This window comes from Leuciscus leuciscus, assembly GCF_965113295.1.
Source record: "Leuciscus leuciscus genome assembly, chromosome: 13".
In the NCBI taxonomy this organism is placed as follows: domain Eukaryota; kingdom Metazoa; phylum Chordata; class Actinopteri; order Cypriniformes; family Leuciscidae; genus Leuciscus; species Leuciscus leuciscus.
The window spans coordinates 17781326-17853414 of record NC_138737.1 but is presented as its reverse complement, the minus strand read 5'-3'; the positions used below and the strand labels follow the sequence as shown (position 1 = coordinate 17853414).

General features: G+C 37.1%; 2 protein-coding genes across 4 annotated transcripts in view; both read right to left on the bottom strand.

Annotated features, from left to right (window-relative positions):
* The window catches only part of specc1la (sperm antigen with calponin homology and coiled-coil domains 1-like a), a 36046-nt gene extending 16377 nt beyond the window's left edge, over positions 1-19669 (bottom strand). Inside the window, exons 1-5 of one of the 2 annotated variants that reach the window (XM_082187696.1) lie at positions 19423-19669; positions 3176-3341; positions 2913-3066; positions 1273-1604; positions 1-268 (exon numbers count right to left, since the gene is read on the bottom strand). The exon at positions 1-268 is cut by the window's left edge and continues 1031 nt beyond it. In XM_082187696.1, coding sequence (XP_082043822.1) covers positions 1-268; positions 1273-1604; positions 2913-3066; positions 3176-3304 — 883 coding nt within the window. In that variant the 5' untranslated portion in view covers positions 3305-3341; positions 19423-19669. The remainder of the gene's footprint in view (positions 269-1272; positions 1605-2912; positions 3067-3175; positions 3342-19422) is intronic. The other variant, XM_082187697.1, reaches the window with a different exon arrangement.
* Positions 19670-22524: 2855 nt separating this feature from the next.
* Positions 22525-69864, bottom strand: LOC309512081 (breakpoint cluster region protein). 2 transcript variants are annotated; one of them, XM_082187487.1, is made up of 24 exons: positions 69508-69864; positions 67964-69352; positions 48752-48930; positions 47650-47754; positions 47305-47490; positions 41857-41964; positions 41698-41758; positions 41548-41600; positions 40196-40336; positions 37509-37634; positions 37256-37417; positions 37055-37174; positions 36687-36762; positions 36419-36523; positions 36243-36317; positions 34895-34992; positions 34597-34716; positions 29553-29612; positions 27744-27853; positions 26347-26486; positions 26100-26234; positions 25898-26003; positions 24717-24879; positions 22525-24580 (listed from the first exon to the last, which is right to left on the bottom strand). In XM_082187487.1, exons 2-24 carry the CDS (start codon positions 69330-69332, stop codon positions 24491-24493), a joined length of 3888 nt encoding a protein of 1295 aa, XP_082043613.1. In that variant the 5' UTR covers positions 69333-69352; positions 69508-69864; the 3' UTR covers positions 22525-24490. The 2 variants fall into 2 exon arrangements, with proteins under 2 accessions (XP_082043613.1, XP_082043612.1); XM_082187486.1 differs by having other exon boundaries at positions 67964-69864.
* Positions 69865-72089: the final 2225 nt, after the last annotated feature.

Genomic DNA, 72089 nt, shown 5'->3' with positions numbered 1-72089 from the left:
GACCTCCACCACCTCCAGAAGTGGAAAGTTCAGGACTGGTAGAGGGTAAGGCAAAAGTCTTCTCAGCCCCATCCAGTCTCTGCTCCAGGGAAAAGCCCAGAGCATTGAGGCGGTCCTTCAGCATACGATTTTCATTCTTGAGCAGGTTGAGCTCTCCACGAATGGCCTGGTTCTGTTCCTGCAGGAGCAGCAACGTTGATTCCACATCTGCAGCTGTGATCACGGAGGCTGCCTCCCTCTCGGGTGGCCTCTCATCATCCTCCTCTTCCTAGGAATACAATAACAACACAGTGAGTGCATATTTTTGTCTATACTAAAGTCTTAACAATCAGTTCTGTCACATTACAGATGCACCAACACTACTCACTGGTACTTGCATCACCACATAAATACTTAAACTCACTATCTACATCCTAATACAATTATACAGCTGACCAATTATTTGCCATATCTGTTAAAATAATACAGATATCTTTTAATCGAGTCAATATAAAAGCCTTTTTCCACCTCTGAGTAACACATTTCTTTTAATAAAAAGGTAATTCAAAATGTCTCAAAATGTGAATATATCACATAATTGCAACTTAATGTCTAAAATGTGACTTAATACTCAATACTGTATTCTTACTGTGATCTTGTAATTGCAACAGTATATCTCATGGAATGCTTTATATCTCATAATTGCATCTTATTTTAAACTTTAGCTCACAATTACATTTTTAAGGCAGTAACAGGTGGAAATTGGAATGCAACATGCTTTGGCTTGCCTAAAACTACATTTTTTCTCTGATTGTGCAATTTTGTTTTGGTAGAATTAAAAAAAAAATTACACAATTACAGTAGTACTGCATTTAGGTTGGAGCAGTTTTTTTATTGCTATGCCGCTGCTGGATCTACAGTGCCACAGAACATTATAAAAATAAATTATATTTTACCTGGGTTGTGAGACTGCAGTCTGAATTTAATGTGATAAAATAAAAAAAATTGGGTACCACAAAATAATTCATAGACAATACATAAACTAGTTAACTATGTTATCTTTGCTGGCTACATGCATCTGACTCTCTGGATCTTTAAATGGTAGTTAAACATTATTCCATTATGGACACATTCACAAAAGAGTTTTGTTGCATTAAAATTGTATTTCAATTAAAATGGAACATTAAACTATGTTATAAACAGTCTTGTTTTGTTTAGTATGATATGCATGTAGTTTGGACCAAAAATCTAAATGATCATAAAGCAAACTTAATAATAAGAAGTTAATCTAACCTCAGGCAGTCCCAGCTGAACCCTCATGTCCCTCAGCTCACCCCGTAGCTGTAAGATTTCCACGTCTTTGCTCTTGGCCAGACCTAACAGATTTTTCACTTTGGCCTCCAGGGCCACTTTATCGCTTAGCTGACCGTCAGACTTTGATTTGCTCATGCGGCACTCTGAGTCTGAGGTTTGGGCCAGTCCACGGGAATGTCTAGGCTGGGCTCGATCAGAGGCACCAGGGAATGACTGCTTCTTACTGCTGGAGTTTCTGGAGTTTCGTAAACGGTCTCGGGAGGAGTTTGACTCCTTGGAAGCCGTGGATGATGTCCGTTTACCAGATGGGCCTTGTGAAGACAATGAAAAATTTGTTAAAAAAGTAATAATGAACAAAACACTACACCTCACAATGCTGAAACTTCAACCGTTCAAAATGTAGAACCATATTAACATACAGGGATCAAATGTTAATTTACCTATAAATTACATGTCTTTACCAAGATTTTACAGTTTATATAGTCACCAATATATATGCTGTATGCAAAGGCTTAATTCAAAATGCGAAATTGGGTAAATTGTGATGAGGCTAAAAAGAGACATTTCATTGCTTGTATTGAAAAATTATAGCAAGTGATCAAATTGATAATGTATTTTTAATAATTGTTTATCTTTCCGATTAAGTTGTTTAATTGCAATATGCATGGCTGCTTATTATTAAAAATGGGAATATTGTGAAATAAATCAAACTAAATGTTTAATAATATTGTATATTATATAGTGTATATATGATTATGATATCATATCATATTGTATATTAAACTGCTTTAAATATAACCAAGATGAACAAAATATTTGTAATAATATTGTGTATATTATATGATTATTATACCATATAATATTATATTATACTGCTTTAAATATAACCAAAAAAAGGAAGAAGAAAAAAGGCTGGAACACAAAAATTACCACATTATTTTTTATTTCAATGAAATTAATGTACTATATTTTAGCTCGATGATGGTTTTTATTTAATATATAGGCTAGTATGGGATTTTATGGTACTAAATCATATTTATGCAGATTTTATGGTACTAAAGTATATTTATGCAGTAGTTATACATTTATTCACTCTTTGAACATAAACCTGAAGATAAAATTTATATTGTCATAAATCTTGAATGTTTTGGAGCACATACTTAAGTTTGCTTTTTTTCTTTTTAAAGAAGACACATGGCAGATTATTGCTAAAAAAAGAATAAATAAAAAAACAGTAAAAAAGTTATAGAATTTTAAGTTTATTGTTATGAAAAAGTGCACAAAAATACTATTTTGAATTTTATATGAAATATACCTGTATATTTTTATATACTGTGAGTTGATATCTCCGAAAAGCAGCTTTCAACAAGATTTTGTTTGGGCGCAGTACAAAATGTTTCCACTAGATACAATTAGTTTCCCATTCATTTTCAATGAGGTCATTTTTAACCTCGAGAAGAACAAGTGTGACTATTTTTTTTTCAGGACAATTTAACCTTTTCAAATCATGTCCATTTTTGTGTGTGTGTGTGTGTGTTTGTGTTCACATAGTAAGTGCCAAAACCTTTACCAAGTTTCGTACCAATCCGATGAAGTGCAAATATTTGCAGGTTAAATACCTGAGTTGGTCTTGGTCTTGGTGTCAGGATTATTAGTGTTTGTTCCACAGGATGTTGTGTGTGTAGAGTTTGATTTCTTGCCCTTGGCAACACTGCTGTTTGTCCCTGCACTGCTCCCAGCCATAGCAGCTAGAAGATCATCATCGCTTTTGACCTGTTGATCAAAGATTCATGAATCACCAAAAAAAGTAACAATAACCAACAAATACTAGTTTGCATATCTCAAATAGAAGTTGCTGATTTGAGCAAGAGAGTGGTGTTACCTTGGAGAGCGGAGCTGTGGTAGGGCTCTTAACAGCACTTTTGCCAGCAGAGGTCCCGGCCGCCACTGCGTCACCTTTACCTCCTCCGCTTGCTGCCTTATTCCCCACTGGCCTGCCTGCTTTCTTCATACTGTGCTCGCTCCCGGTGATACATCTACCCCTCAGTCTATGCAGCGGGAGAGAGGATATAGGTTACAATTTATAGATTTACTGTGACCAAGTTTACTTAATGGCTATACTCATCCTCAGGCCTGGTAAAAGAGTAACGACAAGCAAAATGTGGTTGGGTCACCATCCTGAAATCATAACAAAAAACAAAAAAAGGACTAGAAATACAATTCTTAAAAGTAGTTTGGAATATTAGTAAAAAAAAAAAAAAATTATTTGCCAAATTTGTGTTCACATGTGAAACCATATTACTCCAGGGAAAATGTATGAACTTATGCTATTTGTAAAAATATTTTTTTATATTGGATAATGTTTAAAATAAAGAATGAAGATAGCCCATTACAATTAAAAAATAAAATGTATATCAAATTAAAAACTTTTGTTAAAAATTGTATACATGTTTTTCAATTTTAAAGAAGGATTAGGCTACTTTTTTTTTTATATGGTTAAGAATGCATGTTTGAAATTGTATAATCAAAACTTTTGCTAAAAATTGCATAAAAACTTTTCAATTCATATGATACACATTGATAACCACATGATATAAATCAAAATAATAACCAAAAAAAAAAAAAAAAAAGAAATAGACATTTCACCTATTAAATGTTTTTCTTTATTATTTTTCTCGCATAGACTCAGAGGTTCGGAAGGAAACTGAGTCAACAGCCTACCCGTTTAATTCCACCAGGGGGCAGAAGAGACTAAAATAGCAGCTGAAGAGCACTTGCCCCGCTGGGTTAAAGGCTGAAAGCATAGATCACATCTTTCCCAAAGCTAGTTTATCAGAAACAGCCTTTTGGCAAATTTAGCATGATGCGGACTGCTGCTGGAGTTCTGATTGGTTCTAATGACATGGTCGGGCTCACATGTGTACCTTGTGTGGTAAAGCAGCAAGGCAAACTAGGCGTATAAGCACAGCTTGTCATCAGCTGTGCTTGAGGCTTCAGCATGAGTTCATAGAAGAGCCTGCTGTCTGTCTGCTGGGGTGTTGCTCTCTACTGTATATGCTGCTGAAAAACAGTGCCTTAAAAGGCAGCAAAATCCTGGAAGTGCTCAGAACAAGATCAACATAACAATACCAGAGCTGCCCATCTGCACAACGGGAAAACCTTCAACTTAAACACTTTATTTTATAGACAAATTCCAACTAAAGAGTGAAAGCATGATCTCAGACCAATTCGGTTCAGAGAAACAGATTTCAAGTAATGAGAGGGCAACAAGCTACAGGGTAATTATTCTGGGCATCACACACTAATAGTGCCTGGAGATCAGAGCTATTCGATTCTATCGCGGAAAGAACATCTGAAGAGCATTAATGGAGCCTCATTATTTCACTATTCAGCTTCAAAGCTAACCACACAACAAACAACTCGCTCATATAGGTCACAGCACAAAGGACACAACATTAATGAAATTTAAATAAAATAAAATTTCAATCATGAATTCTGTTATTTACTAACCCCTCAGATTCAAACCTATGACTTCATTATGTGGAGGACAAAATAGAGAAACTCTTAACTCTGTACTAACTACTCTTTTCCAAGCAATTATAATTGAGCTTTAAAACAAACACAGTACCTTAAAAGTACCATAAAAGTGGTCCATATACCTTGTGTGCTATATTCTTCTAAAGCCATAAGATAACGTTATGAATGAATCATTCGTTTGAGTCAGATATTTTCAATGAACCAGTTGATTTGATTCTTGAGTTCAACTCACTGATTATCAACGGTTCAATCGAAGCATTTAAAAGCTCACTCAGGTGGAAATTAGAGATGCACCAACTGCAATTTTCTTGGCCGAAGTGTGACCTGCCAATACCGATTTTTAACGATTCAGGTTTTCTTTCAAATAACTATAATTGATAGCGTATACAAACAAAACTCAACTTTTCTTCAATGCAAAATTTTCTTTTCATTAAAAAAAACTAAAAAGACAGTAATAAAATAAGAACAAATAAACAAATTTCAAACAATAGAACAAATAAATGCAATAGAATAAAGAGAGATATGAATAAAACACGGCTTTAAGTTGTGCAGGTGGGTCTAACGGTATATTCAGGTAAGAAATACTACAGAAATTCAAGTAATCAAATGTAAAATAACACTGGATAGTCTTCATTGTAAAAGATAAATACAGATTAATGCTTACAATTAGTTACAAAAGTTATTCAGTCAAGAGCAGCGAGTGATTTTCTGTCTTTTGTTCTTTGAATAAAATACAGAAAGCAGCGTTTATTATGCTGCTGTCACTTTAGCAGTTCATGCACGGATCCAATATACTGTCACATAACATGCCCTATAAACTATTTACATAGACTGTTTAACTGAATACTCACCAAGACGGGCATTTTGACTTAATTTGGTGTGTCTTTGACCGTTTAAGCGCAGTTAGCCAATAATTTTGGCATTTTGGCCGGGCCGATCAGCAGAAAATAGGCTGATTCCGGTCCCTGGCCGGTCAATTTGTGCATCTCTAGTGGAAATTCAATTAATCCATTGAGTGCGAAGGCTACATTCAAAATTGGGCAAGTTGTGTGCTTGCTTCAGAACAAAGCAGATGGCTGCTTTCCATTAAAAAGTTGCTGTGATATCAATCAAAATATTTAATAATATTATGATGAATAACATGAAAAAGAAATTCAGTGAATCAGTGAATAACAACTTCAATTTCAGTCTGTTTGTCACACGTAGCCTTCATAGCTTCAAAGGATTTGGAATATAACAGTGCACTTTTATGATGCTTTTTCATCCTTTGAGGCTTGAAAGCTATAGTCCTCATTTACTGTAATTGCATGAAAAAGTGCAGCCAGTCTTCAGAATATAATCTTTTGTGTTCTACAAGGTTAGAACAACAGGTGAGTGCGAGTAAATGATGACAGAACTTTTATTTTTAGGTGAACAAATACAATCATGTGCAAATTACCCAACATTTCTGTCTTTATGGGAGACCACTTAAAAAGTGAAAAATTGGTTTTGATCTGCAACTTAGCCAGTAGTTTCCAAGATGTTTTGGAAAGATAGCATGAATCACAACTTCGATTTTCCAACCCAGTCCTCTGCACTTGTTTTTGGACGGTGCAGATCTTTCCAGATCGTTCATTTAATGGATCCCCATTGTCCTCTCGAGCCTGATCATAGCAAGGCACAGAGCCCGTTCCTCCTGTCTCTCAATGGAAGAGAAAATAAGGCCTAATATCTTACAGCTGTTGCGAGGCAGGGGGTGGGGAGATGTGGGAGAACGTTTGCTCATTTCCAATTTACAGACCCCCCAATGGAAAAAAGCTTCAGCACACATTCCCTTAAAGGGAGAGGTTTGGAGCACAACTTCTGGCTAGATGTTTTCAGAACTACCCTGAGAGAAATGCTGCGTCAGTCTTCCAGAAATGAAAACCGAACTCTCCAATATTTATTTATCAATTTAAAAACTCTACAAGGCTATACAATGTTAAAACTAAGTGTGAATGGTTACATTTATTGGTAAATAAATACAAAAAAGATGCAATTAATCCCTCCCAAATATGGCCAAAAGTATATTTTGACACTTATGCCTGAGGTGGTCCAATTGAACATCATATTAAAGGAACACTCCGCCGTTTTTTGAAATAGGGCTTATTCACATTCTTTCATACATTTAGATAGGTGGGTAAATGCATTTTTGTCTCAGTGCATGCATTGTTTTAGTTTGACAGGGTCGGCGCTAGCTTAGCTTAGCACAATGAATGGAATCCTTTGTTGCCAGCTAGCATGGCCCGAGTAAAAGTGGAAAAAAAAAAAAAAAAAAAAAAAAACCCTTCTTGTGGCCTGCGTATTCACAACGAGTACAAATAGAGATGCAGATTAACACTAGGCGATTTCCTAGGCAGATATTGACTTAGGACTATATTAGGGGGAAGCACAGGCGAAGCACAGCTACTTAGACGAAGCACTGCTACTTGGGCGCAGAGATCACGCAACACATGAAATCCCACGACTTCCGTCAACATACCGGTGTGCATTGCAACGAGTCAAAACACAGAAGAAGAACAACACGCGTGACCTGCACCGAGTGTCTTCGCTTTTGGATTGTTTTTTTTGAGAAGTTCCAGCAAACATGTATATTACCTGCGTAGCAAAAGGTTGTGAGAACAAGCAAAGGACATACACGAATGTAATGTTTCACAGAATTCCATCGAATGTGGAACTGAAAAATAAATGGCTAGCAGCTCTGGATATCTGTACGTCAACGCCTCTCTACAAAATTAAACAGTATCGTGTTTGCGAAGAGCATTTTGCACCGGAGGACTAAGTTACTTTTAAAAAATGGAATATGGGCCCAGAAAGATGGTACTACGTCTGAAACATACGGCCGTCCCATCCCATCTATTTTCAAAGCACAGGCAGAACAAAGTGCACATGTAAGTTGTCTTTTATTACTCTTCCTTATGTTAATCTGTGTCTTTATTCGGTTGTAAAATAGATGCTGAGAAGCTGCAGCACTATATAGACTACGGTTCAAATAACGTTAGCCTCCTCTAGTATAACCTCATGATGAATTCAACCTGTTTAGCATGAACAACCAAAAAAAAAAAAAAAGAGTACTGCCGGATGGATCAGCGCCGTGAAATCCTCGGTAGCTGTGACACAACTGCGGGCACGCTCATCTTGATCTGACGCGTTGAGCCTGGTTATCGATGGCCGTAAACTGTCCCACTCGCCACAGCACAGACACTCTATTTCAGTCGGGATAGATTGGCATATTCCCCCACATTCACACCATCAGTTCGTGTTGGCTCTCATCCTCACGTCCTCAGGCTGTTGAGCGATCGCAACCTCCTCCTGTCGTTCTATTTCCACTCATTTTCTGTAAACTCTTGTATATAGGTATGGTTCTGGCTCACACAAAATCTGCCATGTTCATCGCCATTCATGTACTGTTGGGAAAATAGCCAGGCAGCTACTATTCACACCGGTATGTTGACGGAAGTCGTGGGATTTCATGTGTTGCGTGATCTCTGCGCCCAAGCAGCAGTGCTTCGCCTAAGTAGCTGTGCTTCGCCTGTGCTTCCCCCTAATATAGTCCCAAGTCAATATCTGCCTAGGAAATCGCCTAGTGTTAATCTGCATCGCTATTTGTGCTCGTTGTGAATACGCAGGCCACAAGAAGTAATGTTATGTGTTTTTTTGTTGGTTTTTTTATCACTTTACTCGGGCCATGCTAGCTGGCAACAAAGGATTCCATTCATTGTGCTAAGCTAAGCTAGCGCCGACCCTGTCAAACTAAAACAATGCATGCACTGAGACAAAAATGCATTTACCCACCTATCTAAATGTATGAAAGAATGTGAATAAGCCCTATTTCAAAAAACGGTGGAATGTTCCTTTAACAGTAGTGTTAATTAACGAAACGCATGGCAAAAAAATGTCGTCAACATCCTTTTTTTCCATGACTAAGACGAAACGATGACGAGACGACACCAACGTCATAAAAAAGAAATCGTTGTCAATAAAAATGACCAAATTCTCTCTTTTATTGATATAAAAAAAAAAAAAGAACCTCTATGAGCTTTCACGTTTGTGGTTGATAGATATCAAGAGTTTAAATCCCCCAATCAGAGCTTTTCTCTTAAAAGGATACATTTTCTGCCCGGTAATATTTTACTTAACATTTGCAATCTGGCTACATTGCGCACACACTCTCTCTACACTGCAGAAGAAGCGCGGATGATCTGAAAACACAGTTAAACATCTAACCTGGAGTTTAGCGAAGTCCATTGAAATATTCTGCTCAAATGAAAGTGTCATACAGCCAGTCTGAGTTGAGTTCCTTCATGAGCAGCTTGTGCTATGTCCAAATATGTGATCAAACCTTCTCAGTGAAGAACTGTAATAAATCCAAACATGAATCTCAATTATACTGTTTGCGATTGTGGTTACTGAATAGGCCTAAATGCACTTACGCAACATCTGTGTTAGAATACAATATTTTTTTGCTATTGTTTTAATAGAAAAAACATTAATGTCATTTGGAATTACTATTTTGAATTTCATAATGTAGACAGAGAGTGTTAATTTATATGATAAATAGCCTATAATAAATCAGCAAACTAGATTAGGTTAAATAAACCATGTGTATGGGTTGAAATTCTCTTGATTTGTGCCTAGGCGAAAGTGCAATAATTATGATGAAATGTAAAAATTAATTTCTCAAATGACAACAGTCGTTGTGATTATAATTTTGAGCACAATATTTGTGATGTGATGAAGATTTAGTTGACTAAAACTTGACTAATCAAAAACAGGACAAGGTTGACTAAATATGATAAAAACTAAAAAGTACATTTGACGCAGGACTAAGACTAATTAAAAAAATAGCTGACAAAATGAACACTAATTGACAGTATAATATTATATTATATATGTTACTTTATACAGAAATACATTACAGTACATTCCATTAAAAAATAATTATCCAAAATGTATTTTATTCATGCCATGTACATGCCTGCAGGGATCAAGTCAAATAAAACACTTGTCCTGGCATACGAACCAATTGGTGACCTACATCTGGTGACCTCAAGAATAATGACCCCTTAGACCATCCATAACACACCCTTAACATGACAAGACGACTAAGCGCTTAACAGTTCTCACCTTTCACACCCCACTTCCACAACAGAACAGCAGAATCCCACCCAATCTTCAGGCACTGACTCAAGACTCACTTCTTTTAACAATACCTGGATTAATCGTGACTAAGGAAAATGTTGTGTTGACTTGTTTAGTTGTATTTTGCTCGTCCTTCTTTTCCCAGCAGAAAACTTCCTGGATTTCATGCTTGCCATCTGTCGACCATGATGGCTGTCTCACATGTGAAACTAATGCAAACTAAACATCTACCACCAGCCAGCTGTGTACTTTTTTATATATAAATAACTTAGGGGAGAAAAAAATAAATGATACATGCATGAGAGGGTGATGAAGAATACTTAAAATACTTGCCTAAAATACTTACAATTAGGGATGGGCATTTTTCAAAAATATTGCATTCGAATATTCGGGCTCATAAAATTCGAATATTCGAATATTCGTTTATTTAAATGACGTTTAACGAAAAATACGTAATTTTTTAAGGTAATTTTTTTTTAACGTTTTGGCACCATTTCTGAAGAAGCTTACGATTAGGCAATATACACAACAAGCTTACAACATGTGTTAAAGTTTTCTTTTAATTGAAAACATTAAACAGTAGGCCTATCGCTATGTGTAAACAAAAAAAATATAAGAACAAAAGGATATAAGCTCAAGCAGCGCGAACGGAAAAAAACGCCTAATAAAGCAGAGTAGCAGATTGCGCCAGTTATCGTACAGAACGTACTCACACACTCGAGTCAGCATATGATTATCGTGTTTATATTGTTTCACGTTTATGTTGAGAAAAACAATAATATCCACATGGAGGGACGCCGCGAGCAATTTATGCTCGAGTGAGAAAACGCGCTGCGCTGACAGACGTTTCAGAGAAACAAAGATAACGGTGTTCTAGTTCTAAGTTTCTAACAGCACCTTGCGTTTTCTGTTCTTAAACCTCTCTCTCAAAGAAAACTTAAAGGAAGAATATACCTCAAAATCATTTTACTATTAGATAAGTTATCATCTCGGATCACTCGCACTACAGCTGCGCTTACCTGCAGTCGTGATGCAGTGATAGACAGCTGTCTTTCCTCAGTCGACTGCTGTTTGGATTTCATGTGATTTCTCATTGTGGTGATGATATTATAATTCCAGATTAATTAATTAATTTGATCAAAAGTAATTCCATTTAGTAACCTCATTTTCGACTAGTAATTCCAAACTTCGCGAGGCAGACGACGACATTATGATAAAATACAAACAACTTGTTAAACATGTGCCACAGTGCCACCCAGTGCATTTAATTATAACTGCGAGTTAGTGCTTGGGATTTATCAGGGATTCACTGCATTTACGACCCGCAAAGTATTTACGGCTTCATAAATTCGATAAAATTCGAATAGTATTTTATTTTTCGAATAATAAATACAGATCGAATATTCGAAAATTCGAATATTCGTGCACATCCCTACTTACAATAGTTTACTTAGGCTATTTGATCATTATTTAAATTATTTATTTATTTAATTATTTACTTAGTTTTTTAATCGTGGAGAATGATAATCTTTTTCTGTCATTTTGCGAGCAAAGATTGAGTTGGCGATAAAGATAAATGTCACGTCGCATAGAAATATTTCACCTAAAAGGTTTGCATGAGAGTTACTTGTGAAGGAGTCTCAAACCACAGTCAATTATTCCCTGAAAGTGAAAACCAAAACTGGCCGAGTTTTGGCTTTATCGACGAGATGAATCTATAAGCTGACAACGGTCTCAAATCTTAATTTACTGCCTTCATATTTCTCTTGTGGACCATAAATAAAAAAAATTAAAAGAGAGTGAAGAATCAATATTTCTTGTTAAAGTTACACTGTGTAATTTTTTAAGTTGATTCTTAGCTAAAAACACTTTGTTCTTTCAAAATTATATGTGCTCATTAATGTGTAATTACTTCTACAAACTAATCAAGTATTATCGTAAGCGTAGAATCTGCCATTTAGAATACATACGAGCGAGTTGCTCGAATGGCGGCAGCCATGTTGCGCCTCCATCTTGAAAATACATTAGCCAAAGAGGGACATACCTGGAAATTCAAGCTTCGCCTTTCGCGTTTTGACACTCAGTGGTACCGTGACGAATGCGAGGGGGAGATTACACGTGACTGCCGGCAGATTTGAAATAATACGGCCACCGTAAGAGTTAAAAAGCCCTCGGAATGGGAGGGGCTAGAAAGTAATATTCAGTTGGTAGTCATAAACAATTTCACCGCTAGATGGGAGAAAATCCTACACAGTGTAGCTTTAAACAAGTTGTTTTTTAAGTCTGTGTTTGAAGCTGCTTTTGATTTTCATGGCTGATTTGTGCGGTGTTCGGACCTAAAGACTGTTAAGGCGAAACAAAAATGTGACGAACAAAGATGCCATTTTCGCCTTGGCTTAAACAACAACTGTACCAGAATGATGCAATCTTTTATAATAAGCATTCTTGCCAATTTGTGAATAGATCACAATGCAAATTTGTAGTCCGTTTTAAAAACATTTTCATTGAGTCCTCAATCCTCATACACGCGTGTCGGTGTCGCAAGTGCAGTTATGTGGTGATGTCATTATGAAATAAGGGAAGGAATTAATTGAATTTTAACATTAATATAATAATAATACAAGCCTGATAATAACAATAATAATATTAATTTAAAACAATGATAAAAAAAAGAGCAAATTATCGTCTTGATATCGTCAAAGGCAGCAGCTATCGGCAATATCTCTGACTATCATTGATACAATACTATTATGGTGTTAAAAATTGCAATAATATCGTGTTGGAGTCTGGTGATATCTATATAAATAAATATTTTATGTACACAGTACTGCTTAAAAGTTTTGTGTTTGGTACGATTTTGTAATGATTTTGAAAGAAGTCTCTTATGCTCACCAAGGCTGCATTTATTTGATCAAAAATACAGTAAAAACAGTAATATTGTGAAATATTATTACAATTTAAAATCACTGTTTTCTACTTTATTTAATTCTTTTTTTTTTAAGAAAAAATAAAAACCTTTTTTTTAGAAAAATAAATCTATTGTAACATTATAAACATCTTTCCTTTCTTTTTTGATAAATTTAAAGTGTCCTTGCCAAATAAAAGTATTAATTTCTGGTAAAAAATCTTAGTGACTAGTACAATTGGTCATTCGCCAGCCACCGTGACTAGGCAAAAATGTTACATTTCATGCTTGAGCACCATCCCATTCCCAAAATAATCCATTCAGCTAAATGATTTACTGTAAACATAAATGTTAAGCAAAAAACTATGGCAGAAATCAGTTTTATGAGTAAGTACAGTGCGGCTCCCAGATTTGACTTCAAGCTGACCCCTGCTATAGAGTGAGCATTAAAAGGTGCTGACAGAGACTCAACACTAACACAACCCACCAATCCCTCGAATATGAGTCATGGCAGAGACCTTTGCACACATACAAAGAAACAGATGAATGGTTTAACACTCCTCTGCAGAGTGTATCACATACTGATAGCTAAATACATCCATTATAGTAGGCCAAGGTTTCAAGGCCTGAACGAAATAACAGGAAGCATATGTGGGGCTAGAGGTTTTTTTTTATATGCTCTCTTTACCTCTTGACCGTGACATCATTCGCTGTCAGGACTGTGCAGGATGAGGTCACATTATTAGGTGTGCGCTGCATGTGTAATGCTCACATATGATTTATTACTACGATGAGGTCATCATAACACTGTGGACCCGGCCTATTAAAAAGACACACGTGGCATGAACTGAGGCTCCTCGCTCTTCTGAATAATAACTGGTTCTTGATTCCAAACTTGGATAAAAGAATTTGCTCCGATTCACAATAATAATTGTTTCGGCCTTTCAGTGACCAGGCAATCACAGCCAAAATGGCCAAAAAATGGTGTCAATGTGCCGAAAATTGACTCCTGTGTCTATCTTTGTTTGGACTCTTTGTTCTTTCTCTTTGGAAATGTGCGTCTCAGTGGAGTTAGTTACAGGAGCACTGGGATGGCACTATTTGTTTAGTCCTCTTCATCAGAGCGTGATGAGGGTTTTGGAGTGCTGCCCGGTGCAGTCAGGCCGTTTGTGTTTGGGTAGCCTTGTGGAAACAGAGAGTGGGAATACGCTGAGGTGTTTACTGTGATAAAAATGTAAAATAATATACAATAGTTTTATTCTGCGATGCTATGATGCTAGTATTTCAAACCAGAACACAGTCACTTTCGGTACGTGAAAAAAGCCCCGCCCACCCCAAAAACGTATTGGATCAAAATCCTGCTCCTCATGAATTAAACATCACACACAGATGAGGAGAGGTTCATTGGACGTTATATGAAAAATCCCTTAAGTTCCACAACTGTCTGGAAAATACAACAGAAATGACCAACTATTGATTCTTAGTTTTAGTTTTCAGGGAGAACTTGTCTTTATTGTTCTGATTGACTGATTTTGCAGCAGTTTCACTTTTATCATGGACAGAAAAATAGTTTGTCGCTGGAATCTTTTGCATAAAGGGTCTTAACCAGGTGTGAGGTGATAAAGCTGTGAATGATAATAGTTTTCTCATCCATCTACATTTTGCAAATCACTTGGTTTCTCTTCAGCCTATGCCGCACTGTGCTGAGTAACTCCGCCTACTGTGAAAATGGATTGGTCCAAAACCCTGCTACACATGACATCACAGTACAACAACAAGTATCACCTTCACTGTTCTGACTGGCTGCGGTTTTGTTATGTTTTGTAGTAGGGTTGTGCACGAGTCCTTGAGTACCCGGATGTGACATTGACGACTGATCATGAAAACAATGATCACGATAGTCGTGACTTTAAAAAATATATATTAAAAAAATGTCTGATTGGTTATTGCGGCATTTTGGGTGGTACCTGAGGTCTGATTGGTTAGCATTAGGACAGCATGCCATCCAGAGCGGCGAAATGAAGTGAAACTATGGATGTGTGTTGGGATCATTATCAATGATAATGAAAATACAGGAGAAAGATGTGCAGCACCAATCTGCCATATATACACATAACATTATAATGTTATGAATAATTATTTATGCTTAGTTGCCTGTGCTTCAGCATTGTTGTTACGGGAAGAGTGCATCCACGACGGGAGTTACACATTTAGACAAGCACGCAAGTTCATGTGCGCATTCACATCCTTTTGTGCAGATGTAAGTTGTAATACTTCTATGTTGTAGGCTATATATCCAATTAATCTCATATAGGATGTGTTTGGTTGACTTAATTAACCAACACTAACAAAGTGTTTCAATTTACCGGTGTTCATTCACTCTTCAGCGTCAGCTCAAATGGCAATGCCCGACATTATTGACTATGATTGGGGTTTTTGAGACAGTTAAATTCCTTTTAGATGTCCTTCTCAAAAACATTGATGATACTATTAATAATCCAAGCTTGTTATTTTTTCTCATCAGTTGGTCTGTGTTTAAATTAAAATCATTTCTCATCATGTCTTGGAAAATATGCGGATGTCTGAAATCGTTTGATAAATTTGATGAAAATACATTTTAATGCAAGATATGCAGCGCCAATCTGCCATTTATATTATAATGAAAACACTATAGAATGTTGTGAATTCTTTGTGCTTTAGTTGCCCGTGTTTCAAAGCATGGTTAAGAGCACATCCACAGCGTGAGTAACACTTTCTGGCTAGCAGTTCAAATTCACTTGCATTTACGTCCTTTTTAGCATCATTACTCGGGTCTTCAGTGTCACATGATCCTTCAGAAATCATTATAATATGCTGATCTGGTGCTTAAAAAACATTTCTTATTATAAATGTTGAAAACAGTTGTGCTGGTTAATATTTCAGTGAAAACTAAGATACATTTTTTTTAAGAATAGAAAGTTCAAAAGAAAAGCTTTTATTTGAAATAGCCTAGTTCCTTTAGTAACATTATACATGTTTTTACAGTAACTTTAGATCAATTTAATAAGTCCTTGCTAAATAAAAGTATGAAATAAATATTAACTTCCTTCCAGAAAAATTTAAGTTACTGCCCAAAATCCTTTGGAGAAGGTTAAAAAAAAAGGCACAATTCAATCACAGTTCAGCTACTGAAATCCCTATACTCCACTTCGTCTTTTATCTGAAACGCTACCAATTGCACAAGAACTTCAAACGCTGTGAAATGTCTGAACAACATCTTGGTCCATCAAAACAACACATTTGTTGCGCCAACAACACATCTGTTGGTAATCTTCAAACGCAATAAAATTAGTGAGCCCTTCCTTTAGTTGTGGAAGCATCCCAACACACATCTTCCCAAAACACCAATCATTTTGAAATCACATTCACAGATAGGCTATTTGAAAGAAATATTTAATACTCAAACATAAACCACCACTGAACTTGACAAATACAGAAAGGGTTATTATGATACTCAGAAAGAACATACTGATAGAGGAAACATGAGGGACATCTTTTTCCCCACACACACTTTGAAACATCTCAGCAGGCCTTCAGTTTTCCTATATGTGAACATACACACATTGCAACAGAAACCCTCCCACTGCTTCAGCTCCAGGAATGTGTTTTGTTTGGAGGCCTTTTTGGTGGTTTATTAGATCTTAAGAGGATGGCCTCCAAGAACTCCAACTTTTTCACTTGGGATGACTGCCCTGCTGAAGCCAAGGATCGAGAGCGGCCCAAACAGGCTGTAATTCTTATTGCATAAGTCTCTTTCCCTGGACACAATTGCAGTTGTGATAAATAGTTTGAGAAGACGACATTTTTCCACAAACGGAAAGGAAGGAAAGTGAATGAAAATGTCTTGCTCTGCATCAAAATCCCTGTGAGGCAGTGCTAATTTTCATTTATGATGAAAATGTTTTATTGACAACCTTTTTTTTTCATGACCAAGACGAGATGACACCGACGTCATTAAACAATAACTGTGACTATATCAACATGCAATATCGTAGACAAAAAAGACTAGATTAAAACGTAGTTTTATAAAAAATAACAACTTTACCAAAATCTCTCTTTGTTTTCGTTGAAAAAGAGACTAAATATTACACTGTTCTTAACAAGCCTCTACAAGCTTTCATTCTTTCTGTTGTTAGATGTGAAAATTTATTTAAATTAAATCCCCCAATCAGAGCTTATCTGTTAAAATTATGAATTATAAATGCACAGCCCAGTGTCTACTTAATATTTGCAATCTGGCAACCATGCACATGCTCTCTCTACACTGCAGAAGAAGCGCAAATGATCTGAAAAGACAGATTTTAGAAGCACAATAAATGCACTTAATACACAATAAAGCTGCTTCTGTGTGACAATACAGTCTTTTTATTATAAACAGTGCAGCGCTTCCTGGTTCTACGTCAGAACGCCGCCTCACTATTGGCTAGCTAATCTTAAACACTACATCAACAGCATAGGAGAATGACGTGGAGGAGAAAAGCTGTTGAATAAAGTTGTTATTTTGGGGGTTTTTTGCACACAAAAAGTATTCTCGACGCTTCATAACATTAAGGTTGAACCACTGTGGTCACATGGACTATTTTAACGATGTCTTTACTACCTTTCTGGGCCTTGAAAGTTGGAATGATGTTGCTGCCTATGGCTGGTTTAGAAACCTCTCGGATTTCATTAAAAATATCTTAATTTGTGTTACGAAGATGAACGAAGGTCTTACAGGTTTGGAACGAAATTTCATTTTTGGGTGAACTAACCCTTTAAGATGTGTTTTGGTCGATCGGATCACAAGTGGACGACGCTAAATACAGTTGTAAATGGGGTCTAAAACGTTTTAAGCTTGTCCAATTTTGACCACTTCTAGAGGTCGTAGAAAACGCATTGGACCGGATTGCTTTTGTAGTGTAAATGCTCATGTAGTCGAATGCATTCCAACAGCCACAAAAGACCACCTGCTCTCCGCCTACTGACCTAATGCGTAAACATTATGGGAAGCACGCTAGCCAGGCGGGATTTAAACTTTGTCGGCAGGAGACCCAAGACGAAAAACGTACCAAGCACAATGTTCTCTCACTATTCCTGATTTCTAACACGCACTCATCACGTTCGGCATGGTCTTCTGGTTATCAGAGCACAAACAAAAGCTGCTGCTCTCCGTAGTTTTTCCATCATCTCTGGTCGTGTTCATATGTAAATTGCACGACTACGAGCTTATTTTGTCAATTAGATCAAAAGATCTGAAAAAACACATAGATTTACCCAACCATAGAACCTCCTCTCAAAGAAATCAGGATATCAGTGGTTAAAAGGTTGAATAAATGTGATGAAAACTATTAAGTACATTAGACAAAGGACTAAAACTAAGACTAAATATAAAAATAGCTGACAAAATTAATTCACTCTGCATCAATTATCCCGGCATAAATGGACATAGACAGTCTTTATACCAACTGTCAATTAAACCTCTGGTGGTCTTTACAATGCCACGCACTGTATTAAAGGTCCTAGATCACGCAAGTTTCACAACTAACAACTTTCAAAACTGTTTTATGGAGTTTTTGAATACTGAAATTTTTTTGCGGAAAGACATTTCGTCAGCTGAACACTCAGTATGTTGTTAAACAACAGTAGGCTAGCGTCCATTGAATACTGTATTCTATTCCTCACAGCCTCGTTTTCATTCCTGTCAAAAAATTAAATATGGCGCTACCCTGACTAAGGTCTTTTGGAAGTTAAAATGAAATACAAAATAAGCATTTAGGGAATAGTCAGCCATATAAATAAATATATACATATATTTTACATACATACATTGTATTGTTGTATATATATTGTATATTTACACATATATTTTTTTATTAATATAAATATTATTACGAATATTGATAGAAGTAGTGCTAGTACATTCATTTCATTAATACAATAATAAGGTTATTGTCTTCGGTGTTTTGACCCATCAAAGATCAAATATAGGATACCGAATATAATCTGAACATTTGAAGGAATCTGCCATTCATAATAATGTATTGTTTCAATAGTTGTTCCTCAGTAGACAGCTTACTAGGTTTTGAAACACTAACGTTACCTGTATGTTTACTCATTACATTGAATGACTGTTTTAAATTAGATTAAATTAAGAAGGAATCTACTAATAGTACAAAAATGTCAGTGAGCCGTTAGCTAGAAACACCGTTAGCTTTTTTCTCAGATAAATCTGACAAAAACCAGATATTGATTGCCATGACCCGACAGGGTTTGACTGTACAGTTCGAGAACTAACAACCATCCCTACAAACGAAACGTGACATGTTTCACAACAGCCTGAACAACACAACATCTGGCTAAACACAAAAATATGACCAATCTGAAATCCACTTTCATCACTGCAGTCCAGTGTTTACGGCATGGTTGTGAGTTTACAGGCTAACCGCTAATGCTAACAGGATGTGCTACTTGAACAGGATGCGAGGTGAAATAAATGTTTCATTTATTACCTTGGTTCCCTCCTTTTGGTCTGTACAAGCGCCCGTCAGGGCAGATGATCTTCTTGGTAGTGTTCGAGGGTAGATAACAAAGGGTATTCCGGAGTTTTAGTTGTGGCATCGTTTCTGAGAGGCAGATAGCCGTTTCATGCTTCACTGACGGCTGGCTGCCCACTGCAAACACAGCGCGACTGACAGACAGTAGACAAACACACAGTAGATCAGATCACCAGTCTCTCTCACACACACACACGCTCACTCTGCGCCCGCCTACCACATGTGTTTCAATATTACAGCTGTGAAGCATGAAATATTCATTGCGTTAGCTGAAAACAACCGGCTTTTGTTTTACAAATTGTAACGTTACTGAGTTATATCTATCTGTATTAACGTGTCATACTAATTCATATAGGCCTATCTATAAATCCACAGCAGTAGTAGCCTAAAATATGAGTTATGCACAAAGATGTGTACGTTGTGCTTTTCCAATCCCCTTCTATCTTGAATCTATCATCTTTACTAATCTGACTTATTTCTTCATAATTTTGGCAATCATTCACTTGATTCTTTGTATTTTATGAGTCTTTGCAGATAAGCATGAATCACAAGTGCAGCTGAAGATACGGCAGCATCATAATACACTTTGACATCATTGAAACAAAGCATACACTACCCTTAAGTTTATGGATATGGATGTTTTATTCTTGTTATGCTGTCCAAAGCACACAAAACGATGTTTAATTCAGACAAGTCAGACAAAGTCTTTCTGGGTTACTACAAGTCTGATTGATACGATAGGCCTAATTTAATCTTTCAATTAATAACAAATAAGGTAGAAAATAAAGTAGAAAACCTAAAACTCTTTAAAACATTACATTTAATTTTTTTATTTTACCCATATCTCGGGAGGAAAGCCAAGTTAGGGCTCAATACTCCCGACATAGGGAGCCCACTGGGTGACCCCTCCATGTCCGGAGTCCAGAGCCCCAAATCGGCTTGGGTCCCGACTCCCGAGTTTTGCACGGTCAAAGCTGGACAGGAAGGGGCGGTATCTCGAAGCCGGACGGTCCCTCTGGGTCCTCTCCATGCCCAGAATCTCAAGCCTTAACTCAGCTTGGCTCCCAAATTATGCCCTGTTATACACACAGGACTTTAGGACAAACCGGGTCTATCTCATTTGAATGAATGTGTGTAATTTGTGTGTAAGTAAGGTAAGGTTAAAAGATTAGTAAGGTAAAAGCACACAAAGACATATTATCATTAAACACTTTCAAAAAATGTATCAAAGTTTGCAATTCCTCATTAAAACACACAGTGGGCTTAAATGGTTCCACAGTGAGTAATGGTGAAAAAAGACAATGTTTTCCTTTAAAAATGTAAGATATGTTTACAAATACATGCATGGAGCTTAAATATACTGTGGACTAGTATCATAGTAATTTTCATTGTGCCCAGATTTAGAAATGTTAAGTTTTTTTCATTCAAGGTTAGCTTGTGTTGGCTATAGTTTGCATGCGTTTTGTGGCACTGTACCATTTAAGCCCATCTTAAAAAAAAGTTAATTTATAAAAATAATCTTCTCTACAAAACAATTTATGATGTATTTATTTGTAAATGAATGTAAAATGAATCACTAAACATTAATTGTTTGCAGTTCACATGCTTAATTCTTTGGCAGTCTATCTTTCTGTAAGGCTAATGGTTTGACCTAGAGATTAGCTTTGAACACAAGCTAATAAAACTCATCTTTCCATTTTAAGGAAAATGATATAAAATTATAAAGTACTATTTGTTCATACACAAAAAACAATACATTTATTTCTTATTTGACATAATATCAATGTAGTTACCAAAGAAATGTCTGAAAATTGCTGAAATGTGTTGATTTCTGAAGGGTCCCGAAACGCCCAAGTTTTGGGGAGACTTTGTGTGAGGTCCCCTGAGACAGCATGCATGGGTGGGGTTAACTCAACATTGCCAAATGTAATTGGTATGCAATTAAAAATGCCAGGGAAGTAACAAATCACTGGATTGGTTAAAATAATAAGCAGCATAAAATATTATTTTATCTTTTTTAAATTTGATTTCAGAGTTGAAAGTGGGCTTAAAGGGTACATGGGCTTAATGGGTACACTTACCCTATATGGCAGGACTGACCTCTGGACTTTACACCTCAGGTGAAAGCATTCGTGAGCGTGCCGAAATTGCATTGCAATGACAAGATCTTTTCATACGCGATCAACAGACTGTCCGTCATCTGCTCAATGCTCATCACTGCAACCTTTCATGTGATGGGAATAGATCATTATGATCAATACTTTTCACGATTCCTTAATCTCGATAGCTGTAATAGTAAAAACGTAGTAAACGTTTTAGAGAGAGATCCACATGTAATACTAGCTATTTCATATGCAAACATGTCAGCCAATCACAGCAGATTGTCTCACAGCAGACACGCCCCTTAAAACAGAGCGTTCAAATCAGAGGCTAAAATCAGGCTTGGAAAAATGCCTTTTAATAAAAAATTATGACAATTTGTAATGTTAAAATCATACTAACATTATAAGGGCACCCCAGGAAACATTATAAAATAATAAAATAATCCAGTCTATGACCCCTTTAACATGAACTAAGAATGAACAATACTTCTTTAGCATTTATTAATCTTAGTTAATATTAATTAAAAAAATGTCTAATACGTTATTAAAATCAAAAGTTGTATTTGTTAACATTAGTTAATGCAGTGTGAACTAACATGAACAAAAAATTAACAGTTGTATTTGTATTAACTAACATTAACAAAGATTAATAAATACTGTAACAAATGTATTGTTCATGGTTAGTTAATACATTAATGAACCTTATTGTGAAGTGTTACCCAATAAATGAATTATTAAAATAAACTTATTAAAATAAAAGTATGATGTTTTTTTTAAACAAAATTAAGCAGCACAACTGTTTTCAATATTTACAATAATAATTAATGTTTTATGAGCCCCAAATCAGCATATCAGAATCATTTCTGTGTTTAAAACTGTGTTCATCTATTATTCTAGGTACATTTTATGTCAGTTCATTGTTTATAAAACATCAACAAAAACATGGGAATTGCAATTATCTTTTCAACCAACATCATGTTTATTATTCATCTACTTTGTACAGAATCACATTATGACCACACTTAAACAGATCTGCCGTACAAGTGTAGCATTGTGCAGTTTGAGTATTGTCCAGTATAAACAATAAACGAAGACTATCGTTTCACAATAGAGCTTCAGAAGAGGAAGGAATGCTGAACGCAAACCGCTGTGTCCTAACGTCTTCTGGGGAGTAATGCTATCTCTTTTTGAGGAACGTTTAATGTACTTGGCCATCGGTCAGATAAACACACAGAACAGTCAACGGCTCCGAGGAAACAAGAGGATGAAGGAGTTTATTGTGATTCATCTCCTTAATCCATACTGTGCAATACTTATCCATATACAGAACATTTCCTCATCATGGAGGCTGGGTTGTAAAATGGCAGCCAGGAATATCTTCATCAGTACAGTGTGTAATGGACCAAATAAAAGAGAGAAAAGCGAGGAATGGCTATAGTTGTAATTCCAGTAGGACTTTGATAAAGGAAGTGCAGATTCTGGAACATACAATGGAATAAGAACAGAGAAAGGCAATGATCTTCAACACAATTACAGGAATGTCTCGGTTTTCCTTACTCTAAAGGAAAACACGCAAGCGTAAAGACTCTTTGTCGTACAATAACTAAAGGTAATCTCTAAAGGAACAGAAGTCATAAACAAATCAACATGCCTGCATGTTACATGACATCCTAACAATACACAACCTCTCCTTTGTACTGAACAACATATTACAGATATATGCACATTAGCCATTAAAAACTAAACAATTTACATACACACTTAACAGGGCAAGGTATTGGCACTGTTCAGGATCGCAAAGTGCTTGCAAGTTTTGTGAACAGCAAAAAAAAAGAGAAAAAAAAAAAGATCCCAAACCATTAAACAAGAAAGATTTACAGTGTTTGAATTAAGTTAATTTTTGCTCAATAATAGGAGTGTAGTAGCAGTGATATTATTGTGATGGAGAACTCCTATATTCATTTTAATATACAGTATTAAGTCCATCAGTTACGGTTAAGCATGTATGCATAACATGCAATGCCTTATATGATATAAAGATTTAAAACTAGTTTTACTGTTTGTATTCTAAGTTATGTGAGGTTTCCATTTAGAAAAGCACTGAAAGATTCAGTGTTCTAGTCCTATAATGTCATGTGATATTACCCATGTGTACTGTATTTTTTAATATAGGCTCAGTAATTCAATATTAAGTGGATTTATGTGACATAAAATAGGGAAATGTTTTCATAAATCGAACAATGTATTTTCTTGGGAATCTTGGGAGTGGTAGAAACTATAATTGTGCCACTGTATAGTTTCTTTTTGGTCATGAACCATTAAGACTGCTACTATGTTGACCATAGTAACACATTGGTTAAAGAATTTCACATCTGAATTCTCTGCGCTGTGTTTTATCCATCAGAAAAGGGCCATATAAATGTGTTCCTCGTGATTTGAGTGTTCAGATGTTCCGTAGCCCTCGCCACGGGAAGACATAAATCATAGGTGAGCAAAATGTCAGATCAAATAAAACGGTCATGGAAAACTGGAATTTGTAATTCTTTATAAACCCACAGTGCTGAAAGGAACAAGACAAAACGCAAGAATAACATTCACCACCCAATGACCTACGAGAAAGCTTGGCACTCACCATTCAGTCAGAAAAGTTACAATGGATGACAGTGAAAATAAACAACATCACCTGAATGTTGAATGTAACTTTAAGTGCTTGTAACAGTGAGTCCGTGAGAAGATATCAGACTGGTTTGTCATTCTTCACTGTGAATTTCTCCAGAAATATCAACAGAATGCTACTGATGCAGTTGGGAATTCACTCCGCTTGGAAAATTTCAGTAGGTTTTTGATGCCCTCTATTGGTCACATGCTGAATCACTTCATTCCCAGGGCATTTCACACGATAATGCACCTGGAGCTTCTCTTCAAACCTCTGTGGAGAAGAGCATACTCTGACGTTTACTATCTGGAGTAGGGATCGTCTCCAGCTGCAGGAAGTATAGTAATACCTGGACCTATAGAGATGAAGAGGAACAATCTGACCAACAGATCCAACCAATACATCAACAGAACCATTATTTTGTTCATGACTCATTTCGGACAGTTAAAACCAGAACTCTAGTATTCTAGAACTTAGTGTACATGTGTTACCTGAGACATGACCTCAAAAGACCAGCTGTCACTCATAGAGATGGGCTGTGTGGGATTGGCTGGAATTTTACTGTCCTTCTCAGAAGGGCGAAGGAGGGTTGGGCCGAACACTGTGGCGAGATTGTGGAAGGACATCTTGTTGAAGCTCTCATTCTCAGCCACCCTGAGGGAAACAACGAAGAGCGTTTCAGTCGTAGTGTAGGTCGAAAACAAATCTGACTCTTGGAAATGATTCAAAGAACACAAGTAATACTAGATCTGAAGAAAATGTGAATGGTGCTTGCTTGCACAAAAAAAAAAAAAAAAAAAATGTGTGGATCCTAAAAGATTCCTATGATCCTAGGCCAAAACCTAAAGTCCTTGACCGCTAGTTTGACATGTTCACCGACAGCTTATTAATGACCATTGCGTTAAATTTTTCTTCAAATTCTGGCATTGTCAGAAGTTTTTAGGCGCAATTCTGCAGTGTGGCTTTTCCTACGTCAACCGTCAAATCAAAAACCAATAGGAGCGCAGAAAACGATGACGCAATTAGTGAGACAACAACAAAAAAATGACCACTTCCTTCACACACAAATCTTCGTTTTTAAGTAAAGTCATGATAAAATTAACGTTAAAGATTGTTTTTGTTTGCTAGCCACCATTTCTACCCCACATGTAATTGCAGCTCACAGTCACCGAATGCGATTGATGATGTAAAACCTCGGACGAGTCTTCTTGTGTGCGTCCGTTTTTATCACCCTTTACTTGACTGACATTAATGACAACTGAGATCCTACAGTGTGACTTGGCTTACAGCAGTGATCATGTTCATACAGTCCGACAAGCAAGAGTCATAAAGGACTATTAGAAATCGTATAGTTTGCACCCGGCATGAAGACAAAAATAAACGCATTTAATTTATTCACTCAGTTTAATATGTCTTTCTGCTTATTTTTTATGAGATCAATTGTGATTATTCTATTCTGTTGACAGCCCTAATTTACATATACTTTTGTAAAAAAATATATAAAAAAAGTGCAGTGCAGTGCGCTGCTATGCAGTAGATAGTGTTTAAAAAAAAAAAAAGGATAGGGTGTTTAAGGTGGTTTCTATAATATTATGGTTCCTAGATTGGGATCGGGTTTTTACAAGCATTCACTTAGGAATCATATTATTGAAATTGATGAGACAATCTTCACCTCTTCAGATGGTCCAGCAGAAACAGGAAGGTCAGCAGGTTTGGTTCGGGAAGTGAGAGCAACAAGTTCAGCATACAGCTTTCCTTTGCAACACTGTCCGACAACGCTGAAGGAAATGGGGGGAAAAAACCCAATAAATTATTAATGTGAACTGTTTTATATAAACAATTATTCATCAGAACTTGAAAAACTCTCAACTAACCAATGCCTTCAGAGAAATTTGCATAGAGTTCATCGGTGAAGAGGGGCTCAGGAAGCTCTCTGAAGTAAAGCTTCAGTGTTCCAGCAATGGCATTCACGTCCATCTCACTCATCATGACTGAAACGTCTTTATTGTCTGTTGAGTCACAAAAGCCATATCAAAAATGTGTATGATATTAAATATATAATATCATATATTTTAATACTTTTATTTAGGTCATCCCTGCAAGAAGTGCTACAGTACTCACTGGCATCGAAGGCAGCTTTCAGGGCCTGGATGTCTGTGGCCACACCAGAGACACGATAGATGCCCACTTCCTCCATCCCTCTGCGCTCAATCTCCTCCACACACTGTCTCACAATGAGAGGCACTTTGGAGTGCTCCCGTCTGAGAGGAACAAACACACACAAGTCAACACCGAGCATCTGGAAAATATATTTCAGTTGATGTGCGCTGTTTTTGGTTGTCGTCAGTATTTAAAGCTGTAAATTCTACGACCACAGAAAATTATGGGAAATCTTTTGGCCCATTTCTGGGATGTAAAATAACCCCAAGCATATTCAAAGAGCTTGTTTATTTGATCACTATGAAAGGAAAAATGACTTTGTGGTATCAACGTTCTCACAGCCTATATTTAAACCTACATCTGCATTATCCTGACAGAGCATTCCAATATCAACATCATAATGAGGCCACCAGGGAAAATGAACATTTTGTCCAGCATAATTCCCTCCCAAAACTGTCATGTTTTTTTTTTTAAACAACTATTAGTACAGAGTAATACTTCACCCTTATGCATTGCTGTTAAACTATGAAAAATGCATATCTGAGAGTCTAATTCCTAAATCCACAGTCCTGTTTTTATTGCAGTCCTCTGAGGGAAGCCCTTGGCAAACCCTTGCCTTTAATAATAATTTCTTCCTGTTTCTCAGGAAGTCCATAATGGGGTTGCTTTCTGTTTTCCTTTCTGCTTTTAAAAACCCTTCTGACGAAGACCACCTTTCCTCAGCTTTATTAAAAGGAAGTGTTCCCCCTCCTTATTTTTATGAAACCTCATTTGAGTCAGGTGGGTCTATGAAAACACTCTAAGAAGGGTCCCTGTGTCTTCTAAATTATGGGAAACATGGCTGATATCTGACTGGTGTTGCTCTTGGAGTGAGAGATGTGTGAGTGGAATGTGACTGCTTTTATGATTGAATCACGATTGACTTTTACAATACAATATAACTTTATTAATTTATAAATAATAGTGCACTCGCTAGCCTTTTTGGCTTAAACTGACATCTAGTGGTGTGAATGCAGTATTACTCAAAAACTAAAGTTTCCACCTATGAAATTATATAAAAATAAGGGGGATGCAAAGTAAAAATAAGTAGTGTTTGGCTGGTCATGTGATCACAACATGGAAGCCACCATGAGGAGACCAGCTCCATGTAAAGAAAAACAGCTTTTATTAGGCTACTGATAAGACTGGAATAGTCTAATGTGATTGGACAATTTAAATACTATTAATTTATTTATACAAAAATAACTTTTTGTAATGAGGGAAAAAACAATATTATATCCATTATATTAATACTGTGTTTTATATCATGTATTTATATGAGTCATACACTGGATAGATTGATCTGTAGGTTGACTCACTTAATGACGGCCCCGATTTTGACCCCAAACACTCCGGACTGCTTCCTGGAGGGCATCCTCTTCAGACTGAACTCTCTGCTGGTAAACCGCATAGACAGCTTGACCTCAATCTGGAGAGAGTGATGAATGTGCACAACTTTTTTATAAAAACATCTCACTGATGAGAACAAAAGAGCTCTGTGCTCAATCTCACCTATCATATAATCAAGAATTAAATCACTGTAAGCTGTGGCCATCAGCTTAAAATCAAGCCACATGACCAAGATAATCCATCAATGCTTCATACTGCTAAAACTTTATGGAAGACAAATTATTGTTAACTATTGATTGGAGGATGTAAGTAGATATAACCAGTAGTGTGTGTGTGTGTCTATGTATATATAGTTGTGGTCAGAATTATTGGCACCCCTGGTAAAAAGATCAAAGATGGCTGTAAAAATAAATAACATTAAAAAGGTAAATCACATTATGAAATAAATGCTTTTCTTCAAAACACGTCGGCCATAATTATTGGCACCCCTTGAATTGTTAATGAGTAAAATATCTCTGAGGTATATTCCCATTAATATTTAAATATTTTAGCACACCAGGGTAACAAGGAACATGAAATTGTCTAGCTATGACTTCTTTAACAGGAGTTTAAATATGAGGAAACACAAAAGGCCAAATTTGCTTAATCATTCATCAAAATGAGTAAAACCAAAGAATATAGTTCTGATGTGTAGCAAAAGATTGTTGAGCTACACAAAATAGAAAATGGCTGTAAGAAAGTAGCTAAAGCATTGAAAATCCCCATTTACATCATCAGGGCAATAATTAAAAAGGTCAGCTGGAGAATTGCAGAGATTAGTTGAGTCTTGAAGTCAGAAAGCCTAAACAATGCACATTTATTTTTACAGCCATCTTTGATCATATTTACCAGGGGTGCCAATAATTCTGACCACAACTGTACACACACACACACACACACGCATGTTCAAAAGCTTAAGAAATTAATACTTTTATTCAGCAAGGATGCATTAAATTGATCAAAAGTGACTGAGATTTCTATGTCAAACAGATGCTGTGCATTTGTATTTATCAAAGAAACTTGAAAAAATGTAGCACGGTTTACACAAAAATATTGAGCAGCACAACTGTTTTCAAAATTAATTATAATAACTTGAGCATCAAATCAGCATATTAGAATGATTTCTGAAGGATCATGTGACCCTGAAGACTAGCGTAATGATGCTAAAAATTCAGCTTTGCTGTCACAAAAATAAACTACATTTTGAAACACATTAAAATAGTTCTTTTAAATTGTAATAATATCTCACAATACTTTTTGTCTTCAGTATTTTTGATCAAATAAATGCAGCCTTAAACATGCAAGATTACTTTCAAAAACATTTAAAAAATCATGCTGACCCAACTATTGAACAGTACTGTATTTATATAGAGTTGAAACTGTCATTTTAGCAATTTTAGTTATTGTTCTGACAAATGAAATTACTGAAATGTATCTGTTATACAGTATTAGGGAATAATAAATACAAAAACTATTTCTACACAATCTAATTTAAATATCTTACAAAATCTGCAAAGTAATCAGCACCTAAATATGCACTACATATGGTTATATCATCATATGTTTCACAGTTCTCTGCTATGACACAGCAAAATCAATTATATTTACAGATACACAGATGATCTCAATCAAAGTGTGCTGGCCTATTTAAATGTAAATGGACTTTGGAACATTTAATAAAGTGATTGCTCCTATTATTAGTAAAGGTGTTATTATTGTGCAGGATGAGCCACACTGACCCCATTCATGCTGATTACTGTCCTCTGCCAGTCTTTACCCTGCAGCGATTGAGGATCCAGCTGTGAAAATAGGGACAAATGTCAATCAAGAGGATAATCCTTATCTGAGTGCGACCCAAACACAGAGTCACCTGCTAAAAATGGCAACTCCGTGAACACGCTACTGGAAAGTATCTATATTTTGCAAAATAAATATACAAATGAGCTGAGCCAGGACAAGTGACGATGGCTGTCCAGGCACAAAGTATGCATATCGTACAGATCAATGCACAATACTTACAGGCACAATCACTTAAAATAACAGAAATGCACAACCAAAAGAATATTATGATCCAAACCGTATCCCTTCTTTATGATATGTCCATCTTCCTTAGTCTTATGCCCAGTATTACATAACGTCCACATAATCAGTTGTCAGTATCAATCCAGTGTCTCTAATACCAGATGTCAGTTTGTATTTATTGTGATCTGCTATGGTTGATGTGACAACATAATTTACCAGCTTGCTGCCAAAGGAAAGACTTGTATTGATTGGTTGGTTTTACTCATGCCAACAAATCTGATTTATCTCATTTGAGAGGCAACTGGTGCACTAGAACATGGTGAAATGACAGCAACAATCAATGTCATATTCTGTAAACAGATGTTCAGACAGCATTTTTCATCATCATACAAGAGTATACTGATATCAATATTGATAATAATAAGAAATGATTCTTGACCAACAAATCAGCATATTAGAATGATTTCTGAAGGAAATGTGAAAGTTCAGCTTTGTCATCACAGTATCACCATCACATATATTCAAACAGAAAACAGTTATTTTCAATTGTAAAAATATTTCACAATATTACTGTTTTTACTTTTTTTGATCAAATAAATTAAGTCCTGGTCTAGCATAAGAGGACGATACCCTCATGTCACGATTCGATACATATAACGATACTGAACTCACAATACAATATTATTGCGATACGTCAATTTGGTAAAAGGTTAACAAAAATGTACGGTTGATTAAAATGCTAAATTTGATATTACAACGGAGGTGAAAATTACTACTGCTTGGACTTGGTGCTGGTAACCCAATGCACAGAACAATGGCGTCACCAGAATAAGAATATTCATGATTCTGAAGCTGAAAATACAGAATTATTTTAGATGAATATGCTTGCACTTTGTCAATGACTAGATATATTTTAAATAACGTAGGCCACTTTTTACAGGTAACATAAGACATTTGGCATTATCAGGACCCACAAATATTTCCCCATTGCATTATTATACATTATATTCAACATTATATATAGTAGAGACACAGAAGTGTGAAAGGTTCGTAGATTGACAACAACAGAGCATGAATGGAGCAGATCTCCTCGCCAGACATGAGTCAAAGACTGCAAATGGGTGTTTACAGGGCAATAACATATTTGATAAGCATCTTACCAGCCTTCTCTAAAACCCCCCCTGACATGATCTTACAAAATGCTTCGTATAATGCATCATTTTAGAGATATCATCCTCAGATTTGAAATGAATCATGACCACACTTGTGGTTTCACTTTAGTTGTGGTTATAAAATGTTATACTACATTTACACAATATTTTATACATTTAATAAATATATTCTTGATATTTTTTGTTTTTGTTTTTATGTTTGAGCTTATATATCTCCATATTAATAACAGTCCGAATAATTCTGAGTCTAGAACTCTCAAGTTTTGGCTTTCTAAATATATGTTGGTTATGTGTCTATTCATAATGACTTATGAGCAGCAACATTTTTATTTTGAGTATGTCATGTATGCCCCACTTGCTAAAATGGGGGGTCTAGTAAGGGGTTAATGTAGTGCTTTTTTTTTAATGCTGACACTAAAACTCTGTAAAATAGATTTTTTTTCCTCACAGAAATTTTACTCTAGAAACTATACACAATTTGTTGCATTTTTGTATTGTGATATATTGTAACACGATATATTGTTACACCCCTTGATGTTGATCTTGAGCTGTGTTTATTCATAATAAAGCACGGTTATGTTTTTGATGATTTCTGAAGGATCATGTGACACTGAAGACTAAAAATGTTACTGAAAATTCAGCTTTGCATCACAGGAATAAATTACATTTCAAAATATATTACAACAGACACCAGTTAATTTATATTGTAATAATACTTCACAGTATTACTTTTTTTACTGTATTTTTAATCAAATAATGCAGCCTTGGTAAGATTAAGGTGATTTTTGATAAAGATAAGATAAGGTGTTTTTTTATTTATTTCAAAAACATAAAAAAATCCTTAATGTTTCCAAACTTTTGACCGATCCTGTATATAAATGTATCTTGACCCCAGCAGCCCCTTGCTGCCCCCTGGAGGTATGAAAGCCCTGCTGTACACCAGGGTGTCTTATGTACTCATTCTCAAGCCTTAATAGCTTTCAAATCACAATTTCTGTTGTATAGTTTTACCAAAACAATTCACACCCAACTGTTTTACCGATGCCACAAAATACAGATCAAAGAAAAATGTTCTTGCAATGATTGATGGTAAAATCCACATCAAACACTTTACTAACTGAATTCCTAACCAGCCTGCTTAATAATGCATCTCAAAGCAAGTTTCTCATTTCCAGAATTCCTCACACGAGGAGGTGAGGCTTCCGTTACCTTCTGCCTGAGGAGCGTGCTGCGAACTCTCCCCCAGAGTCGAGCCCCGGTGCTGGGACCTCTCCTGAGGCCAATATCCACCTCCTCTTCCTCCTCCTGTTTCTCCTCTTCCTCCACTTCACAGCTGCTAATGAGTTCTTCCTTCATCAGTTTACTGCTCACAGCCTTCATTCGACCATAATGCTCTTCACCATTCAGGATCTGGTCCTTATTGCCCATCTTACTCGGGTTCCTCAGAGGAAGCTACTGTTATTGACAAGAAGCAGCAGGATACAGGAACACGAATCCCTCCCCGTTCACAGAAGCACAGTCAAATTCAGATCTCCTATCACAATTGCAGGCTTGCGTTCCATGTGATCCTGAAGCAGTGCGTGTTTTGGTAAAACCGTTCTCATGCTGGTCTGGATGAACCTGTTGTTGTGAATCTTGTCTGCTATAGTCTTGAGTACACACACACACACACACACAGATCTCCCCTGACAGAGCTGTTCCACAGATGGAGCCCTGGGATTAACTACTGAATCTCCACCCACCCTGATGATTACGGCCCAGTGTGACAGCTGAGCTTCCAACAAATGTATTCAAGACAATTTCAAGTGTTTTGCTTGGTGTTTTTTCTGGTTATAGCACTGAAATGTGGCACTTCCAAAGTTTAGGACAATATTATGTTCTTCCAATCGCTATTTATCCTGTTGTAACAATCGTATGAGAAGAAACCGAAGCTTTTAAACCTATACAAACAGGTATAAAGGATCTCGCTTGGAGTGTTTGAAGTAAACAACTACACAGTCTGTTGCCACAAAGGAAATGCTTATGGTTGCCATGGCAACAAATGGTCACGTGATTAAGACAAAAACTTTGATTTGCTGATACAGACCCTCACTCCTCCCATCCGTAATGTCGCACCTGCCCCTTTGGGACTCTGTCAGCGTGTCATGTCCCACTTTCTCTCTGGAGTGCTTCCAACTCTGACGACAATCCATAGTACATTCCCTCTAATCCTTCTCCAGCACAACACCTAAGCAATTCCCCAAGGCCTTCCCTCTGCTGTTTTCTCTGGTGACATGACCACACCACTGCATATGGCAGGATTATCTACCTGAACAACTTACCGGCTTTGTTCGGTTCATTGCATTAGGCATTAAAAATGTAAATGCTTAGTCACTAGCAGATTATATGTACACCGCCTTGTTTTATCCTGGGATGCATGACTAATCTATAAAATCAGTAATAAAAATGATCAACAATTTCATTGCCGATTGCTTGGATTTGTGCAAAGAGAAACAGTTACATCAGTTACATCACTTTACAGAAGTTAAAACGCAGTTCTATGTAGGAAAAAAAACCTTATGAGGCCACAAAGCTTAGTTTCATGTTGGCAAGACTAAGTGCAAATAGCCCGTCTTGTTGGCAGAGGCTATTTACACTAACTCCAACCACTGAGGTCTGGTTGGGTCAGACAAAATTATGGATGATGCTGCATGGACATCAGGAGCAATAGTGTAGGGGTAAGGTGAGTGGCAGAAAGTTTTGACGCAAATCGACCCGTGTTTGAATCCGCCTTTTGCCGAACTCACTCTACTCCTTTTTCCCATCACATATCAGATCAGAAAGGCATTTATTTTCAATAAAAATGAAGAAAATATTTGAAAAGTGGAAATAAAGTGTCTAATGTGTGTTTAATATTAAAGGGTTAGGGATAGGTAGAGAGGGCTTTATTGTCCCAATAAGGCGGGATCCTTTAATAAATATAATAATTTACACTATGTTATTATTGCATACTGTTTAATGTACAATAATGTTCAAACAAACAGTATCTGCCACTATAAGTATATAGCATCTAACTACTATTTACACTTATTGCAAAGAAAATACTGCTATTTTTACGTAGTGTAAATAGAATATTTTGCCATTTAAACAGTGTAAATAGCATTTATCACTATTTGCACTTAGTGTAAATAGCCAGTGACTTAATTTAATTACTTAATTTAATACATCATTTGACTTAATATTTAATATTTTGTTTACTTTGTTCTTAATTGGTCCTTGTCCTAATCAACAGATTAATCAATTAATACAATTGTTTTAGTTGCAGACCAACTAAAATGTACTACTATTACAAAAAAAGTAATGTGAAAGAAAACCTGAGAAATTCCGAAAATCTTAACAACGACTTTCAATAAAACTGCAGTGTTCAAAACAATAAGCTGTTAACTGTCTGGTGTTTGTTGGTGAGATCAACCCTGGGCTCTGTGATCACTGCGAGGAACCACTGCTCAAATGATATGTGCAGTTCACCATCTCAAAGCTCCGTAAAATATTCAAGCATCATATAAAGGTGTCCCTGCATGTGATGAGTGGACATAATGAGCAAGCATACCTGAATCTGTCCCTTAGCCATGATGCGATCCATGTTCTCTCCATCATCCATGCACTGTTTGACCTTACTGTAACACAGCAGTCTGAGGGTCTGAGAGCCCTCCAGCTCAATCTCAAACTCCTGTGAAAAGAGAGTCAGCTTGCATTATAATGTCTTCTCATATTTAAAGCTGCAAGGTGCAATTTCTTCTCAAATAAAAGTAACTGTAACATAATCACTAATATAATTATTATATCTGTCTTTCTAACACTATATAGATTTCATGTTTTTGCAGGTAAGTGTGTGCTGCAGTTCTGACCTCATTCCAGTTTGGCTCTGTGGTGTCTCTGTACACACGAGTTTTTGCTTTGTTCACAAAGTAGCCGAAAGAGTCCACCTCTAGCGTACAGTACAGATCTGAGGTGAGGGAGAGAACAGACAACAAGCTGGTTACATATAAAACCATTTTCAAATATATATATATATATATATAAAACTGAAAGTTATTTTCCAAATAAAGTTAAAGGTAAAAGTATTAGAAGGCAATATGAGCAAAATCACAATATTTATAGCTTAGATATCAAGTATATTCCATGATAGTTATTTTCTAAGTTGTATTTTTTTCTTATGTTATTTTTTTATGATTTACTGAATAAAAGGCTTTATAAATAAAATGTGAAAAAATACAAGATATATATAAAAAATAAGATCAGATTATATATTTATTTAAACTACTGGAGTCGGTATGATTTTTATGTGACCTCTGGAAGTCTCTTATGCTCACCAACACTGCATTTGTTTGATAAAAAATACAGTAAAAACTGTAATAGTGAAATAAAAAATTAAAAAAATGTAATGTAATGTCATTCCTGTGACGGCAAAGCTGAATTTTCTTCAGTGTCACATGATCCTTCAGAAATCATACAAACATGCTGATTTGGTGCTCAAGAAAATTGTCATATGATCACAGTTGTGCTGCTTAATATTTTTGAGAAAACCATGATATATTTTTTCAGGATTCATTGAGGAATAGAAACCTCAAAAGAATAGTGTTTATTTGAAACATAAATCTTTCAAAGAAATAGCATTATGAATGTCTTTACTTTGTCGGTCTTGTATTTTGTTTTGTCACTTTTGATCAATCTACTTTTCATTATAATTATTAATACACTAGATTATTTAATAAACACTGGCTTCAAATCGTGCCTAAGAACAGCCTTCACTGTAACACAGCCTCTCTAAGTCGACCACTGTGTGTGAAGAGCTTTTGGTTTATACGTTCATGCCGTTCAACCCTACTCTACATTAAGGAAGATTATATAGGGGACAAAGGCTATAAGAAACCAGTAACAATAAATGAGCGAGTTTCTTAAGCCAGGCAGCTTCACAAAGAGAGACGGAAATTAACGATGGAAAGTCCGATTTAAGAAGGAACGCAGTGTTCCCTGTTAATCCCCCCGTTCCACAGCTGCTCATAGAAAACTCTGCCCAACAACAGCAGGGAGCATGTCAGGTGTTTTCATGCATGTGCGCACATATTAGGGAGGCATTCAATAATTTAATGATTACTGCGAGCCGGATTTCACTCCATCTAATTGCAACCACCAAAAAAACACACCGCTCCAGTCTCATAAACTAGGTGAGACATTGCGTGCCAGACAACTTACTCGAGCTCTGTTTCAGCCCTGTTGCAGAATGGACAATCACATTCAGAAAGCCATACAGCCCCGTGGATTCATCATCTATTAGGGGAAAAAGCAATTAAAGTCATGACAAGTTTCAGATACACTAGAAAGAAAGACATGCAAATAGTTCTTAACGAAGCAAATAAAAAGGCACTCACCTTCTTTATTGATTGTCAGAGGAACACTGTGAACCGTCTGTAGCTTCACGCAGGAGTTGGTGAGCATCTGCAACTCCAGCGAAGTCAAAGAAAAACTCTTGAAACCTGGGAGAAGACATTCAGAAATCAAGAGAGGCTTGGTCAGTGAAGCCACCAACATCTGAATTTAACTAAGTCACTCTCTCTGAAGGAAAAGAGCAGTTTACGGAATCCCGCTGTGATTTTACTGGAAGCTAGGAAGGTTTCTGTGAGGAATAGCAGCGCTTACACTTTTTCTGCTGCTCCCGAATGATCTCCCTCCATTCTTCTCGCTCGTAATCAGACGAAATAAGGAATGTGTAGCCCTGAAATAAAGAAATAAAACGCACAAGAAATAAGAACTTTTGCGGACGGCTTGTTTGAATTGTCAGTTTTAAAATTGGTGTGTTTTCTTTTTAGACAAATATATTATAGAATTCCAATCTTTGTTATTTTTCAGCTATCTTCCATAACATGAAAATAGAAACAATATTAGTGCAAGTAATTGATGTCAGAATAAAAAAAAATTGGGGAAACTATCCCTTTAAGTTTTCAAAAGTCTTAAAGAACTTTTAAGCAAATGCAAACACAGACTGCAGATTTTTGGTATTGATTCACCTTGCCATTCCTGTTACTGACTCTGAAGGCCATGCATGGAGACATGAGTAGCAGCAGCGATTCCTGTTCGCACAGTTTCTTCCTGAGGCGATCAAGGGCTTTACCTCCTTTACACACTCTCTGAACACGAGATGGGAAACAATTAGCACAAAGCTGACTGTTTGCTGAAGAAAAGCATTTCTAACGAATGCCTTCATCTACCTTTTCTCTCTGGATCTCGTTCTTGATCTGGGAGATCTTGACCTTTATGGAATCTATCTCCTCCTCTGGTATCTGGGGGACCGGGGAGGACTCGGATTCATCAATGGTCTGAAAGGTGACATCAGCTAGCGGGATATACCACTTACAGTCGTACTGCTGCCCCTTCCTAAACATTGGGAGACACAGAAACCAGGGTGTCACATATGTGACAATGAAGATGAGGAGAAGAAAATGAAGTTTAATAAAGATTGACTTGCCCTCCGGTTTGTTTCTTCAATTTGGCGCAAAGCAGCAGGTCGGTGAAGAGGAAGACATGGCGAAGTTTTCGTGCCCCTTCTACTAACTCCACCATAAACTGGTCTCTGAGAAGCTGTCGATTCTTTAAAGACATTAGGATGACTTTAAAATGCATGACAATACTTTCAAAACAATAACTGTCTTATATTTCTATAAAATAGCAGATATCATCATAATAATAACAACACAAGTACTAATAGACCCTTTTCGTAGACTGTGATGACGTGCTTCCATATCGTAAAGCTACTTTTTACAGTTTTGAGAGTGACGACAGATTTGACATTTTTTTCCTCTTCTGAACAATGTTATCAATCTCTCTATTTTTCCCCCTCTTTTATAAAGTCTCAGAAATGCTATTGTGGAATTCTTATATTTGTTGAAGTTTCTGTTCACCACTATAAAAGTTTACCCAATGACGACTTCTGCTTCTGAACTCCGGAAATGTGAAAAGGGTCATCAGAATTTTTTGCAAACCAAAAATAACACTGACACACTTAGTTTCAACTGTTCAACAATAGGGGGCGCTCATGTATTGTTTACTGCCCCATGAAATCAGTGGCAGTCATTATTTTTCCTGAGGCAGAAGGTCATTCAAAGTAGGTGAGGAGGAAAAGCAGCCAATGAGAGGCTCAGACTCATTCACTCAAATGGAGGCATGACACACTTAAGAAATTGCGCTATTGTGGGTGAGTCACGGGAGCTATTTTCATGATAATGATGGCAGCCTGAGGGGGTTTCAACCTCGGACAAGCATGGCTTGATGTGATTTAAAAAAGTGTGCTTGATGAGATGATTCACAAAAGGCAGATATGATGGTAATTACTTACTGTAAATCATATTAGAGAAAAAAGCATCCAAATTTAACTTTTAACGAAATCTACAACGTGTGTTCTACAAACAACAACATATAACACAAGTAGCTAATTTTGTCCTTAAAATTGAAAAAGCTCCTTACGAGATATTCCCAAAAATGTCCATCTCAGGTCAGTCTTTATAACTGGGTGTGTAATGCATTCCTGAGTGACTGAATTTTCCGTAATTGAAGGGTGTGTGACATATGTGAAAGACATCTGCTCTTTTCGTGGCCTTAAACGTCAGTGTGTGTGTGTAGATGCATTCAAAACATTGGCTCTGACCTGTGACCCTGGCATCAGTGAGTGTGTGTTTATCCCTTATGTTTAAACTTGCATTTTTTTACATCAAGATTTGGCCCACATGATATACGGGTACAGAATTGACTTTAGTCGCATTCAGAGACATCTGCTGAAACAGCCTAAGAGGAGATGCAAAACATGGCCATGAACTGGAAATCCATCATCTCGCAGACAATAATTACACACGACATGGACCAAGATGTCCTGTCACAAAGAAACGATAATGCTGGAAAATACAATATTTTCTTTCTGAACAGGCATTATCAGAGCTCTGAATGAAAATGAATACATGCAATTAAATTTATCATATGTTTTTGGAAATGTTTTACCACTAAATCAATTCAATTGGACTTAGAATATAGTGCACAAAAGATATAAGCTACGTGTATGGCACTTTTGTGCATTTGAGTAATTGTTGAAGCTTGAAAGCTTCAGTTATAATACCATGAAATTGTAAAATGGATCTTTAAAGTTTCTCCTTTTGTGTTTTACAAAAAAAAAAAAAAATTATATTCCTTTAATACAAAATTGTTAGTTGGATCCCAATGGAGATACAATTAGATATTTTGGGTCTCTGGCAATGAGTCACAGTAATGATTAATGTTGAAAAATAATATTTTATGATGAATACTTTCTCGTAAGATTGAATAATGAAGTTTTTATTATAGATTTCTTGCAAAGTGATACAAATTTCTTCATTTTAGTACAAATCTTTACTGGAAGAATGATTAATTGAGCTGTTTTGTTCTCCAGTTCAGACAGTCAGACATTCTTTTAATCATTTAAATAATAAATAATCTCTATCTTTGAATTGAATCTCTGTATTTTCTGTAATAAAATGCTTGGCATGTCCAAAAGCCTACAATCAGAGAGTCACTTCCCACACAGTTTTCCAGTAATCTGTGAGGAAGTCTAGTACAAAGTCAGCTGACTCACAAAACAGAGGGGTCAGGGCATTATGCAAGAGTCGGTGTTTGTGTTCATTTTGAAGCTGGGAAGGGTGTTGAGACACTTCTCGTTTCCTAAAATGACCTTTGATAAATAAGGAAGGGGAACAGGAAGGTGGGTGATTATATTGTTGACGGGACCCTTGTAGCGCTATGCAACCGGAGTGTACTAATGCATTTTTGCACACTGATAGCAATCCAAAGAATTACAGTAAAAGAGAATTACAGTAAGGATTTTCCTTCTGACCTGGTCACCTTGAAAACATGAGAGTATACAGATCTTTTAAATTACTTTTCAAGGTAAAAAGTTAAAAACTTTTCTTTTTTTTACAAATATCATATTACTGATGATATTATCATTTAATAAGTTTTTGACCCCCCCACCCCCCATAAGATAAAAACATCATCATAAAAGTGCTGTATTCATGTCATAATTATGTGTTCACTTTTTAAAAAAAATTGATAGATGCAGACAAAAAAAAAAAAATCACATCATTGACCCATAATACAAACTGGCCATATTATATTTGGGCAGCACTGACCTCTCCTTTCTTCACTGTCATAGACTGACGACGGGGTGTGATCTCCTCATTAATGCTGGACAAGAAGTTCTGGGAAATACGGAGGGCGTCCTGTAGGAGAGGGCGATCTGGATGACTGGATGGGGTGTGCTTCAGCAGGTCCTAAATTTAAAGAAACACACAGGCTAATTTAAGGCCTTGTTTCCTCCTGGTATTAAAGGATTAGTTCACCTAAAAATGAAATTTCTGTCATTAATTACTCACCCTCACCTCGGTCCAAACCCGTAAGACCTTCATTCATCTTCAGAACACAAATTAAAATATTTCTGATGAAATCCGAGAGCTTTCTGACACCCCCATAGACAAACATAATTGCCACTTTCAAGGCCCAGAAAGGTAGTAAATACATCGTTAAAATAGCCCATGTGACTAAAGTGGTTCAACCTTAATTTTATGAAGCGATGAGAATACTTATTGTGAAAAAACAAAAACGACTTTATTCTACAATTTCCTCTCTCCCATGTCAGTTTCTGAAGCTGTTCACGTGGGCACCATGACACATGCATGTGATGCTCACGCAGGAGCCAGCCAATACTGAGCTGGCATTATGACGTAGAACCCAGAAGCGCTGCACTGTGTTTACAACGTGAACAGCGTCAAAGACTGACACGGAAGAGAAGAAATTGTTGAATGAATTTTATTTTTATTTTATTTTTGCTAACAAAAAGTATTTTCGTTGCTTCATAACATTAAGGTTGAACCACTGTAGTCACATGGACTATTGATGAATGATGTCTTTACTACCTTTCTGGGTCTAAAATGGTAATTGCACTGCTGTCTAAGGTATAGGGTCTAGGGTATCTTCAAAAATATCTTCATTTGTGTTCTGAAGATAAATGAAGGTCTTACGGGTTTGGAACGACATGAGGGTGAGTAAATAATAACAGAAATTTCATTTTTGGGTGAAACTAACCCTTTAAGATGGATTTTGGTTGATCGGATCACAAGTGGACGACATTAAAATCTGGTGTAAACGGGATCTAAAACCTTTTAAGCTTGTTCACTTTTAACCACTTCCAGAGGTAGTCGAAAATGTATTGGACCGGGTAGAATGCGTTCGAACAGTCACAAAAGGCCACCACCAGGCGTAAACGGGAATGTGTCTCCCTCATCTACTTGTGATCTAATTTACCAAAATGCATCTTAACACCAAGTGTAGATAGGGCCTAATAGTGCAAAACACTCAATTGATTAAATGTGTAATTTAATATAGTCCATGCACTTCCAAATAAAACATGTTGCGTCACTAAGCATAAACACTTTCACTTGAGAAAAAGTCATGATTAGGTGTATGCTCTTTCAGTTTCACTCACATGGAGGACTAGGGTGCTGCGAGTGACGCGATCCACCGGTTTATACAGCAGGGCTGAGAATGAGAACGGCAAAGAAGTGATCAGAATACTAAGCAGTGAAAAAAAGAGAGTAAATGTGGAAGAATTAGTGAATGAATCATGATCTCTTACTTTCTAACGAGTTCTTGGCATTCTGATCTTTACCCTCTTTAGCACTCTTGACTTTCAGATTCTGAAGGTAAAAAGGGAAACAAATACATAAAATATCCAAAGAGGCAAAGATATCAGCTCTTGTTTTGACAGTATAATGTAAGCGCCCTTAAAACTGACCTCTGAAATCTCGGCAAACTGGGAATTAGCTTGACAACACTTTTCGGCAGTTTCCACGGCAACCTTATAGTTGTCCACAAAAGCCCTGTACACGCCGAGCTGGCTGGCCTGTGTGGGAAGATAAAACGACAGGAGAGAGTTAGAGAGAAGGTGGTTTAAAGATAAAAGTCAGAGCTAGAGGCAGATTACTCATGCATGTTACATCGGCTTAATTCTGCTTACAAAGGTAGAGCAGGCAGTTTTACGTGGCATGGTATTAATACCAGCCTGACCCAGCATAAAGACAACAGCACTTAACACAACAGACACATTATGACAATTGGTTGAACTGTATATATATATATATATATAAATAAAATTATAAGTTGAAAACTATTATTATCTAAAAAGATCAAACACACAATAAAGTGTGTCTAAAAAGGACATATTAACAGAGTGAACACACACTGAAACAAAGGAGAAGTGACTTGGGGCAAACGAAGCCAAAATGTTCTGGTGAATGAGCATTTGTGTCGTGAAGAAAAAACACCATTCAAAAGACAACAACTGTGAAATGGACACGTAACAAGCATTTTCCATGGCAACATCTCGAGTGCTGCCAACACTGGGGTAAATAAGAGAAGGACTTGTGATGGGGCTTGTCATGAGACAGAGAGGTTAAGCACTTCCTTCAACAAAGCCATTATACTGCAACTTGGGAAACTTGTGAGCGATCCAGAATATGAGCATCATTACCCAGAGATCAGAAAAAAGACGGATTACATCGTGCTGTTAACTCCGCTCACTGATAAAAGATGAATACTCATTAAAAGAGTGAAAAGAACCATTAAAATGAAAAGAAGCACTTTCTAAAGACTCTCCTCTAGTGAAGTGTTCTGAGGACACATCTTCAGTGCCATGGCAAAAAGTGTTTTATTTTACTTGAGCTGTGAATGGGAGTTCTCAGTTCATATTGAATGTGATAAACACTTGAAATAACGTAATATCATGGAATAATGTCAGGAAAAGTCTATCGGTGTTTACCAGTTCACAAACAAATATGAGCCGTTTCATTTTAGTGAGTCAAAAACATACAGCTTGACAGTGTATTATGATTCACGAACAAATATGAGCCAATTCATTTTAGTGAGTCAAAAACATAAAGCTTGACCAGTGTATCTTGATTCACAAACAAATGACTTTTATGAGCCGGTTTATTTTAGTGAGTCAAAAACATAAAGCTTGACCAGTGTATCTTGATTCACGAACAAATGACTCTTATGAGCCGGTTCATTTAAGGGAGTCAAAAACGTACAGTTTGACCAGTGTATCCTGATTCATGAACAAATAACTCTTTTGAGCCGGTTCATTTTAGTGAGTCATAAAACTTAACCAGTGTATTCAGATTTTTAATTTATTTATGAATTATTTAAATTGAATTGAATTGAATTGAATTGAATTGAAATCCTTCACTGAACAGAGTGGTTACTTTATCTACATCTGACTCACTTAATGCAAGTTATTAGTATAAGTATATAAATGTAGTGAAGGGTGGACTAATTTCTGTAGGAAACACTGGCCTGAACCTATTCATTACAATATGAAAACAACATCTGAGCCAATTTTTGGACTAAACTTGTGTAAGGAGTCAGGGGAGTAAATCCCATGGCATGAGAGTTGGCGGTCCACAGGGAGAGGGAGAGGGCAAGGGAATGCCCAGCAGTGAGTGGGTTTCCAGGGCAGACACATGGACTCCTACACTATGACATCATGCATTCTGGGAAACAGAGCAGACACTGGACTCACTGTCCACTGAAAACTCTGTGTGACCATGTCTCCCAGTGGGATTTCCTGTTTATTTACCCCTCTCTGTGTAAAACACACACACCCTGGAAGAGAACTGTCATTTCAAACACAAACACACACATACGGTCAGGAACATGGCATATTCCCCCAAATATTTCCCCTCCATGCAAACATATCTAAATGCACAAAGATAAAGGAACAAGCCACAAAAATGCTCCGTTTTACATGTCACTAATGCCTCAAATAATAACAAAAGGTATTTGCAGCTAACAATATAATCATTGTGGGATTAACAATTAATTCAGCCTTCGGCCACACTTCCTCAACCCAAATGCCTTTATATTTCAAAGAAGAGATGAATGTCAAACAACACCTAAATTCACAGCTACAACCATGGCCGTGGATCCCAGAAGGGATGGTGATAAGTTTCTAACCCAAACCCCAACTGTGGAAACATCCGAATTTATCTGGTGGAGTGGAGCAGATCGACACCATGCAACAGTTCACTACATAGTTTTAATTTACGGCTTTCAAAACTGTACGTTTTGTTTTATAATATCACGTATGTCTGGGCACAAGATTTAGTGTTTTCACTACATCTGATTTTCACTTTATTTTCACTTTTTCATACAATTGCAAAGGTGATGTATGGAAGCAGAATTATAAGAGCTGCAGCATAAAACATAAAACATAAAAGGCTGTGTGTATTTGTTAAACAATAGAGTAAGATATTATTACAATTTAAAATAACTGTTTTCTATTTTTATATATTTTAAAAATGTAATTTATTCCTGTAATGGCAAAGATGAATTTTCAGCATCATTACTCCAGTCTTCAGAGTCACATGATCCTCCAGAAATCATTCTAATATGCCGATTTGATGCTCAACCGATTTGATTAATATCAATGTCGAAAGAAGTTGTGCTGCTTAATATATTGTGGAAACCATGATACTTTTTTGTTCAGAATTCATAAAGTTCAAAAGAACAATGTTTATTTTACACATATAGATATTTTGTTACATTACAAATGTCTAATAACATTACATTATAATGCATCCTTTGGGAATCCTTTCTTTCAAAATAATCTTACTGACTCTAAACTTTTGAACGGTAGTGTATAAAGTGGTAAAATACAAGAAACAAAGTCACAATTCAGAGATATAATGTGAAAGGCAAAAAGACGGTGAAAAACACAGATTATTATTTTATTTTTAATGCTCCTTGTTCCAGGCAAAAACATGTAAGAGGTCTTCAATCAAAACATCCATCCCATGAAAAAACAGTTTCATAGCTTAAAATAGATCGTTTTGATATTGTCGGATCTGCAAAGTTACAAGGAAAAACATATTTGCACATGACTGTCTCCAGAGCAAGAAATTGACGAATAGTTATATATCATCATTTAATAGCTGACATTTTTCTACACTGGATGTGAGCGTTGCGTCGAAAGTAAGAATCCATTATAATCACTGACGCTGTCTACACTGGATATACAGATGCGAGCTCAGTTTCTGACATACTCCACACACTTGAATCTGTCGAAAATAGGACAAATGGAAGAGAGAAAGAAGGTTCGCTTTTACGCATCGGAAACAAGAGGATGGTTTATTTTAATGGCGTCCTGGATCATGTCGGAGGATTATATGTTTGTCCAGAGCATTTTGTTTTGTAAACGAGGCACAGTGTAACGGTAGCCTGACTACGTCAGACTTCGTACTTCCGCTCAATTTCATTTCGCTTCTGTACTCAGTCTGAGACAGCGTCATAGCTTTCCGTTTTCCTCCGGCCTGAAAACAGCCGGGCCAATCAACGAACAGAGGGCGGGCTGAGAGCCGTGACGTAGACGCTGATTGTACCGTGGATGCGTAGATTTACTTCACATAATCTGCAAAAGTCGTTCACAGCCATGTTCACTCCGGTATTTCGCTCGATGGTTTTTGTTTTCGCATCATACATGTGTTTACAGTAGAAGTTAGATGCGGCTGAGCATGCGCATAACACACACCATAACCAAACGTTATGTGATTGGCTTACGGGTAACCAATGATTTTAAACTTCAGTCAAGCGCCCCCCCGCGAGAGAGAAAACACTTCTCTATTATGCCATTCCAGACTCTGTCTACGAAGCAAAGCGAAGTAGCAGAGTTTGGTATTACCAGGCTAGTGTAACGGAGGGTTCGCAAAGAAACTTTTGTTGATGATCTGACAGCAGCTGCATCTCCAACCCGTAAGTAAATGATTTTATAATGCTCTGTCTGTAAATGACAGTTTTACATGAATAATGTTTTCAAAACACTTATTACTCACATGCAATAGCAAGTGGGTGTTGATACTGTTTCCTATGCAATGACTTTAGCCATCATGGCCGTTTACTGACAAGCCTTAAAGGAGCCGCCCCATAAAAACTGATAATTTCAGACAGAGGGTCAGAAAATAAGAATTTTTCTGCATATAAATACCTTTATTGTGCAAAAAAATAAGTGAACCTCAAAAAAATCTGCAAAGAAACTTTCTAGTTTGTCGTGAGATCCGGCTACAACACCTTAATACCTTTCAACCCCAGCATTTTTGACCGCAGCCCCACCGTTATAAGAGCAAGACCCCCTATCTGTTTTACATGCAGTCGTGTGGCTCTGAAAAGCTTTAATCTGCACAAGCGTCAAGTCCTGCGGGCGTCTATAAAGATGGGGGTAAAGTTTCAGTTTCCACAGCTAATTGTGCCGAGTGGAATGATGTGGCTGTTGCTCGTGAAGCTCACTAAACCAGTTATCAAAGGAAATTTTCCTTAGGGAGGACCGGAGAGACATGCTTTGATGATGACTGCGTTTATAAACCGTCTCTAAAAATCTCTCTAGGGTGGTCTGACAGAAACATCATGTATGGATTACCTAAATTAGACACGTGCATGTGGCAGCATCAAGTTACACCACAATTCAGTTCAATAACAGTAACACTGGCATATTATTAGATGATAGTGCATTATGAACCAGTGATTTCAATAATAGTGCATCTGGTGGGTGGTTTGGCCAAAATCTTGTAATATGATACAATTTCATATAATATAACAGTTTTGCTGGAAACACAAATGAATACAAAATTCAATAAAAATGCTTTTTTTTATAGAAAAAATGAATCGGTGTCAAATGGCTTATCGGTTGCTATCAGAGATTTATTAATTTATTATTATTTAATTGTGCATGCTCTTTTCTTCCATTTTTACTTTTAGATTACCTTTGTGTCATCTAATGTTAATCTTAAATAACATTAAAAATTTAGGAACATTGTTATCTTTTGCAACTCTCATAATAAATAATACTTTATACTTCAAGTTTTCATACTGTAAAATATTGTGATGCCTAAGTTAATACACTTGTAACATTTAAAATGACCAATTTTAGGTTTTAATGTTTTCTTTTCATTTAATTAGACAAAATAGTACAGTGTTTCAATATCGGTCATTTATCGGTTGTCTGTCATTACATGAAAATAATTACTGAATGAAATGCTGAATTGTTGCATAATAAATCCCCTAATAACTTAAAAATGATTTTAATATCTTCTAAATCTTTTTTTTTTTTTTTTTACGTATTAAATGCAAACCAAAAGATCCAGCATGAATGCTGTGTGTTTTATATTAAACAATATTATACAGTACTGCTCACCAGTTTCTGGAAGAGGTCACCCACACATTGATGGTGGCTCCACTGTTGCACTCTGGGTAACAGGCCATCATAAAAATCTTTGTGGATCTCATGGAGCTCAGGCACTTTGAAGAAAATTGTTTCTATCTGCTGGAGGGTTAACATGGGCTGTGAAGTGGTGGCAGCAGCTTTCAGAGGCTTCATAGGCTGTAATAAAAAAAACAGGGGGTCAAAAGGTGGTCCATGTGCTCCCATTTGTAACCATCTGGGTGCAGTGCAATGTGCAAAGCTCAACACCACTATAACGGTGATCTCTGACCCTCTTTAGTGAGTAAGCATGCAGTAAATCAGTCCTGTATTACTCACCAGTAAGAGCGCCTCCAAGTGGTTGAGATAGGCTTCCTCACTGGCCAGAATCCCTGATAAAACCCATTTCCTCATCTCCAGCCCTTTTTCGACATCCAGCTCCGACTAGGAATGTCCAGGGTGAGAGTGGAAAGAATGAAGAAAGTGCCCATTACAAAAGCCTTTAGGGTTCAGCCAAAAACACACATTCCAGTCTAAAGGCCCTAGGAATTCCTTAGCAGGGTAATCCTCATAAAAACCTAAATCCTATCCAATACAGCGCTCAACTATAGACTACATAATCCCATATATTGATAGGAACCATTCCAAAGAATAAAGATAAAGGATGCAGAGGACAAAAGTTCAGCGCATACACACATTTGCATAACCACGGATGTTAAAAGACCCTTAACCTGAAGCAAAAGAACCGATATAAAAATTTAGGCTGATTATTTTGTTCATGTTTTTTGCTAACAGTTGATAAATGGATGATATTAAAATGTACACTTTCAGTATTGTGTCTAAATAAATGATAAATAAAACACAAAGAACTAAAATCAATCATTTTAAATGCTACAGGTGAATTTAGGCATCAAAATATTATAATACAGTATGAAAAATAAACTGAATTATTAAAAATGTGTGTAGTAAAATACAGCAATTGAATTGTAATTTTGTCCTCTGACAATATAAGGATGAATTGGTTGTTTTACATAATATTTTTTTTACAACTTTTTTATATTATTCTACTAAAAGTCCACCAAATGCACTGTTTAATGTAATAAAACGGAATTAATTGCCTTTGTTTAAATATGATCATCAAAACATTATAATACAGTATGAAAAATAAATATGCATTTTGAGATTTAATAATGATGACATTAACATTAATTATACATTGAGCATGTATATTTAAACATCCAATATAGCCTATTTGAAAAAATATATATAATAATAATAATTGGCCAATAATATGGTAACAATATTTCATGCAACCCTAATGATAAAAAAAATCATAAAAAAACAACAACCTTTTTAATGACAAAAACATTTGAGAGAGATGTTTAAACACCATGATATCATGAAAGCAAATGCTAGTTCTCTGTATATCAATGTCCCTTACTGATTTCGCGGACTCCAGGGACCCTGAGGTCTCTCTAATGCTTCGACCCTTTAGGTGAAGGCGAGGAGAGGAGTGGGAGTCATCCGTGTAGGATGCAACGTCAGGCTGCATACGCTGGTCCTCCCCTCGAACGCCATCATAAACGTATGCTGGAGGCGGGGTCCCGCTAAATGGGATGTCTGCAAATAGAGACAAGAGGAGTCAGGGTATCATACTTGACTTAGAAGTGTAACATATGATTTTATTCACTTTGAAATCATATCAATAATTCAAAATAGAGTTAATATACAGTATAACAACAATAAAATATTAGTACATAATATAATCTCCATTGTCAATAAGTGGCAAGCACTCAAACATGGGTGATATCTTAATAAATCTTAATTTTGAGTGCCTGAAATAATCAATACATCCTTCATCAGGCAGAGAGTCTCATATATCTCTTATCTCTTAATGTAATCCACACAGAGGACTGAAACCTTAGCCAAAAAGACTTACCGCCTGAGCTTTTTCCTCTTAGCAATAAAGACCTTGACATATAATTGAAAGCAACAGATATTGTCTGCCAAGCGAAGACAACCAAAGCCGTAAGGAATTCATCACCCATTTCACATTTATTCTTGGAAACATTATCTACCATCTCTCTAAATCACAGCCTCAATTAAGCCTCCTGTTCATTATTAATGCATGACGCTGCAACTGAATTATTAAAAATGTGTGTAGTAAAATGCAGCGATTGAATTGTAATTGTTTCCTCTGACAATATAAGGATGAATTGGTTGTTTTAATTTTTTATTTATTTTTATTTTTATTATTCTACTAAAAGTCCACCATGATGCACTGTTTCATGTAATACAACGGAATGAATTGCCTTTGTTTAAACGGACTCTGGGAAAAAGAGAGGACTTTTTTTTAATAAGCATGAGCAAACATTTTCTTCATATGATCTGGTTGCTGCCGTGACAGACTGAGTATTTGTTCCACACCTCCAGGGAATACCACTGATACTAACCAAGAGAAAGAGTTTAAGAGCGAGTCAGTCAAGTAAGTCGAGTCAGTTCTTTGTTATTCCTCGAGCCTGACACAACTAATGAACAATGGAAGACTAGAGGACTTCATGCATGCCTCTGTCCTGACGGAGACCCTTTTACTGCCACTGAAAAGACGATCTGCAAGTTAGAAACACGCCAACTCACTGGCGGAAATGTGAAACTGAAGTCAAAGCAGTCCATTTAGGAGAAGACTGACACAACCCCATTGAGCAGAAACCAAAACCTCTTAATCACTCAAATAGCAATGAATAATTCAACACCATTGTTCTTGTTTTAATTACCATTGATGAGGATTAAGGGCTACATGGATGAATAGCTGCATTAGTGATGCCATTTTAATATACTGGGCATGTTTAGATTTAAAAATGAGGAGTTGCTGAGCTGAAACCAAACAAATGCACTTCATACTGCCTAAATATACAACACAACTGTGCTCATAGGAACAGTTCACCCAAAAATGAAATCGCTTTTCCATAAAAGAAACGCATATTAGCTAAATTAACCAGGAAAAATTACAATATCATGTTTATCATATACGGCGGCGGCTATCATTCACATCAGCTGTGATTCATAGACTGCAGTGATTTGAGACATGATGAATCCTCATAGACAATTGTGAGTTATCCCTCTGTCTGTATTTGTAAAGTAAGTTGTCTAAAAGCAGTCATTCATTTCCTGCAGTCTGTGAACAGCTCAGCACCAGTGAGATGTCCAGACGCAAGCATATCGACTATGTGTCTGTCTTATCTGGTGTCCTGATCAGCTCAAATAAGGCAAAGTCTGAAGCTACAGTCAAGAGCTCTGTAGATGTACACAAAACACGTACACACACACACACACACACACACACACACACACACACACACACACACACACACACACACACACACACACACACACACACACACACACACACACACACACACTGGAAATCAATACTGAAATCCACTCTCATTGATCCCTCACAGCTCTTGCTCTGTACATAGTATGTTTCAACTAGAGTTGTCACGATATGATAGCTTCAGTAGCCAGAAGCAATACCACTGAGATTTCAATAACAATATCAATACCACAGCAAAACAAATACGTCAGTGAGCACAGTCCTTAGTTTAAATGTTAGCCTTTAAAAGGGCCGTATTATGCCCCTTTTTACAAGATGTAGTATAAGTTTCAGGTGTCCCCAGAGTGTGTCTGTGAAGTTTCAGCTCAAAATACCCCACAGAAAATGCACTATACCATGTTGTAAATTACCATTTTTGAACGGAAGGAAAAACATACTGTTTTCGTGCATGTATCTTTAAATGCAAATGAGCTGCTGCTCCCCACCCCGCTTTCCAGAAGAGGGCGGAGCCTTTACAGCTTGTGCCTCAGATACTCAACCAAAAACTAGGCTAAAACTTCTGTTTGGTTTTGATTATCATCTCTATTGCAGTCAGGCTCATGTGACATTGCAGTTCTTCTTCATCATGAAAGTTTATTATCTGCATTCGTTCTAAAGCTATATCAGTCTAAACTTCTGATATATAGTTTTCTGAGCGCACGCAGGGCAGCCCTGCTGAGTGGCCTGGCATGTAGCCTGCTTGAAAGAGAGAATAATAGACAGAGCATGAACAAATAGAGAAAAGAGGTAGACGTCGAGATTAGAGAGATAGCGAGAGAGAGGCCTTTGCTGTCTGAATGTAAAAGGAAGAGCCATGCCAAAGGGCAGCGAGTGTTACTATGTGATTAGCGACTAGCACTGAGCTTATGAGCAAAACAATTCCTGTGGCTAACACCAAGGCCGCATGGACTGTGAAAATGGATGTGCTTCATATGCATACAAACATCCTGATGTCATTTTAAATAAATGCTATTCTTTTGAACCTTCCATTTATCATAGAATCCTGATAAAAGTGAAAATCAGAGTTTTCACACAACATTGATAAAATGTTTCTTTAGTGCCAAATCAGAATAATTTCTGAAGGATCGTGTGACACTGGAGTAATGGATCACAGGAATAAATGACATTTTTTAAATATATTCAAATAGAAAACAGTTATTTTAAATTGTAATAATATTTCACAATATTACTGTTTTTACCATATTTTTGATCAAATAAATGCAGCCTTGTTGAGTATAAGAGAGGTCTTTCAAAAGTATTGGACATTGTACATAATGAAATGTAATATAAGTAATGGATTATCCACAGCTAATCTACACCTAGCCATGTATTATCCTGCTTTTATGCTTTGCAGCAAAAAATGTGACTGGAATGGTTCAAAAGACGATTATTTTCAATAAGAAACTTGAGACAGCCAGGTATCCCAGAATGCATCTCCCACCAAGCCAGTGTCAACGGCACAGAAGAAAACCTGCATCATTTTAAAATGATGAAAAGGCACTTGGATTAGCTAGTTCAGGTGTGTTTGATTAGAGTTGGAGCAAAACTCTGTTGGAAAGTGGACCTCGAGGTCAAAGTTGAGAACCCCTTGTTTAAACAATCGCTGCAAAAACACAAAGGCCTGATTTCACAGACAGGGCTTAGATTAAACCAGGATTAGGCTAGGCCTTAGTACAAATAGGACATTTAAGTAGTTTTTATAAACATGTCTTAGAAAAAAACATTACTGGTGTGCATCTTGGGACAAAACAATGGCACTGACATATTTTAAGATATGAAAGTGCAAGTTGCTTTCAGTTAAGACAACTCAAACATGCATTTTAGTCTGGGACTAGTCTAACTGTGAAACCGGGGGATTGTAGTAAAATTGGACGTCCAAAAACGGCAATCTTCCGATGGAATTAGTGTGTGTGGAACAGACCCACTGGTCACTATGACTGTGAATCAGCCATTAAGGAAGTGTGCAGGGATGTCTGACCATGACACTCAACTTTCCACAGGAAACATACGTTTGAAGCAAGGTCATCTTTCCAACAAAAACACACATCCACACAAACATCCAAACACGCTAAAACACCTAGACTAAGAGGAAAGTGAAAATTATAATAAAATGACAAAAGCTGTTCAATATTTGTGTCAAGAATGTCGTGAAATTAAGGAACTGTGTGAAAAACTTGATTGCAAAATGGAATATATGCGATTATGCGAAATACCATTAATGAATAAACCTAAATCAACTGTCAACATAATAAAAGGCACAGTTCGCCAGTCAAAAGCTTAGAAAGTAAAGAATTCCTTGGAGCCATTTCATGTCTGCACTTGTCCATCTACAGCAGTGTCAGTGTCGAACAGCCCCACATACTCAACCAGGAAGTCTTAAAAAGGTCTTCGGTGGAACAAAGTGAGAAATAACGACCTACATTTCCTTGGAAGGAAACATTAATAACTGAGAATTTGTTTCTGAAATGACAAACACTCAAAGCTATTATATAATTCTGTTTAAATCTACAAATTAGAGGGCAAAGATACTAACAGAGTGCTTTGACTCCTCAACTTAAAATCACGAGCGCAGCTGGTTCAGTCCGCTGGCAGAGGATACAAACGCGTCACACAGTTCAATGCGAGGCAGATTAAACTCATGACGCAATATCAGCATTTCCATCCTGCGATAATACCAACAACCACCAAAAAAAAAGAGTCGCCCCACTCTTAGTCTTTTATCTTGCACCAATATGTGCATACACACACTCACAAAACCACACACAGATCATCCTAATCCGTATGTTTGAATATGATCCCAAAGGGGGTGGAAAGCACCAGATGTGTAAGGCCAGGAACAATCCATCTCAGGATCAGATTCACTGATCTACTCTAACACAACCAGCTGCTCATAACTATCTTTTTTAACTCGAGGATCAAAGTTTTTCCAAGGCCGCATTAGATGATCTTAAAAATCTATAGTGAAAATGTTGTGGTAGGTCATGTGTAATCTGTCATAAATGAAGGCAAAAATAAATAATTATATAGCTGGGGCCATATCAAATGGCTGATATGTATATTGTAGTTGTTTTGTATATTTTTTATTGTATATTTTTTATTGCATATAGGCTAATATAAATTTTTTACATTTAGAATTTTTTAATTATTACTCATATTTTTGATTTTATTTATATATTGTACATATGCATGCAGATTAAAGTACAATAACTATAAATACAAATAGTTTATAAATATATAAAAAAATTTTTTTTATAATAATTATATAGCTTTATGCAACAAATGGTCTAACTGCTTTCTAATCAGTTCCTTTATTTAAAACATTAATATACACACCCCACTGTTTTGTATTCATCATGCGATGGAATTAAATCAACGGTGCTCCAAACAACTAAACATTTATAAGTATTAAACATCTTGGTAATGTTTTTTTATTTTTTTATCCCCTAATCATATCACAGATAAAGATTTCACAATTATGATGTCAGCAGTGTGATGAACATGAAGATGGACACGGATAAAAACATCATGCTGTAATGTACCTCTATATGTGTGCATATGGGCCCCTTAGAGAAACAGAAGGTCAACAGGACATTTCTGTTGTGTGAAAATATAATTTTTGGCAGGTTAACATGTAAATTCACCTCATGAAACAGGATGTTGCCTATGTATGTGTATTAAAAGCCTGCCGGTACTACGGTTGTTTTATCTGGAGCATGTGGTTATTGTGTCTCAAATTTCCGTAACACCTCAAAGACAAACTGATGGGCTGTTTTCCCCTCAGAAGGGAGACGATGTAAATATAGCAGGCAGGAAAAAGCTCTTCAGAGCACTGACAACCATTCAACTGTTACTATTTTGGATAAAGCAACTTCCTGTTTATGACACACCGTCTACAACGTCACATCAACACCAAAGCAACATTACAGATAAGATACCACTAGGTAAAATCAAGTACTTTTTCAAGTCTAAATTTAGTTTTTACCATTTTATTATTTCTAGGGTTTTGACATCCTGCAAAAGAAACAACAGAAAAGGAACAAGATGTATACAAAAGGAAGCAGGTAAAATATCAGTCATATATGTATGTTACTCGTCTTCTTCCTCCTTAGTTTGAAGTGTGGACCTGAATCCAAAACATCAGAAGGAACCTATAAAAAAAGTTCCCCTACTGACTGAAAAATGATCCCCAATTTAAGTTAGTGGCAATTATCCACAGTCAATAGAAAACAAACTTCTCTAAGCTCAGGGAGATGTTTGTTTAGTTATGACCTATTTGAACCAACAGTATTTAGTTACATTTACTGGAACTACAGTATACTCAGTTCAGCACACCATCATTTTTCATTTCAACGTGTCCAGCCTCCCCTCGACAAACACAGAACTGGTACAAAGGGAAGTGAAGGAGTCAATGACAGAAACAGGTATTTCTTAATATATTTCACAAGGTCTATAAAAAGGCTTGTTGGAATGAAGACAGCCAATTTATTTTCAATATGACCGACACTCTCAATCTTCATTTTTCACATTACGATATAAAAAGGCTAACGGCGGTGCCAGGTAAATGTGGGAGGACAGAATGCATTTATTCGGATGGCTTTAACCCCTCAGTCAGATTCCATGATGACAGGCCTCAGGGAACGGCCCCCCTTCATGTCTTTCTTTGTAAGCTGGAATTGTAAACATCTCAAGACTTCACTCACTGACTCAGACTAAAAGTCTGGACTTGCTCAATGTAGCTGTTTTCATAACTGGCAGAAGAACTTCATGACAATGGTGGAAGGTAGCACATGGTCACAGTGCTGGAATGAAACAATACGTATATTTCGAAGATGGATGATGGGAAATGTTTTAGAAAAAAACATGTTTTCAGTCATTGTACAACAAAAGATAGATAACTATCAAAAGCCAGCTCGTAAAACTTGTCAATGCAAGAAAACAATTCTGAAATTGACTATTTTTGACATCACAACATGAACAGACTCATTGCATTTACTGCATACAACGCTTAAAATGAAGTAAAGGTGTTTACGTGCAAAGTGAAATTAAGGTTATAAAAAGTGAAGGTGTGCCAATCGGGTATTGCTTAAACTGCTTATGACTTTTACCCATTAAAAGAATAAAGTTTAAGGCATTTACATGACCTTTGTCAGGTTATTAGACATAATCAGTATAAGATTGTATATGTGAATACACTCACTTTAATGTTTAAGTACTTTTAATTGAAGTGTGTACGGTCATAGCAGAGATCTTTTTCCGAAGAACTTGTTTGATGCTTTGAAATTTGATTTTGAAAAATCCAATTTCTTTCCATCCATCCATCCATTTATAAATCTATCTTGGCCTGATGAAGACCTGAGATATTTTAAAGATATTTATTAACATATCAAAGCATGAACCAATCTGGTACTCTCACTTTTTATGGAAGACCTGAGTTAGAGATATTTTAAAGATGTTTATTAACAAATCAAAGCACGAACCAATCTGGTACTCTCACTTTTTATGAACTCACCTTGATGAAACAGTTAAAACAAACAGAGCTCATCTTCCCTTTTACTGCCATTTCAAAATATACAAATATTTGGTCCCCGTTTCCTTGCGGCACAAACACGTCCCAGGCAGATAAAGCAAGTGTGACATCTACATTCAAATATACAGCACCTGTTTGGTACGGGTTAATGATGAATACTGGCCTTCACTCCACACACACACACATCGATTTCAGAAGATGCCTCTGAGAGTAAGGAGAAAAGTGGCATGGTGTTAAAAGGATTTGCTTCTTCAGTAAATCAATGAAGCTCTCGACAGCAAGGTCACTGGGGAGGCGGGCGGTCATGCGGGTGAGAGTGGAAATGGATTTTACCAGAAAGTCACGCAGACACATTTGCATGGCTACAAGAGGCAACTAAAAAATAGCCTCCGTCAAAGGCAATTCACTTAGGGCAGCCAGTTGAGGAGTCAATACAAGATTTGTTTAGATCTATTCTGGAGGAAAAATAGCGGCTTGTCGATTAATGGGATGCCTTACGCACTGTATAAAGGATCAACAGAGGACAATGTCCAATCCTGTTTGCTTTTTCCTAGCATAAAAAGCTATTAGTAATTGTGTGTCACCCTAATGTCTGGCTTGAGACAATTTAGGGAGTGGAAAAGCATAGCTGGGCCTAATATTCATAAAAAGGAATTAAAATAGCAATGGATTTCTACAACACTATTAATACGCTCTCTCTTTCTCCCTTTAGAAGCACATACACTAAAAAAAAAAAGGTTTAGAAACAATTTTCACTCAGAAATTGCTAGTACATATCACAAATAGTTAGAAAGAAACAGCAAGTAACACATTGAATTAAACATGACATTAAGTGAAAGACTGAAATATTTTCTTGTAAAACATACTTGTAAACAATATTTTTTTCATTTACAACTTCGAAAAAATCATTTTTTACAGTGTAGTCCTAACAAACGCAGCCTGTTGGCAACGTTTAACTCTACAACACATCTTATGGTTACTTCAAAACGTTTTTCAGTGCAATGATGTCATCACAATAGGAGAAAACAATTAGTCTGACCAACATTTTAATATCTAAACCGACCATCTAAGCAATTAAGCACTGGTAAGAACATAAAACCAGGGGTTGGCATGGCAACTAAAGACTCTGCGGTATTCAAGCTTAAGCCTTCAATAAATCAGCAGTGAAACGTTTCTGCTTATTTCGCACTGTGGAAAGGGGGATAGTGTACTGGCCAAATTTACTCAATTGTTCGGAGATCCCAAACAGACTTTATAAGCAAATCCCGTCCACATACTGAATCCAAATAAAAACTCAGGGCCTGGGAAAGGGTGGCTCTACTGCTGGACCGGAGGAGTGAATGTGTTTAACCACACACCGCCTGCTGGTTTGGCTGATGGCCAGTTCCCTCATGCTTCATCAAAACACTTCCATCGTCCATCGTCTGCTTTCATTATGAAGGAGGATGAATCAAAGTGACCACACCACAGTCATTAAATCCTCTTTATTTATCAGATAGGTTGAGAAGAGCTAATGAGAATCAGGGTGGGACTACCAAACATGCTCATTAAAGATGTTTAAATAGATCTGAGTGGGAACAGGGTATATCAAAGCTTAATAAAATGCTCAAGTCACTTGAGGAACACAAACACAGCCAACACCACACGTCAGGTCTACAGATTGTGACTAAAACGATCAAGATATTATATGTGACAATTTAAAATCCAGTAAGGAAAACCTTATGAGTGTCCACTAAGAGTGCATGACAGTTTTTCCATAACACAACAATGAACACCGCGGTGAACTGTTATTGTGATCATATACTTCAGTAGTGAGACATGCATCAGTCTATTTACTGACAGGTTGTCACATATTTACACGAAACATTTTTCAAGCAGATTTGTTGAAATAAATTAATAATGGTATTTTAGAAATGTAAAAATATTTAAATACATTTAAATATTTTACAAAAAATATTATTGGTTATTATTTAAAATAATAATCCATCTTAATCCAGTTTCAATTGACTGTATTTGAACCTTTGTTTCCATGACATTTTGGAACCATAATCACCATTTTATTTTTATTCCCAAACAAGCAGAAATACTCTGAAACTCAAAAAACTCTGATTCAATTTCTCTGTTAGGGTGCGTTCACACTTGTAGTTTGATTCGCTTGGTTTGTTTGGTCCAGGCCAAAAAAAAAATATATAGGCCTATATATTTTTGTCCAGGTCCGCCTAGCGTTCACATAGTGATTTTAAACAGCGAACCTAAAGGCACAGGGATATTCACAACCTGATTGGTCGGCTTTTATGACTTATTTTTCGCGACGGAACTTACCGAACATCCAAAACAATGCTGTGTGCTGGGATAAATGCGCTCGTTGTATGTGCGTAGACATGTGATGCTATTTTGACCAGCTGAGAACTCGTGAAGAGCTTATAAAATGTGTAAAGGAGTAAAAACAATGGCAGGAATCCCTCCGTCACACACACAAATGAAGATCTGCTGCGAGGAGACACGGTTCTGATGCATGTACCGAACTGTGATGGGCAACATCGCGACTATGACGAAAAAAAAAAACTGGTATGTGTGAGCGTTCTGTCCTTTTCAGGGTCTCATCTTCCTGTTTTTGGTTCGTTTACATGTCTTTGGTCCATGTTGCGTTCATATTTCAATTGAATCGCACTAGAGTTTGTTTATGTTTACTACACCAGCATATACTACAGTAAAGTTGAGCGAGTGGATCTGGTATTCTGAGCTGGTGTGAGTGAGTGGAGGCGGGGCTAATTTACTAAATGAAGTAAGGACGTACATTCAAGCTATTTTAAGACATCAATCAATTTTTTCACAGGAAAAAAACTTTTAAATATGTCATTTTAATGATCGATGATTAGTTTTAGAGGGTTAAAAGTATTGACTACAGGAGGGCTTTAAGTAAGAAGCTATACATGCACTCAATGAACTGAAGTGCTGCTGAACAACCAGCTTTATCAAGTGATATGGTAATTTGTCTAAAAAGTATGGGGTTTTTTTTGTCTTGTCTGAAGCCCTGCACTGCACACCTCCAGGCTGCACTTTACACCAACCACTTTCCACACACATGACTACGCAACAGCCCCCAGGGGTCAGTGCCTGTGCTCGTGGGCCACTTTACTTTTCATTAGCCGTGTATTTACCGCACTTCTCAAGCAGCTGAGACATTCCATAAACACTTTAGGGAACGAGCACAGAAGGTCCTTTCAGTCCCACCAGGGAAGCTGGGTAAGCCCCTGAGGGGTTCAGGGCACAAAGCTGAGGAACAGTTGAAAAAGAAGTTAAACTTTGTATTTTATGGTCGTGTCTGCTTGATAATATCACTGGTTGTAAAGTTCATGCCTTGTTGTTTTTATAAATAATAATAAATAATAATAATTTGCACTTTCATTTTTTTATTCTTTTAGTTTGCTTGTTTTATTAAACTTACAAGAAAGTCTCATTAGTAGTGCTAAACAAAAGCTGTAGCCCAAAGATTATAATGTATTTTAACACAAAATATTATTATAAAAATATATTTAAAAAAAGTTTGCATATGATACATCAGGCTTCTATGGCTCGTATAGTATGATATAGGAGAATATGGAGTTAATACTCGAGGAGGAGAAAAAAAAACACCAGTTGCTAATATTTATATGGCCAAAAATAAAAAATGAAATTCTGAGCTTTTAATGCAATTCAATTAGATCTTTATAACAGTATATCAGACTATATAAGGGGCAAAACATACAATGCAACAAAATACATGAGGATTGAGAGATAAACATTCCTCAAAGCCTTTTTTATCGTATTTGATACACATATTTTAACATGATTTTACTATAAAGTTTATGGATAGTCAAGCAAACCCAAGTTGCTGATGCTGTAAGTGTTCATCTTAAAATATCATTAATGATAAAAGTTGTTCGGACATTTAATTTAGAAAAAGAAAACCAGTAAAGTTTTTTTTTAATTATACAAAAAGTCCTTTAAGTTGCTAAAACAAGTATAAACTATCAATCAGACGACAGAAAGCATGTACTGTAGATAGTGCACAACAGATTTTCATGTTGATAATTTAGAGGCCTCAGAAATGTGCGTATCAAATATGATACAGAAGGCTTTATGGGTTAACATCGATTGGGCAGATCTGAAGATAGGCAAAAGGACAAACCCTTTGTGGTAGTACAGAGAGGGTTATGATGTTACAGTGAATCACAGGGGATCAGACAGAACAGAAAAATGAGGTCGGATATAGGTTACGCTGCTAAGGGAAATGTAGGGGAGGGGGTGGTCCTGTGGCAGACGAGAGGGACTGGTGCAGAATTAGGACGGGAGGTGACATGGTTGAGCAAGAGGAGAACCACACAATGTGTACAGCACGTTAAAATAACAAGACTGCACTGTTCCGAAGATCTCAAAGAAAGCACACAACACTGTCACGATTCTGTGATTGTGCTAAATGTCATGAATAAAGAAATTAAGGAATGGAAATAGTTCAGAAAACTGATGCACGATATATCAGTAATGTTATTGGCTTATTTTTTAATCAGTAGCTATGTTTACACCCAAAGTTGCGAATTTAACTTACGTGCAATTTAATCTCAACATTGCATAAAACATTTGCGGAAAAAAGCACAGTTTCCATCCCATGTGTTCAAAAGAACAAAATCGTCACTTCCTGGGGAATTGGCACAAACTATCTATAATAAAAATGGAAGTTGCTGCAATTGGGGAAGCCACAGTGGCTCTTTTTTCCTACATCTTAAATGACTTGCGTCTCAGAGCGTGCAGACGAAACGCAATAAACTGTCATGTTTTCTTGAGTTCGGATGCTGGTGTTTGGGAACGTAATCGTGTGAGGCGGTTCTGGGAGGGAATTAAACCAAATCATTTTGATGACAGATCAAAATGCTCAGGCATTTCAGAATGACCAAAAGCAACATTTGAGATGCTGTGCAATGAAACTAGCCCGCTGGTTAGTCCAGTTTATTCAATCACATCCTCTGTTGAGGTAGTCACGTGAGTTTTTTGTTGAGCCTCGAGGGATTTATTCGGTAAATGCGTTTCCATCATAGCTTTTCTTATCGGAATTTTTTTTATTTTTTTGCCTCAATTGAGCACATACGGTTCTTATGCACATTTTTTGAATTTATGTGCATCTTGGTGTTTCATCCAGCGATTTTTATGCAGTATCCCAAAATGCACATAAAAAATAAGTGGATGGAAACAGATAATGTTCAAAACAGTTGTGCTGCTTATTTTTTTTGTGGAAACATTTATTTATTTATTTATTTTTTTGGGGGGGGGGGGGGGGGGGGGGGGATTCTTTGATTAATATACAGTTCAAAAGAACAGCATTTTTTTGAAACAAAGACATTTACCTATAAAAACACAAAATATTTCTATCACTTTTTATCAATTTAATGTGTCCTTGCTGAATAAAAGTATAAATTTCTTTTTTTTTTTTACATATTGACCCCAAATTCTTGACCAGTAGTTTATTTTCTTGTTGAATATCCCGTTTCATCTGAAATATCTGACATTATGAAATTGGAAAGGGTAGGGAACGACTTTAAAACCAATTAAAACGTCAACATAATCCACAGGAAACCAGAAAAACACTGACTGCAAACCCCAGAAAAGCCAGCTCTTCAGTGTCCATTTGAAATAACAACACCACTGGAATAGTTTGACGATGCTGCTGTTTACTCTTGCCAACAGGGCCCCATTGCAACTATTTCCGTCATTGACATCGTCCTCTGTAATCAAGAGACCATTCTGCCTTTGTGACGTAAGCAAACACATTGTGTAAAAAGGAAGAGGCATTTTTGGTACACCGACTGCAATTTACAGACTTGTGCCCGTCACATCTGTTTGTTGAGAATCGTTGAGATTCATCTGTCTATTTCCTTTTGTCAGGTGTTCCTCTTAACTGTACATTGTCGTTGTAAAGTTACACTCAAAATAAAATAAATACAGGACAAGCTTCAATATTTCCTTCCCAAACATTCAGTATCTCCCTATATATGCATTTACATCTGTGCAATGTAAAATAACACACCATTGTGTTTGTGATTCTGTGAGAAAAGCTCCTCCCATCAAATGACAGTGAAAAAGATCCGCTCTTTCCCCTGCAGCTGGTGATGGTGGTGCCAGCTGGACCCACGCCAGCCGGGTCTCAGCCCTGCCCCCGTTCACACAGTCCAACCCCCAGGACAACAGGTGACACGCAAACAGTCACACTTACAAAAAGGCCAGTTAGTGTGTCTTAGGGCATCGGTAGTGCAAAATTACAGTTGACCACATAAGTAGACTGTTAGAAAAGAAGCAAATTACATGCAGCGGTCGCTACTGCTGTCAGGCTTTATGCGCACATGGTGCACGTTTGATGTTGTATGAGCGGTATTTCTGATGTTGAGGCTTTCGTTGGATTTATGGGCTCTGGCAGATGATAAAACGGAAAAACAACAAGAGGGATGAGAGCCATCAAATACCTCTCGCCATTCCCAAAGCCTTACTGAAAGCAGACCACAGACTCTGTTTGCAAAGTTGAAATGTTTTTTAAAAAATAAAGAACTTTTCTTAAAATAATAATGTTAAACCAAAGATAAAATGCACTACCACCTGTTACCCTTTCCACGCAGAAGAAGGATGGTGCACCATTTAGAATTGAATTGAGAATGCCTTTTCAATATCAACTTAACTTCTGAAATTGAATTGAGGTAACAAAGAGGATACAGAATTTCAACTTGAATTTGAATGCAAGGAAGTAAAATTGTGATTAACTTAAATTTGAGACAGACAGACAGACAGACAGACAAATAGACAGATAGATACAGAGAGATAGATACAGACAGATAGATAGAAAAAGTAACTTTCCCCAATGATGGATGGATGGATGGACGGATGGACGGACGGACGGACGGACGGACGGACGGACGGACGGACGGACGGACGGACGGATAGAACGATAGATAGAACGATAGATAGATAGATAGGTCTAAACACACCCACAAGTAAAAAAAAAACAAGTCTACCCAAACTTTTTTTTGCTCAAGCCAGCATGCATGCTGTAACTCAAGAGTTTGTGAGGAGAACTTTAACAAAGGACTGTTTATTTTAATAATACAGGCAGGATTATGTTGTCTGCCAGTGCCGGTCTGTTCCTAAGAGGTGACTTTTAACACCCAGTTGACGGAAGGGAAACCTGCCAGATTTAGCTTCCCAGGAAAAATGGCTCACAGTAAAACTGTAAGAACCACCTGATCTCATTCACTGGCTGGTTCTGTCAGCATAATACCCACAAAGTCAAACTCAATCCATTCCGAGCCCACAAAGCACAACACTTTTGACTGTAAAACGAGGCGGATTTATAAAACATGATTGAAAAGTAACTGTTTTACCACAGAAGAGGTCTGAGGAAACACTTTTATTATTGGTGTTTCCTCAAGGGATTTCCATGAAGATATACTTTCCTTGTTGCGAAATAACCTCTGGCATTCAACCGTAAATTTCTCGACTATATACAATGCACGACGCTTCAAAAATGTCAGGGCAGTCACCACAGTGTGGCACAGCATGTGCTTGTTTGACAAACGCACGTGGCTGCAATGTCCGCTACTGTTTACTCGAGGGAGGGGCACTAGGTGAGCGTGACTGAGATTTTCGAGGACTAAAATCTGTGCATCATGCTCTCTGATCTCTCTCTCAGAGTAACGGATCTAACAGAGGCAGTTTAAACAACCTCGCGAGACTCGACAGTGCGGTTTGTGAACGGCTCGAGGGCATTCGATTAAGATTGCAGAAAAGAATTTGGAGAAAGTGTAGAGACAGACTGAAGAATGGCTACACTTCCCACTGGTGTAAATCACGATCCTGCTGTTAAAACGCAACATAACACTGATCATTTGCAATTTGTTCGTGGCGTGCTGAGTTCGCAGCTCTGCGCTCTCTCTGCCTGCTTACGTAACTACAGCTTGGACTGAGCTGACGAGCTCTTTTCTGCTTGATAGGAGAGAAATAGGCTCTTAGCTCTGTAGTCTTCTGTCGGTTTCTGTCATTTTTGTCAAATTTGCAAATGTGCACTTAAAAATTTGAACTTGAGTTACTGTCTTATCTATTTTATATATCCTCATTATCATCACATATTATAAGACAATAAGTCTCCAATTGTAGGCAAAGTGGGGTAGTAAAGACATAAAACAAAAGATGTGAACCAACATGAACAATGAAACGATGTATTCTGTTTGATCTAGATTTTGTCATTATTGTGCTCTTGCTTAATCATTTAACACTAATGTTCTGTTTAAGGTTTGAGAGTCTAAGGCTCAGCAGTTAATATGTCTTGCTATGACATATCTACATGACTTTTAATAATTTAATGAGAAAACATGCTTCAAATGTTCTCTATGAGAATGTTACATAGCCTACACTTGATTTCAAAAGTTTGGGGTGGTGAGATTTGATGTTTCTGAAAGAAGCTTCCTATGCTCACCAAGGCTGCATTTTTATTTTAAATAACTGTTTTCTATTTGATTTTGAATATATTTTAAAATGTAATTTATTCCTGTGATGCAAAGCTGATTTTTCAGTAGCAATTATTCCAGCCTTCATTGTCACATGATCCTTCAGAAATCATTCTACTATGCTGATTTATTGCTTATTATTGTTATCAATGTTAGAAACATTTGAGCTGCTTAATATTTTTGTGGACACTGCGATAAACATTTTAAGGATATGTTGATGAATAAAATAAAAAAGAACAGAAATCTTTTGTAACAATGTAAAGGTATTTGCTGTCACTTTTGATCCATTTAATACATCCTTGCTGACCCCAAATTTTTTAAAAGGATGCTTAAAAAGTAAATTTTTAAGTACAATCAATTGGATTTTTAAGTCATTTCAACTTAAATTACATTAAACTGACTTTAAAAAAATGAGTTGAATCTTGTATAACTTAAAAAAAAAGTGGAAAACTTATTTTGATGAGTTAAAGTTAAAGCAATGTAAAAACATATGTTGTTACAACTTATTAATCATATCATTTTTTACAGTGTTGTATCACTGGGGTTTCTGGGATGCAATCTGAACAGAACATGAGTGTTAATGTTTGCTTCAACAGTTGTTGCACTTACAACAAAAGTGCAAACGAATGTGAAAATGAAATGATTAAAAGCAAAACTATTACTAAACGCAAGATTGCTTCACACTGACACTTTGCTTTAAATAACCTCTTCTTTGCATTGCAGTGACCCTCAATTCATGAGGAAAACAAGACTGAATATTAGCTAATGTAAACCATTCAAATGCATTACAGCGTACAATCAATTGGATGTTTAAGTCATTTCAACTTAAATTACATTAAACTGACTTTTAAAAAATGATTTGAATCTTGTATAACTTAAAAAAAAGTGGAAAACTTATTTTGATGAGTTAAAGGAGAACTCTGTAACTAGCGAACTCTAGTCACTTCTTCGCTGATTTTCCCTTTTGTTGTCGCATGTTTTCCCCACGAGCTCCCCCTACAGCTGTGGCGGGGCGTATATTTCACAACAAGGTCGTAAAAACTCACTTGCGGCGGCCTCCTCCCCCTCTCTACCGCTTCTCATGTGCGTTTGTTTTGATCGGAGCAAGCCAACTGTATCGCGTGGAGCTATGTCTACCGAGGTGGGTAATCTGGTAATACATCATACATGCGTGTGTGTTTATGTCGAATTGCCGTAAAGCAATTTGTGTTTCGCGCTCGTTCTCGTTCTAGTTCTCGCTTCTCACGAGACTTCCAATTTCTAACTTGCCGGGACGCGATATTTTTTTTCACAGGATGGTAGGGGAAGACTCATGAATATTCATTAGGGAAGTCATCCCTGATTGGTCTTAACCCCAGTGACGGGTAGGTTTAGGGCGGGGTTAGGGGTAGGTCATCAGACCCCCAGTGGCGGGTAGGTTTAGGGGTGGGGTTAGGGGTAGGTCATCAGACCAATCAGGGATGACTTCCCTAATGAATATTCATGAGTCTTCCCCTACCATCCTGTGAAAAACAATATCGCTGCCGGGACGGTAGTGTTGCAAGTTGCAAGGTTGGTTTTCCACCTGGGAACGCTGGGGGGAGCTGGGAAAGTCACCAATATCACCAGAACAGGTTGTTTAACCATCCAAATGATTTCTAGACAGTTTTATTAAGTTAAAAAAGTTACCAAGTTCTCCTTTAAAGCAATGTAAAAACATATGTTGTCACAACTTATTAATCATATAATTTTTTACAGTGTTGTATCACTGGGGTTTCTGGGACCCTAAACATAAATGCAATCTGAACAGAACATGAGTGTTAATGTTTGCTTCAACAGTTCAGTTGCACTTACAACAAAAGTGCAAACGAATGTGAAAATGAAATGATTAAAAGCAAAACTATTTCTAAACGCAAGATTGCTTCACACTGACACTTTGCTTTAAATAACCTCTTCTTTGCATTGCAGTGACCTCAATTCATGAGGAAAGCAAGACTAAATATTAGCTAATGTAAACCATTCAAATGCATTACAGCTCACATTCAAAATGAAGAATCATTCCTTGTGTGTTTCCATTCAAACCAATAAAACCACAGATGTCTGCTCAATTGACATTCTGTATCTTCAGTCCTTCTCTTAATTTCTTTCTTGTCTTTCACCCCTCCCCCAAACAAAAAGCCTTGCTAAATTCACCATAGTAGACGACCCCTTTGGGTTAATTAGCCTTCGGCAGGACAACAACATTAATGTGAAGTGATGCATAAACACTCTGGGTGGACAGAGAGCGAGTGACTGCACTGCCTCAGGCCATTCTTGGCCTCAAACACTGCAGATCAGACCAGTCGTATCATGACAGCGAGATAAGGAAAGGGAGAAACCACATGGAGAGCTAACACAAAGAAGAAATATAGTAGAGGATTGGTACTGTTCTTAAAAAACGACAAACACAACATGGATTTGCCTCATTATCTGCCTAAAAGTCCAAGGGGTTTCAAACTTTAGGGGTGCTTGAGGACAGTGGGGAAATTTGAGAGAGAGAGAGAGAGAAAAAATGCATTTTTGTGCATTTTTAGGTCATAATTTCTTAACTGAAGATATTAATTAAATATTTTTAAATGTAATAAATGTTATAAATCTCAAATTTATAACACATTTACCAAATCTGATGATATATTGGTTTCATTATGTTTTCTACAGGCTGGCCAAAACCAAAAGAATAATTAATTCAGCAAAAATATTTTTCAAATATTTTATATATTATGTAAAATATTTGTAAATATGCATCTAATTAAAGCAAAATACATATTTTCTAAATAATATTTTAATCATTTGCTTTAGATTTAGTACAGTGACAACATAAAAGCCAAATCTTCAAACAATTCTTTAATAGTTTTCCTCAAACAATATAATACGCCTTTATGAATGAAAAAAATGTGTAGGCCTATGCCATTATATTTTTGGAAGGGAATGCTTCACAAGGGGGTCATCATAACTGGCATCAAAAAGTTTTAAACCCCTGTAATACTCAACACATGACGACAAAATCAGATACATGTTAGAAGAGTTGCACAACAGCAAGTAATGACCTCTTAAAAGACCAATATCAAGCATAAAATGTCATTATAATAGATCTTGGAGCCTTTTCTTCTTAATATGTTCCCACTGTGGGAATGTGAAATCCTACGAAAGGCCCACCAAACAGACCCTACAGGACATACAAAAGTAAACACTGCATGAATGTTGTCTTACCTAAATCTCCATGGAAACTGTTGCTGAAGTTGTTGGAGCTTCCGTCAGTGGGCCAGTTCTTGCGGACACCACCAACATTAGCCTCGGAGAGCGCTAGCTGTTGCTTGAGACGCTTTTGGGACTGTGGGGTAGGAGGGCTGCCGCTCTCAAACGACTGCTGGGAGTGCTGGGATGGAGAGCGACTCTTCTCTCGGTACATTCGGTAGGCGGTGGGGCTCGGGGACACATGGCTGGACTGCCCTGAGGAGAAGTCTTCTTCGCTGGATGTCAGATTTTCATTGGAGCTGCAATCTGGCGTGTATCCATCCTCAAAACTCCCAGGTGAGTAAGACCGCCTGGGCCACGTCAAGTGCAGTTCCTCTCCATCTCCCATAATGCCCCCCACATAAACGGTCGTATAGGGCTGACAGTCCGACTGGTGCCAGTTCTGCTGAGTTGCTCTTCTTCCATTAAGTCTAATTAAATTGTCCTTGAGGAACCCAGCGTTCAGGTCAGCCTCATCGTACTCACAGTTGTAGCCACTCTCTGTTGCTCTTTCATGTGACCGCTCTGGCTTATGGACATCCCCGAAAGCAGTGGACAGATTACCCGGGACAGAATGCAAAGACCTCTTGCGCTCCATCTGCATAGCTTGATTGCCCAAACTACTTATCTTCTCCGAGACTTCTCTATCATTGACCCGGACAAGACCCTTTTCTTGGTTGTATTCCATATTGACGTAGTAAGGCCTCTCGCTTTTCCCCTCGCTAGATGTTTGGGAATTGGCTCGCCTGATGCGTTCAAAGTTTGACCGAAGTGCAGCGACACCCAACCCTGTGGTGGCTTTTTCCTTCGGTGGAGACTCTGGAACGCCATCCGCCTCATGATGTGCAGGTCCACGTGAAGCAATGGGTCTGAGTGGAGCTTCAACACTCCTTTTTTTGTATGGAGACATCCAGTCAGTCTCACCATCTCTGTTTTTCTGCCTGTCCAGGTCTGAGATATCACATCCCCCCACCTCAACACACGGCTGAGACTCACGACTCTCCTCTGCTGCGGTTGTGTGCTTCAGTTTGGCTGGGAGACACCTGGTCTCATCAGCTTTCTGAGGATGGACGTCCGTGGATGCCGGCTTACGCTCACCTTGCGAGACCTTACTGAAGCCCCAACGCTGAGAGTCATGGCTTCTCCGCTCTTTGGCCAGAAGTGTTTGCAGGTAGATCATTCGAAAACGCTCCTTGTTAACTTCCATCTCCAGTCGCCTAATAGAGTTTCGGCATTTCTCCAACTCCTGCTCAATGTCTCCAACAGAGTTCAAAGACATCTCAGGAGGATCTGAGTCAGGAAACTGAGCTTTCCACGCTTCCACAAAGCCAACAGGTTCTACCATGATTGCTTACTGCTGGTTTACTTTTTTAGTGGGGAAAAAATAACACGTTAAAATCCACTTGTTTGTAAGAATACACCCAAAGCCATGGTGATTTATAACTTCATATCCTACAGCTGAGTTATAACTTGTCCTGTGTACATGCATAGCATAATCTCAACATCTGATAAACACTTACTCAGCTGATCTTGGACAGACGCACAATTTTCTCCATAAACACAACAAGCAGAGTCGTACCATCCATGTGCACTCAGTTCAAACGTCTATTGACATCCGCGTTTCATGCCATTTATTTGGCAAACGATGACTGAAAATCCTTAATAAACAGTTTCGCGTACAAAATTCACTTCTCAGTCATGTTAGAGGCTGAAATGTAATTTCAGTGACGTATCCAAAGAAGTTACCAGAAAATTGTGCTGTTATTCTCTCAGACGTCGATATTTCTCAGAGATGCGCTGTACTCTTGCAGGGTAACCGCTGGCATCGCTGTCCGTCACTACATTATGATCAGACTGTATCTGCGCGCTCACTCGCTCGCTCTTCTCTCTCTCTCTCTCTCTCTCTCTCTCTCTCTCTCTCTCTCTCTCTCTCTCTCTCTGTGTGCTGCTGCAGGAAGAGGTGGGACTAGACGAGTAACGTTACATGATTAATTCTGACTGCACAGACAATCTCAGTTTAAAGACACAGATTCGGTTATTCAGCAACAAAGACAAAGAAAACGTGCAAAAACTGTTTGCGACGCTTAACTAGAGAGCTGTTTTTCCCCTTACTTCGTTGCTGCAACCGCCAAAACGAATACATATACATTCGATATCGTGTAGGATTTATCGCATATGATCATTTTAGTTGTATGCAGATATAGATACCTAACATTATCAAGACACGATCAATATATTTATAAAAATAAATAAAAAGTCGCTTCTGTGAAATGTTTAAACTTATTCTAATGCACCTGACAGACAGCTTGATTGTAAACTGCTGTGGCATTTTCGGATGTCATGCATGCTGTCTTGTGAACTTGTCTCCATCTAGCGTCTCCGTATGAAACAGCAGTTGAACCTTTTGATTGTATACAAGTTTCCTTCGTCTTGGTCCCATTTCCCCATCTCGCCTTTTAAAAGAAGTTATATTGTGTGTCTTTCAGTGTTTTATTAGATGGAACTAGACTGAAGTTTCTATTTCACATCTGAATCCTGTTTGACTTTCTATTTTGTCTATTTATCCTGTTAACATTTTAAGGCTCACGAATGAATTCAAACATTGACACTATGATTTAGAAATAGAAAATGCTTTTTTTCTAAAGATAAACTAAACATAAACCAGACACATATGCCTACACATGAGCTCTTTCAGACGAATACAATAGGAGTCCTGGCTCTTCCAAGCTTTATAATGGCAATGAATGGCTGTTTCTGTTTTGAAGTCCACAAAAGTGCATCCATCCATCCATCATAAAAGTAATCCACACGGGTTAATAAAGGCCTTCTGAAGCGAAGCGCTGGGTTTGTGTAAGGAAAATATTCATATTTAACACGTTACAAAGTAACATTTTATAGCTTTTTCCATCCAAACGGCCATACGCAGTCTACTTGCACCTTATGCGCAACTTACGCAACTTGTGACGTTAGAAGTAGCATAGTGTGTCATGGCGTAGGGTAATGGTGCATTCCAGGCAACCTGTAACCCGTGTTTTTCCAACCTTATACCCGTGAAAGTGCACTGGAACGGCAGTCAAACCCGTGACTTCCCACCCGTGAACTCGTACTAGATCGATGTACTCCCAGTTACGAGCTCTGACGCCACATAGCCCGCGAAACCATACAAAACAACAATGGCAGCCCCTACGGATGCAGTGTTTCTGCAGGCGGTACACGGTGAGAATACACTTTAGGACAATATAACGTATAATATTAATGATAATAATACACACACGATTATGTCTGAAACAATAAGTATGTCGTGAAAGTGTATTGCCGCATGGAAATGTTAAGGTGACGTAAACCTGAACTTGACAGCATTGATCATGCTTATGAAAAATTAAAAATAAATGTAACGTACAATATCTCAGCATAGCGAAATTGGCATACAATGTTTACATCTAGCTACCACAATTCCTTGCGCTCAGGTAGTTTGGCGTGACTGGCCTGGAACGCTACAAAGTCGTGAGTCGTGGTTTGAAATCGTGATTTACGTGCTCAAAAACCTGCCTGGAACGCAGCATAAATATCAGCTGTACGTCACATTACTCGCGCTTTAGACTTAAGGGGAATCCGTATGTTTGTTTGACCGGAAGCTAGTTATTTACTTTATAAAGTTTTAAATATGGATATTTTTCTTACACAAACACATTGCTTCGCTTCAGAAGGCCTTTATTAACCCCCCGGAGCCGTGTGGATTACTTTTATGATGGATAGATGCCCTTTTATGGACTTCACTGCATTAAGCTTCACTCTAAAAACTGCTGGGTTGTGTTAACCCAATTTTGGGTCAAATATGGTCTCACCCAACGTTGGGTTAAAAATGAAATTTAAAAATGGACAAACCCAGCCGTTGGTTTACATTTTTAATGTAACCAATACAATTTGTCCATTTTTAAATTGCATTTTTGTCCATTTTTGATTTTGTCCAAAATGCAATTTGTCCATTTTTAAAGTGCATTTTTTAACCCAACGTTGGGTGAGACCATATTTGACCCAAAATTGGGTTAAAAATGAAATTTAAAAATGGACAAACCCAGCCGTTGGTTTACATTTTTAATGT

Bases quoted from the DNA above. Each gene is read 5' to 3' on its own strand.
- LOC309512081 (XM_082187486.1), bottom strand. From the start codon at position 69,332: ATGGTAGAACCTGTTGGCTTTGTGGAAGCGTGGAAAGCTCAGTTTCCT. The intron at 36,763-37,054 runs GTGAATCAATAC...TCTTTATTTCAG, and splicing joins TCAGTAACAGGAATGGCAAG to GGCTACACATTCCTTATTTC. The intron at 29,613-34,596 runs GTATGCTTGCTC...CTATTTTCACAG, and splicing joins TGGCTAAGGGACAGATTCAG to CTGGATCCTCAATCGCTGCA.